We start from the raw sequence: 60,948 nt of genomic DNA on the forward strand, positions 1-60,948 counted from the left end.
CACAGCTTTTATTTCATTGTAGAGCTGCAACTAAGGATTATTTTCCATAAATGATGAATGTGTTAATTATTGTCTTGATTAATCGAGTGATGGTTCAGTCCATTAAATGTCAGAAAAAGTTGATCTTTGTTCTCAAATGTCTTGTTTTGTCCACAAACCAAAAATGATTCTGTTGTAATGATTTCTTTGTTACTGTATATGGAGCAAAGAAACCAGAAAATACTCACCTTTAAGAAGCTGAAAAACTTGTTTTAATTTAATTTACAAAACAACAACACTCAAACCAATTTAGCGATTATCCAAAAATAGTTGACGATAAATTTAGTAATCGATCAATAATCGAGTAACTGTTTCAGCCTTAGATTGTTGTGTCAAACTGCATTATCATCCACACACTGTGTTGTGTGTATCTACTAAAGTGGCAACTTTAAAAGGTGCATTTTACAACTTTCTGCGTCACAACATATCCGGGAACAAATATTTGACAAATATATGGTAACGCCTGTAGCAGAGACTGATGCCACACTCCTGCTCTGTGTTGATATTGGGGCCACTGTTTTGGTTGTCAGTCTTCTTAGTAATTTAAAAACTGTATGATTATGGTTTTAGGGGAACTGTACATGCACGTGGAAAACAGGCACCAGTTTGCACAGCTAAATGACGTCAAGTCTGACATGTAAAAAGTCACCTGTGGAGTCCCATAGGGTTCTATATTGGGGCCCAAATTGTTTAGGATTTATATTAATGATAATATGTCTGATTTGCAGATGATACCACCTTATATTGCTCAGGGGAAAACCTAAACCAAACTGCCAAGTTAAAAAACAAATAGGACTAATCATTGACCATATGCTCACTTGGAAATCACATATAAATAATATTAAAACCAAAATTGGTATATTAAAAACATCTAGACACACAGTACATTAAATAAAAATAGTCTTTTTATTATATATGGTTCTCCCTCAATGCCTAACCTATTGCATTTAAGTTTGGCCTAACACCTATAAAATTAAAACAAACCAATTTTAATTTTGCAGAAAAGTGCTATATGAATTATCATCTATTCTACTTATAATACATAAAAAAAAATAAAAAATGTGTTTTGATTATAAGGGTTTTGCATTATGAAAATACACGCTGATGGGTAACAAAAGTACTTAAGGTATAGGCAAAAATGGACTATACACCTTTCCATAAGTTCTATATGTGCAAAATGCGTGTCAACACAAATGTATCTGCATTTATTTGTGTACACCTGTGACCGAAATGAATAATAACTAACTAGGTTTTTTGAAAAATGTCTTGACCACAATGGTTGGATTATGTCATTAACTATGAGTGGTTGCACTTCACCAAGAGTTAATAAAGAAAATCTGATTGTTGTCAATGATAGGATGATGATTTCTCCTATTTGTAACGATAACTTTACACTTTTTTTTCCCCATAACCATAAATTAAGGTTAAAGACCACCTGTATGACAGTCTCAGTCTCAGCTCCAGCTTAATCTAATCTCTGTGTCGGGTTCAGGTCGGTCAATATTCTCTCAGGCTCGATTGGGTTCTTCTTGAACCTCTTAACCTTAAGTAACACAATCAAATATTCCATATTGGATATTTTATCCTTTAACAGTACAGACTACAAAAGAAGCCTGAGTAGGTTTGGTGTGATATTTTGAAGTATCTGGATTAATCAAAGTCCTCTTCCCAGGGAGATTATATATATTCTACACTCAAACCAGGAAACCCAGCATCATGAAGCTGCTGAAGTTGCAAACATGACAATTAAATTCAGTCTAACAGTAAGAACGACGAGGCTGCTTTGTTTCCAGTCGTGAGCACAATTCCGGATTACCCACTCACTGTCACTGACATGAAGAGTTAGCTGTCTGTGCAGAGAGCGAGAGAAGGGGGACAGAGACGGAGCAGAGGTTGCCTAGCAACTGCATCAATGGGGTGTGCTGAGGGAGTGCAGAGAACAATGTAGAGAATAAGAGAAACTGGCACGTTACACTGTATATATAAAAGTTTACTAACTCTAATCATATGTACTGAAAAGCCTGGTGTCAAGAGGGTGTCGGTCTGTATTTGGCCGGGGAAATTAATTCTTCTTCTTCAGTTGTTTCCCTGTTGTTTCTGTCACAGAGGGATCTGCTACACACGCAGACTTTGGTTCACTGTTTAATGTGAAAACTCTCTGAGACAACAGGTGCTGAGCACAGAAGCGGTTTATCTTGAAATACCTCCAGTGTTTACTTCCCCCTGGAGCTACAAATACATTCACTAGACGTGTGTGTGTGTGTGTGTGTGTGAGAGAGAGAGAGAGACAGTGAAATGTTATGAGATGGTCTGGCTGCAGCTCACGTGTCCTCATGTGTTCACAGTTAGTGTCAGTGACTGACCTAGATTTCGAGTCTCTCTCTCTCTCTCTTCAACATATCTGAAGTCTCCGTCTGTGTGTGTGTGTGTGTGTGTGTGTATACTTGTACAACTCAGACAATGTCCCCAAGGTTAGGGTTAGAATTAGGTTTAGATTAGGATTAGGGTAAGGATTTAGGTCATGCACTTAGTTTTGATAGTTAAGGTTAGGATAGGTTAGGGAATGCATAATATCAATGGTGTCTCCTCCTCTCTAAGGTATAAAAACAAGTTTGTTTACATTGTCAAGCAAACCTGTCTTTGTGAGGACACTTTGACCTTGTGAGGAATTTTGGCTGGTCCACACTACTGTAACTGTAGCTTTTGGAGGATTAAGACCTGGTTTTAGGGTTAAGTTTAGGTTAGGATTAGGGTAAGGGTTTAGGTTAAGCACTTAGTTGTGATGGTTAAGGTTAGGATAAGGGGCTATAAAATAACAAGTTTGTGTACATTGTCAAGCAAACCTGTCTGTGAGGACATTTTTTTTTTTTTTTGATTTTTTAATTTTTTTCCCCTAATACTTTATTAATCTCTTAGAAAAAATCTTTCTCTGCATTTAGCCCATCCTTCCTAGAATTAGGAGCAGCGTGCAGCCACTGAGCAGCACCCGTGCAGCAATGCTATGGGTACCTTGCTCGGGGATACTGCAGCCCTTTGGCCATGGCTGCACGAGACCCGGTTTTGAGTTAGGCATTTAGTTGAGATGGTTATGGTTAGAGTAACAGGCTCAGGACTAGGTTATGTCTACAAGTGTCCACACAAAGGATGCAAAACCAGCGTGCGTGTGTTTGTGTGCATGTGAGAGAGAGATTGAGTTACTGGTGTGAGGACTGTAAGGTAAGACACAGCGTAAAGGCACAAACTGAACCTGAATGAAAGTGAGTAACCTTTCATTGTTCATGGCGTCCTCAGCTGTGCTTCAAAGCGTCTTTTGAAAACCACACCAGTCTGGTGTCTTGTGAGAAAAAAAAAAGAAAAAAAGACCCTCTTCAGTTAAGGATTTTCTCACAACAAGCTTGTGCTCCTCAATCTGAGATGCAAAAGAATGTGACGAAAGTAGTTGTACTGAAACATTATTGTAGTTGTTAGCACTCTGGTGTTTGCAGCAACACTGTGTGTGCGTGGGTTTTTTCCATGTTCTCCAGTTTCCTCCCACAGTCCAAAAACAGGCAATATGGGGAATAGGTAAATTGGATACTCTAAATTGATTGTAGGTGTGAGAGTGAGAATAGATGTTTGTCTCTATATGTGTCCCTGTGATGGACGGGTGTGACCCCGCCTTTCATCCTATGTCAGCTGGGATCGGCACCAGCGACCCCCAGGACCTTCATGTGGAGGATAAAGCCATAGAAGATGAGTGAGTGAAACATTATGGTATGGTCGGTAAAAATTTACATTAAGGAACACATATTCACCATTAACTAGGTGCTTACTAACATGCATATAAGTAGCAAAGCAGACCTTTATTAGTAATTATTAAGCACATATTAACACCTTATTAATCAGGAAAATCTTAATTCATGTCGTAATAGAGGTAGAATAAGGTTATAGTGAATATGTGTTCCCTAATCTAAATTGTTAACATAAAAACAATCCTACCAACTTCAAAAAACACTGTTTCCAAGTAGTCTGTGTCCATGTCAACACACCTGATCATGTGTCCTCATGTGCATCATGTGACCACTGTGACCAGGAAGCAGCTGTTTCTTTTTTTATCTCCAGAAAGTACAACTATAGGAACAACAACGGTGAAAAGTGACATCAGCAAAGTTTTCTCTTTACGATTTTCAGTTCTCATTGTCATTGACAGTGTTACCTGTATTTCAAAGGTTTCTGCCCATCCACACTAAAACACAGCCTCCAGATCTAGTGTCCAGAATTGAGTTTATGGGGTTTTTTTTGTTTTTTTTTTAAACATATTTAAGGTTACATCCATACCCTGATGTTTCCAATCAGGAGAGTTGACATAAAGGGAGAGAAGGTAACCTCACAAAAATCAAACAACGTTGAACATGCAAATGAAAATGTTGGCGACAAAGTGGCGACAAAGAGTCCCTTGAGACCAGCTGTGTAGAAATTCTCCACCTGTTCAAACGTGGAATTTTAAAATGTACACACGAGTGTAACGCTGCGTCTACATGCGTTAACACAGATGTAAATACAGAGCTGACCTACATGCTGTCTGTCGCCCTTTGTTGGTCCAAACAACACACAGCCAGAAGGGTGAGAACGCTGTTTTATTGCCCCTTCAGGTAATAATAATTATTATTATTAGCATGCAGGACGGCAAGCAGACGTGTCCATCCTCGACACGCATGCACTAAGCGACACAGCAGCGGCCGACTTTAACAGCAGGAAATACCTGTGCTGTCACAAGGAAAGCCCATTAACAATATTTATGCACAAACACCATATAAAGCAATGTGAAGTGTCAGAAAACACCGCCACACACACACACACACACACACACACACACTCTGCTTTGGAGTATTTTACCTATATTCTGGCTTGTTTACCGAGAACTGCTCTCTCTTAATTATATAGTGCAAATGTGGCGCGCGCAGCAATAAAAACATGTACTTAAACCTCTGCACGAGACAAAGGTAAACACAAGCTATAGCGCTAGCAAAATAAACCTGAAACGTGAGAGATGAATTCAGGTAAAGAGAGCTGAGGGTGGAGTGATGTTGGGGGGGGAGGAAATGTTTGATGTCTGCGTGTGAGGGTGTGACATAAACAGAAGCAGCTATGTGGGAAAACATACGGGCGAAATTGCCGAGTCGAAACCCCATGGCACCCCCGAAACAAGCCTCCTACTCTTCCTGTGATGGCCACGGTTTCACTGCTGAGCCACACAGAGCTTCTCCTGTCATTCTATGAAAACAGCAACACACACACACACACACACACACACACACACACGAGTCCAGTCCAACAAAACACACTCACAACACAGGTTCAGTCTATTTCATGTCAGCAAACATGTCGAGTCGTTCAGTTAACAGTCGGGAAACTTGAGGAACCTCTGCTGCCGAGGAGGGGAACAATTAACTGCAACTAGAACTTTCTTTTTCTTTCTTTCATCGTCCATTGTCCACAGCTGGAGCCCTACTTTCGAGGCTGTAATGGCTGAGGCCGGCGGGACAGTGTGTCAGCCGCCCAGCCCCACTGACATCAAGCACACATTACAAGCTTAAGAAGAAGAACAAGAGGAAGAAGATGTTTGAAAGTGTAAACTTGGAAATGACATTTTGCGTTCCAGCACAAACATTTTTTGAATTCCTCGGCTCTCCACGTGCCTCAAATAATCGGTTTCTTGCAGAGCCGGGCCTGGGGCTGTGGAAGCTCCGGGGAGGTATCGCGGTGAGCAAATGCCATGCATGCGGCTTGTAAATACCTGTAAAACACCTGTAAATAGCATGTGCATTATTTTAACAACAAGGTGAAATTTAGATCTGTATACGTCCGTGTCCCTTGAAGACTTTGTGAAGAGTTGTCCCCCAAAAATCTGTCCAGACAGTGGGCCACAAATATGACAAACTTGGTTGAAAAGTAGTTTAGTCTGCTAGTTTTACCAGAGACACTGTTGCAGCTGGGTATTCTCATTGTCTCCTAATGTTAGCTTTAAATATTGAATGATTTTTCAATATTGAAAGTGGTGAATCCCACTCACATACTGTATGTTTATTGAATGAGTTGTTGCTGTGGGATATTAGTATTAACTGAAGTCAAGGTCAACTATTAACAATAGTCCAAATATAGCAAATAGCAGGTAAGTCCTTCATAATAAATCTCATATGAAAGTACTCACTTTCCACAGGGACATTTAGACAAAGGTGACCTTCTTTTCCTCACCAGTGAGGCCCCTATGGAAGGAGACAGTGTTGAACAACAAAACCTGCTGGAAGCAATGTTTTAATGACATACAGACACACACCTGTGTAACTCAAAAACAAACACAAAAAACAAAACAGAGATAAATGTGAATGAAGGAACATCCAAGTTCATTCAAGTCACATTTTTCATTCTCATATTTTCCTCTAATCTTAAGCATGAGCACGGTCAAAGGCGAAGCTGTCATTTCTGACCGTCACCACCGAATCTTTGCAGTCTTATCTGAACCATCGTGCTTTTATCAGTGTCATGAAGTCACTGACTACCTTCACCAGCAGTGATGTGTTTCTGAGATGACCGTAGTCTCTCCTGACTGAAATTTCACAGATTACTTCACAGAGTTAAACCAGTTCAGTTGCTGGTGATATTCACTGTATATCAATATTTCTAAACCTCCTGTGCAGGTGAGGCTTCTGACTTCCTAGAAGAAGTTTTCCTGGAGCTTCCTGTGGTCAAAAAGGGTCGAGTCGTTCAGCAGACAGTCGGGAAACTTGAGGAACCTCTGCTGCCGAGGAACCCTGTGTGTTAAGGTTTTAAACAATTAACTGCAACTAGAACTTTCTTCTTTTCTTTTATCATCCATTGTCCACAGCTGGAGCCCTATTTTCGAGGCTGTTTTGGCTGCGGCCTGCGGGACAGTGTGTTACAGGTGTGTAAATACCTGTAAAAACACCTGTAAATAGCACGGGAGCATGCATGTGCATTATGTCAACAAACAAGATATTGAAAGTTATTCTGGAAAAATGGGCAAAAGCACTTACTCACAGGACATTTTCTGGCCCTTTTATGGTTACAATAAGTCCAGACAGACATTTCCAGGCTCAGGTGTTAAATGGTTAACCTTTCTGGATCAGTGAATGTAGACTGGTTTTGTGTATATAAGCATATAAGGCAGGAACAGTACAGCTATATACGAGGACGTGAACTACTATAGTGAAGCTGTTCTTTGAGAGAAGCCATCACCTGGCCCCTGCAGGAGGAGAGCGGCATGTGCTTCTTTGTCCTCACGACTCGTGCTCCCAGCACCTCTTTGTTACGCTCCTCTGCTGGTTACGTAGCTCTAGCTCGCCTTATATTTTCATAGGAAGCACAAAAACCGGGGTCGCTGGTTTAGCAGCTAACCATACAGCTGTTTTACTGACCGGCCACCAGGAAACAAAGCAGCCGCAGACAAAAGAAGAACAACGGCTGCAAGCCTGAAAACCCGAGAGAGTGCAAGAGCAGGGGGCAGAGGGCTAACACACACAATAACACACAAGTACATGCGTACGCACACTTACAGTGCATGTGTGTGAAGGCGTGCCCATGTGCCTACTCCACGTTTCACACACATACACACACATGCACTCACACGTGTGAGTCAACGTTGAGCCAGCACAGCAAATTACGACAAAAGCCTGAAAGACAGTCCATCATGAACATAAGTGAAACAACTCCAGCATTTTAGTTTGAGCGATGCAATGTCACGAGAGCCAATCGGCATCTCGATATTTGTGTTTGGTACAAGCACAAGTAAACACAGTGACGTCAGTGACTCCTCACCTGGGTCTGCACAACAGTCAGCAATCTAGCAACAACAGTTGAGATGTTTTATCAGTTAGTCCAACGTCTTCACTCACGCTCTGTTAAGACCCAGTCTGCAGAATTTGTGTGATTCACAATCGCATCACAGTCAATGATGCCATGAATATCACTTTCACATTCACACCTACAGTGACAATTTACCTTGTCCCCAAATGTGCATGTTTTTGGACTGTGGGAGCAAACTGGAGAACCCGGAGAAAACCCACGGCCACACGGGGAGAACGTGCAAACAGAACATGCAGAAAGGCCCTTATTGTGTGTAATCTCATTGTTTAAAAATCTGCATCTCGTACTGCAAAACTGTACCATCACTCACCTAAAACGGGTTAAACACAAATGATGAACCTTGTCAGAAATGCATCAGGACAGGTTTCTTTGCATTCACAGTGCACGCACCATCAGACTTCTGACTTTTACTGAAGTAATATTATAAAAAAGGGAATTCAGCTTCTACCAAAGTCATTTTCTGTGAAATACTTGTACTTTTACTCAAGTATCCCTTGAGAGCAGTGATGTAAACTTCCGTTTATCACGAGAAACTGAAAATGTGTCCGTGTGTTTTGGACGGAAACACGATGGAAAATGTCTTTTCCCTTGGTGACCCAGTCCTGCCACTGCAGTCCTAAACTGTTTGAGTCATGAGTCCCTATTTCACACAGGATCATCACACACACACACACACACACACACACACAGGGAGAGAGAGACAGAGTGAGAAAAATGCTCACAACAGGTTTCTGTGGTTTACAACACGTGTGGATGTAGTGTGTTTGCACGTGGCTGCTGTTTGCAGGTGAAGCCAAACCCCAGAAAACTGGGTCAACAAACACACACACTCACATATTTTGAGAGTTTGTCTGGATTTGTATTCATAGCCACTGGCAAAAGCCCTGCTACAGATCTGACCTTGCTGTCAGATACACGTTGATTTAACACTTGCTGGTGGGCGTCTGTCAAGGCCGCCTTCATAGCAAGAGTTGCTAATGTTGCTAAAGCTGCTGGTTTTTGAACGCACCTGACACAGACACTGTCAGAAAACAGCCACGTCCGACTGCTTTGCGTGTCAATAGTATTTGCGTCGCGGCCTGCTATAGTTATGGAAATCGAGCCAAGCCAAGCCGTGCCAGAAATGTATAGTGAATTAGTGCAATTAGTTTATTGGCTCCACCATGCAGTGTAACTCTTACTCCAAACCCTCGGTTTAAGGAAAATCCTTTAAAGGAGGTGAAGAATGATCAAACTTTCAATAGAATGAATAGTTCCAGTCGAAAAAGCCTCACACTGTGGCCCTCAAACTCAGTGTGCCTCCAACAGTAGGGTGGGTTTAACTACAACCTTTGAGGGGAGCACCATAAAAACTAGGAGGACAGCTCCCACAATCTAAAAGTGATGGATGGAGTGGAGGGCTTTACTTTACTGGTACAGGGCGGGAAAAATGTCACATTTGTGGGTGTGGAAAAACAGAAAACACATTTCAGGTCACTTAAAGCCTCAGTGTGTTCCATACAGCGAGCACACAAACGTTCCAATGATCAGGTGTGTCGTGATTAAGTTGTCACCCTAAACGATACACGGTACATGTGCCGCCAGAATTCAGAGTAAGTCATCGAAAAATATAGAAAAGATGTTTGTTCTGTTAGAAAAAAACACCACATTTTTTATAGAACAGGGACAGCACAGGGAGACAAGATTACAACCCGTCACCTAAAGGATTAGTTCACCCTCATTAAATGAAGTTTCCGTTGAGGAGAAAACATTTTCTCCTCATGCCACAGAAGAATACAGTGTATTTTACTGTGTGGGTGATAGAGGAGAACCATTAGAGTAGTTGCTACGATATCTTTATGAGGAATCCTCTGCACGGACATGACAAACGTTCGCCTCCTTCGACGAGGAAACACTGGTGCATTGTTTCCTGTAGCTCATTATTCTCCCTGCCATCAATCAGTTTGATTTGTCAAACCCTCACATCACGACACGACACAAAAACTCTCCCTGGGAAAGTAACGGATGTCCGAGCTCCGAGGGAAATGCAGCAGAAAAAACCGGAGTGACAAGTTTGGGACCCAGTGTCTTTTATTTTCCCAGAGGATGATGTGAGTGTGTGGTGAACTCTTAATTGTCCCGGTTTGTTTTGGACGTGGGCAGACGGTGAGAAACCACAATAGGAAAACAAAAGGACACTTATACACTGACATGATCATCCTCCTCCAGGGAGGGGTGTGTGGGGACAAAAACGGAAAATGACTAGAGACAGGAACTCACATGGAAACTTGAGGTGAGTAAACGCAAATGGTGAAAATGTCCTCGAATAAAAACGACATCATTGATTAGAGGGGACTGGTGTTTCCGATTTGTTGTAAGGATAGAAACGTTGCGTGGATCTTCGTGGATGCGCTGCAGTTTGATTCAAGGTCAAAGGTCACGGTGGACCTACGGAAATATTGAAAACGCTGCTCCACCCCAATGTGCTACACATTCCACCGCCACAAAACACTGGTAAAGCGTTTCAGTCTGTTTCGGATCAAGTGCTATAACATAACCTTTTAAATGGTCGCTATAAGTTTGTTGATGCCTGCAACTTGGTACTCTGCACTGCCCTCTGGAGGAAGTAGTGTGTAACGTCCACACAGAGGTATGCAGTGTAGGGATGGAGATAGCATGTAAAACGGAGGATAAATGGGCTGTAACCCTTAATTCTCAGGTGCCACTGTGGTAAATTGCCACAGGGAATACACAACTCCTTATATGGACTTCCTGCCGTGTGTTCATAGGTCACATGTTCAGGCTTAACAAAAAGCATTTCTGTCATCTTCTCATGTGTCGTTGAGTCAAAGTTTGGATTATTTTTATTTTGCATATTTTAAAAAAGAACAAAAATGGGAGTAGTCATACTTGCACAGAAGTCACATAATAACCCTTCCAAATTTCACAAATTCAATCACATTTATTCATTTATTTATTATATATAGTTTTATAAAAAATCTTTTTCAACAGATAGCCTATAGGTTGTGCTGAAGAAAGGGATATAAAAGACTCTATTGTTGCACATTCTTTTAGCCTCTGTACATGTGTGTAGTTTTTAAAAGATATAAGATTCTAATATTAATATGTTATATTTTACAGCAGTTGTTGGGAAAGTGGCATTGTCTGTCGCTGTGAACAAATAAATAAGTTTTTTTGTTTTTGTTTTCAAATCTGACACTGCAAAAAAAATAATGCTTTAAAATCAATGTTTCTTTTAATCATTGACCCATCCCAGGTCCTAATAATAATTATCTTATCAAATTCAATAAAAAAAGGGGAGTTCCGTAAACATACTGGCCTTTAAATGGTTAAAATTTCAGAAAATAGTAATTTTTGATATGTATATTTCAGGCTGAATAGGTTTTAAAAGACTGACTCATTTAAAGTGGGAAAAAATATTAATATATAATGTTTTTATGGCATTTTTTGGGAACGTGGCATTTTCTGCTGCTGGGAACAAATTAGTACGTTTTTAAGGAACTCTTAATGGTCCCTTGTTGTTAAGTTTATATCAACTCTATAATAAGAGCACACAAGATAACTCGATTCAAAATAACTGCATCAAAATTGTGTGAGTGAGTAAAACAATAGTTTGTGCATGAAAAAAACAAAACATCTATTTAATAACATAAGAAAGAGGCAGAAGGTAAAAAAGAAGGCCTTTCGTCAGCTGCTGGCTGAGCATTAATTAGCTGTTCTCACGCCATGTGCTCACTGCTCCTACTTTAAGTGATCACTCACGGTGTTGTGTGTCACTCCCAGAGGACACACATACACGCACACACACACACACAAGTGCAGGCAAACACACACACTACAGCCCTATGAGTTACTGGATCAGAGCTGTGTTTGTGAGCAGTGTCATCTGCAGTGACAATAGCTTTTTTGTGTGTGTGAATGAAACCAAAGCCCCTGAACATCTCACGGAAGATAAGCTTAGCCTGAAGTCTCTCTACGTCTCCTCCTGGCCGCACACAATGTGATTTATTTCAACTTTGCAATGGAAGTCATGTTGTAAACACCTCAAGAATGCCCCGGGCAATTTTATCTTACAGACAAATAAAAAGGGAAAATGGAAGCATGGTGCACATTATAAACCTTTATAGAAAACAAAACAGGTGGGAGCATTTGTGTGTAAAAATCATTTGCATACATCATAACAGGTGCCAACTCCTGTGCACCTTCATGGATCATAATTATCTATTTATAGGAACATGTGGTCTCGTGTTACCGCTAACTAGCGGCTAATATACAAGTGCACTTTCTATGGGCCTTGTCAGAGAGCGCCATCTGCTCTGAGACACTGAAGGGACCCACCTCTGCGGTTAGTGTGTGCGTTGTTAACGCGTCGCAGGACCTTTCTCGCAGTGAGTTTTGAACGTGGTGTGTATTGTTAAATTCAGGGGTTCCGTAAAAGCTGCAGTGTGTGAGTTTTAAAGCGGCCTTAAACTACTTTGTGTGACCGACTATCTCCAGACGATCTGACGAGTGGTCGATGACATAAACCGTCTGACCTGGTTTGTGAGGCGGGACATAACAAGGGAGGACATTGAGTTAGTGAGTGTGACGTACTGTATGTAGTGGGCCATTTGTCTCCTGTCTCGTGCCTCAGATCAGCGTCTACTTTCTCAAATGCATGGCAGTCAGACCACGACCCTGTCTAACCCCAGTTACAAGCTCAAATTTCACCAGCATAATCCACATCTATTCAATGATACAGCCACATCTGTCCTGTGTGGTCTGTAGTTCAGCCCCTAGAAGGCCTCAAAAACCTTGGATAAAAAACACATAAGGTACCATCAACGTCACATTTTAACTCAATCCAAGATCTCGAGTTTTCATTGATTTTCACTAAGTTAAGCTTGTTTATAAACGCCCTCACTCCTCCACCTCTCTGTAAACACACACACAGAGCTGCAGCACATCATCAACTGGAAACTGTAAAAAGCAACTTTTAAAAAAAAAATGTTCCTGTAAAACAGGAGCAAAACTTTGTTACCTGTGTTTCTTATTGTATGTTTTATATATTCTGCACTATGGTGCGAGCCTTGGACAACTGTTAGCAGCAGTGTTTGTGTTACTGTATCTGTCCCAAATCATTCAGCCATAATAATCTTACCTCCCCCTCTGTGTTGTCAGCAAAACACACAGCCTGAAACTCAATTGAATAAACTTACGCTTCAGTGCAAACTGATAAACTTGTATTACTGGTGTCTTATTTGCGTGCTGGTGCTTCTACCCTCAGGCAAGTAAGTAAGTTCATTTCTATTTATGTAGCACCTCTCACAGATATGGAATCACAAAGTTCTTCTCAAGGCAATACAATAAGTCAAAATAAAATAAAAACCAGACAGGGTACATTAAAAATATGGGGTTTAAAAGAATAAAACAATAAAAACCACTGTCCAACTAAAAGCCTGTTTCAAAAGAAAAGTCTTTCACTGCTTAGATGTGCCTTCAAAAAGTTAGGTTAACCAAAATGTGTTCATAAAAAATTAAGCTATACATTTATTTTTATTATTTTCATCAGTCCTTAAAATACATATCAAATAAAAAAAAATTAAATAAAAAAATATATTTTAACCCTTAAATTGCCAGGTTTTTGTCACAATGCACCTTCATTTTATGGTCTAAAAATGTGTCTAGGAGGGTTAAATACATCAGCGGTGTTTAGGCAGCAAAGGGAAACAGGTCGAGCGTTCCACAGCCTATCCCCTCACTGACCTCAGACTGTAGGTCAGAGGTGTGAAGGAGAAGCTTGACCATGCAAGGATCTTTAATTTAATTGTCTTCATATGGCCACTGTGGACTTTTACTGTTATAGCACTAACCCTAACCCTGTAGGAATAAAATTTACTTCCTTATTATTATTATTGTTGTCCACCAACAGGGACGGAGTGGAGGTGGGTGTCACATAGAGGTTATGTTACTCCATCTCCTCAACATTGACAGTTTTTACATCCAGTCTTAAGGTGGAGAGGAGTTCATGTGCAGATGCATTGTTCACAGTGATAAAGTCCCGACAGGATTATGTGAGAAATGTCAAGTCTGCATTTCAAATGGAGCTCAGACAACAGACCATTTCCTACCCAGACGGGAAAATGTTGCAACAAGTGTCCTTACAGCAGACAGATGTGACAACACAAACTGAACATATTTATATATCAATGTTGCCATGGTAAATAACTACACTAACCTACTGGCACAGGACTGTGGCTTTCTTAAATATTGCGACCGTATCGCATTGTGACTTAAATATCGTGACAATATCATATGACTTAAATATTGCGATATCGCATTGTGACTTAAATATCGTGACAATATCATATGACTTAAATATTGGACCCGCATTGGGACTTAAATATCGTGACAATATCATATGACTTAAATATTGCGACCGTATCGCATTGGGACTTAAATATCGTGACAATATCATATAATTACTTAAATATTGTGACCGTATCGCATTGTGACTTAAATATCATGACAATATCATATAATTACTTAAATATTGCGACTGTATCGCATTGGGACTTAAATATCGTGACAATATATGACTTAAATATTGCGACCATAACGCATTGGGACTTAAATAATGTGACAATATCATATCATGACTTGAATATCGTGACAATATCATATCATGACTTAAATGTCATGACAGTATCGTATCATGATTTAAATATCGTCACAATATCATATTGTGACTTAAATATCGTGACAGTATCGCCTCGTGACTTAGATATCTGGATAATATCGTATCATGACTTAAATATCATGACAAGATCGTATCATGACTTAAATATTGTGACAGTATTGTGACTTAAATATCATGGTAATATCGTATTGTGACTACATATATGTATGTACATATATATATATAAAACCAAATCCAGTTTGAATTCAGATACTAAATGTGTGTACACATGACTCTCTAAAATGAATGTCATAAAAAAAGATACACAAAAGACAAATTAAGATACAACTAATAATAATAATACTACAGAATAAAAGTAAGAGGGTTTATGTAAACTGTTCTTTCTCTGTTTTCTATTCTCTCCGTCTGTGTCTTCACTGCAGAAACACGCGGCCAAGATTCAGGCATTCATCCAACATGTGCACGTGTTTGAAACTGATCAACCTGATCATGCTGACCTGCAGCTCACACTGGCCCTCATTTCTCTCTCTCCCTCTACAGATGAGATGATGGCAGGACTGGAGGGGGGAGACTTGCTCTAACCCAACATCTTCTGACATTTTTCTCCAGTGAACGCTGACACATTGCAACAAAAGCAGCTTCTTGCCAAAATGGAATTCTTTTGGTTCTCACTGTTCCATGACGGGACTGTGTGACATCAAGCTACCAGAGCTTTGTTGCAGCCATCGGGCACATGGAGGCGAATGAAGACACCTTCAGTACAGCACATTAGATGTTTGCCAGGAGCATGGTGGGATAGACGAAAGACAAAGGTTTCAGTAAGCAGGTAATGGAAGAGGCTCATTGCATTATGTCAAGTGAGTTTACATCGACCAAATTACTCAACAACGGGAGCGGTTGACTGGAATGGAGTGGCTCACCTGGTTTATTTCTCTCTCTCTCTCTCCCTCAAGGGAAACTGAACTCCATCCCTGCTGAGGAAAACAAAGGTGATCAACAAAGACTCTTTGAATCTCTCTGCCACAGGACTGAAAGCTCATGACCCTGAATGGGAAGAATCTTGATCCTTTCCCTCCCCAAAATACCTGAATAAAGACATTTTATTCTGGCACATGTCCCACCCAATTGTACTGTGAGCCTCACCTCTGTTACCCCTAGGTTGCCATAGATCGTTCTTTGCACGCAATAAAGTGCACGTGTCTCACTATTGAGACGGATTACATTCATTCGCAGTCACCTGCCCCAAAACACATATTAGTATTCTGTTGTTGGAAGAAGGATGACAACCATTAACTCTTCCACACACCCACACATGCAGGTGATGTCAGAGTTAACAAGAGCATAAATTTAAAATGAACGTTGTCTGCTCCCGTTACAAATGAAGCTGCAAACCACTGATGACGAGGACAAGGAGACCTTTGTAAGTCAGAGCAGTTGGTCTCATATTGCAGTGGTAAACGTGACTTACTGTAAGCACAGTTAGCCACGTAAACAAAACTGAACATGGACCATTAAATCATGGCTGTCACATCTTCCTATGATAGTGAGCTGGTCAGTGTCTGTATCCTTTGGTCTAGATGATGAAGACGACTGGTAGTTTGTTTGTTTATTTAATTACAAAGCCTCAAAGGCACAAAGCCATCTGCCCTTGTGACCAAACATCATCAAAGAAAGAAGAAGAAAGGATAGTGATGATTGATGGGTGTGTTTGTCTTGTTGATTGACCTGTTTACATGTACTGTGATATCACAGTGGATGTTCATGGTCCAGTGTCTGTTGTTATTGATTTCTAATGAACTCTGACCAGAGAGTCTATAGTCTTTATCTACTTCAAGCACCCAAGCACCATCTTCTTCTAACATCCAGGCCACTGTCCTCCTGTGTTTCTTGTCTGCCATTACATGCCAACACTGTTATGAAAGCAAAGGGCTCCCTCTTGTGTTCATCTTGCGTTCCCAACTCAGTTGATTGCATCTGGAGCTGCACGACCAGCTGTTCAGGAGGAGAACAGAGGAGAACAAACACCGAGTCCCTGACAGAATACAAAAACAGAGAGGATTGGGCTTTGCCTTTCAGCCGAGTTGTTCCAACTTCTACTCTCATGCAGTGTCTTCCTTGTCAGCAGCAGTTTGTGAAGTACCTGGGTAACAATGTCATGGCTCCTCCCGAGAACTCTGGTGTAATAAACATCCTTCAGTGCAGTTTACCAATTCTACCACCTGCTGTGCAGACGTGTGATCCAAGTTTAGATTGTGCATCAGTGGAAGTTGCGGAGAATAATCCTTGACATGGTGAACCTTCTTGTAGAACACATGGGTTTGTGTCCCTGCAATGTTCGTTCTCCACTGTGCAGTGAAGGTTCCGTCACTTCATGTAACTGAACTAGCAGCAGCTGATGTGTCATCCATCATCTCACAGGACCTCAGGAGAGTGATAAATTACTCTGGAGATACCACTTCTACAAACTAAGGTTTGCAACACAACCGAAAAAAAACTCTGCACTGTAGTAACTTGGTGACGTCTTGGTTCTTTCGTCCTTCTCCTCCGACGTCTTTGTTTTGGCCGCCGTCTCATCGGTCTTGTCTGAATTTTCTACCGTAACTTTTCCTTTTGTCATTTGCTCCTCAGGTTCAACCTTCATCATGGCTACTTTTTCCATCATCACCTCAGCTTGGTCCTTGGTCACGTTTACCAGAACCTGGAGATCATTTCTTCTTGCATCAAGTGAGCTCTTCCCATGCAGCATGAGACTCTAACTCATAAACTCACTTCCTGCACCAACTACCAATGACCTTTGATCTCTTGGATGTTGTGTGATGTCATGCAGATGTAAACGCCACATGTATTTATACTCCATTTAGGGCTGTATCATTTCATTCAGATTCACACTTGAAATGGTTTGTTATATTGGAATGTCAATAAAGGTATAACATCGTCACACTTAAAATAGAATTTTTAAAAAGAAAATGAACCAAACAGATTTGGATCAGGTTTTGAAAAACCTGAAAATATGACATAAGCCATTATTTTAAGAGGGTGACAACATGTAGGCTATATATAAGGAAAGCGTATAAGTAGGATCAAGGATAAAAACAGGCAAGAAATAAGTAGTTACTGGCAAATAAATTCAAAAGATTATGGATGCCAACTGCTGTAAAACACAACAGACCAGCAAACATTTGCATTCTTCAACTTCCATGTTTTTGTACCTTAGTATTTCACAGCAAAACAGACCTAAGCCTTCACTGACCGTCCTTCAAAAGCGAGGTTAATTTCACGGATTTTACATCATCAAACCTCTTGCGAACACATTGAAGCAACAGGACTTTTGTTATAATAGAAAATCAAATAGTGGTTTTACAACCCTCCCGCATCAAGTAATTTATCAATTCCAAAAAAATCCAACTTTGTCACTGAAAAAGTTCAAGTAAGGTGTGACTAGGGAGTGAAGGCTTAGTCGACATGTCACAAACACACAGCCAAGCTGAAATAGATGGTACGCTGGTCTTTATTTTTCAAATCATGTCTTCAAAGTGAGGATGGAGTTTTGTTGAATGCAACCACAAACGCAAGGTCAACCAATATGGATCGTTGCTAAAACAGTATGCGCTTACAGAAGAAAGGTATCTTACTTCACTTCGGAGTCAGAGCTTTGATCACTGTCCTGCTTTACATCTCAGTTACAAAAACTGGGCCAACCGAGGGATGTAAATGTAACATATCAAAAGCCAAAAGGAAGTTTAAAAACTAATCAGTTGATCAGTCCCTTACCCAGTCTTGGGAGTGACACTGTAGGTCTTAATGTGAATATATGAGAAATTGTACAAGAATGATTCTGTTTAGGCAAGATGCAAAAGAGTGCTCCTCGGTCTGCTCTTGGGGCCATTTGGGAAGCAGCAGCCAGTTGGAAAGTAGATGAAGTTACTGCAAGAAAAGGAATGGGCGTTAATATTTACTATAATGAACCAAGTCAACACATTTTTTTTGTCCAACTATTACTTAACTGACATGTTTCCTGAATGATACGGCCCTTTGATATTAATCACAGTTTAATATGTCTTATTTTGATCTGCTCCAGCCCTCACTGATGAAATTAAAAAGATAATCTGCAATTTGTTTTATTTTTGTCTGTTTCGATACATACACAAATACACCATGAAAACTGAATAATTTTGGCAGACAAGATAATCGTTATTTACAGCCCTGGAATTACCATATTATTATTCAAGACTCTACCCCAAATTCTGTGTACTTTATCAGCATAACAAAATAAATGATGCTACTACTGACATTTTCAATCCATTAACCCAACTATAAAAAAAATGTAATGTTTCTTTACAGTAGCGTTGGCAACTTGAATCAAAGTTATTGAACATGTTAAATCGTAATCAACTACATGTCAGGGGGATACATTTGTATATCGTTGCCTGAAAGACCAACTGACAATGTGTTGCCTTTTTGACATGCATTACTTGGAATATACTGTTGGTCCTGTTTCAGTTTGAAAACTCTTGAGCTGCAAATATTATTCTCGAAATTAATCAGCAGTCAGTCTTTGCTTCTAAATTAGGTTTTGATTTTTTACAATCCAGCTTCAAGCTATAGATGCTACAATGTTAAGAGGTAGGGATGTTGATTAACAGATGAATTGCACCCTTTTTGGGTAATTTCTCTGCACCGTGCATACCCTGTAGTTACATTTTATACCCACAGAGGACAATGTACATAAGTGGTTTGTAGTACTTACAAATTTCTCAATCCTCAGGCCATCTTTGAAGAAAACCATGTACGGTGTCACGCCATCTTCACGGTAATCCAGCAGCCCCACCATGCCTTCTGGGTCCGAAGATTCTCCCAAGTAAAACTGTGAGGTCAGAATACCAAAAACACAGATGTTCATGAACAAAAATTTTGTTTGAGGGAAGGCTCACAGTCAGAAACTGAAACACAAAAAGAAACTGAAACTGAAACCCAAAAAGAGCCAAGAAGAGCTGAATAAATACTTGCACAACATTTTGTTTTTTGTGTTGACGCATTCAGGACACATGGGTTGTGTTCTTACTCATGGCGGATGTTAATAGTAGGGATAGAGCGATTATCGGTGCCGATAGTCGGCATTTAGACACAAATCGGCATCTGCCTTTGAATCCAATGGCTGATAAATCAAATAAACTGGGTTATTTTGGCTGTGATGCAGCCACGCCTCTCTGCCTGCAGAACTACTGTCTCCAGCATTGTCCCACCCACAGCACCATCTGATTGTTACATGTAGACAGAGCCACATAGCATGGGTAACTAACAGCCAATCAGCAGTGAGTGTGTGTGGGCAGGCCACATGAGAAGCTCCAGAAACTGACAGCAAAGCGAGTATGAAAAAAAAACTACAGTAAGTGAAAGATAAAATAACATTTCAGTTATATTGAAATTTACTGTAGAAAACTTTATAGAGCTATTTATTTGTTTAAGTTTCCATTTAACTTTATAAGACATGCTGCTAAGCCTGGGAGCTTCCTGCACTTCATTTGGTGGGATGTCCATTTGTCAAGTAGATCTTGATTTGGGTTGGACGTTTGCTGAGACACTAATCTTTCCTTGGTTGTTGCGTTTATTTTTTTTGGTGTGTTATTGTGTTTTTTATGTGCATAAATTCAAATAAAGAATGTTAAAAAACAAAAAAAACAGGGTCTGTTACACTGACTTCTCAGACTGTTTTTTCCAAACCTATTGTACAATATTCATACCCCAAAAAAAGCGTCATAACTTACGTCAAAGTTTTTGAAGTTTTTCAGGAGCTGTGAGACAGCTGCTTGGGCCTCTTTCATGAAGTCATTCACTCTATCTGGATTGGACTCCTGAAGCTTTTCCTTTAGCCTGGGTATAAAGAGAGGATTTCTTTAGCATTTCATATATCCTATAAAGATACAACATATTCAACATTGGAGCAGTGGTTCTCAACCTTTCAGAGGCGCATCCCACTAAGCCAATGAGGTTTGGTCACAAAAAAAGTCCCATACAACAAATAAACAAATTCTGTCAAAGATCTCTTTAAGTCATTGGTGATCTCAGTACTCTGCTGGTACTGGCAGTTTATTTCAGAGCTCACTGTGCTGCCAACAGATTGTTCCTATCCTTGTTGACTGAGAACTGTCTCATGAGAACATATTCTTTGACTCTTTGAGGACACAGCTGAGGATAGGAGGGCAACTTGTAAGAGTCACTTTGTGCATGATGTCCTCTTTTGGTTTGCAGCATGCTCTGCATCTGGACTGTAATTCCTTTGGCGAGCCAGAGATCTTAGAATTTGCATTTCTCAGGTATCACACAATGTGTACTCTCTTGCTTAATGTTACTCCCTCATTGTTCTGCATGGACAAGCCTTTCACCAACAACACTGCTAGCAATTATGACTCAGCATTTGCTGTGTAGGCCTAGTCTATTCACATCAAGCAATGCAGGGCATGAAACAGTAGGTGGGGTGGTAACAAACAAGGGCACATCAGAGATTTATTTAGCAGGCTGCTCTGACCATTGGTAGAAACAGTGACATGTACAAAAGAAATCCAGTCTTATGAACAGACAGACGACTTTATTAATCCCTTTGGGGGGGGTTCACTTGGGGAAATTAATAACAACAACTGTACTTTTGAATAAATATTTGTTTTTATGACCCATCTGGCAACAACCAGAAGTTATCCTGTGACAAAGGTTGAGAATAACTGACAGTTATAACAGTTACGGATGGAATTGGACAAGTTCATATTTTCTCCAACATTTGAACTTAGAAAGCATGCCTGACAATACTTACTGCTTGACATAATTCTTAATGTAGACTGAGTACTGCTTCTTATCGAACCCCGTCTTCTGAAGTTTATGGTTAAGGATGATGTCACACCCACTAACACTTGCCATCTCACTGGCCTCTTCGACTTCCTCAGCAGACTTGTTGGCTCCAATTTTAGACTCATCCAACACATCAGACCTGGTCACAGTCTGAACACATTAAGTGGGAGAGCAGAGGATATACATGAGAAGGGAGAACATTCAAAGGCAATTCATGATTAAATTTTCTTTAGCTAGTGCAGAGAATTATGCCAGTTCTGAAAACTGTTTTTTTTTTTAATCATATGAATTTTTAGTATAGTGCTAAATCAGTATATTAAAAAAAAACAGAATGTGGTGCCTCAACATGCTAATGGCTTCGCGAAGGAATCAACAGTGGCGTAATTGGAGCAATGAGCATTTTCAGCTTTACAGCTCTATTCGTCTCCCCCTCCCTCCACTAGTTCTCTGTCGATATCAACATGGCAGCGTGCGCAGAAAACAGCGAGAGTGCCGTCACAGGAAGAGACGTCCTACATAAGGATCGAGCAGCGGCGAGCTGCATAAACTGCCGCTGTATGTTACTGTATCAGACCGGTGACTGTGCTCAGGAGACTTCGTCACCGCTGATCGCCACCGCTGACCAGCTCCGGTGCTCCGGCGATCAGCGGTGCTGTCCCTAAGTATCCATGTGTCGGAGGTCTGTTCCTGTGACGGCACTCACACATACAGCGACAGTTTAGGCAGCTCGCTGCTCGCCAGGTCACCGGAGCACAGTCACCGGTCTGATACGGCTGTCCCTATGCCCCTAACTGATTTTCACAGAGAGTGCAGCACCACTGATCGCCACCGCTGATCGTCAGTGGCGAGCTGCATAAACAGCTGCTTTATGTGATTGTATCAGACTGAGTCTGTGCTCCGGTCATGGAGGACGTACTGAACAAATATTTTTAACTAGGACATGTCAGAATGGTCAGTTATGAGCTCTGTGTGACCTTTTCTTAACAATGTGTGTGTTTGTACGTCGGTGAAGGCTGGAAGTTCGTGTAAAACACTGTGCTCACTGTGCAGCCACCAACTTGTCCTCCGCGTTGACATAATACCGCTCTTCCTCCCTCGCCTGCACTCTCGCAGGGACAAGGTGGAGCTAAGGTGGAGCTCTCGAAGTAAACTTACTGGTGGGGCGGTAACATTCGCGGTGAAATGTGTATGCTGCCGTCATAAGCGCAGGGAATTCAACATCGAGTGTTTTATCGCCTATACTTACACTAAGGGGGACCACGAAAACATGACTGAGTATTCTTTTTCCACACTTTGGCGATTGGTAGGGCCTGCATAGTCCCAAATATAAGTATTGAAATGGTTAAAAAGTTGATTTTGCATAATATGTCCCCTTTAAACGTAGGCATTTGCCGTTTTGTTTTTATTCCCGTTTCTGATGTGTTCATTTCATGGGTTAGTTTAGTATTAGGCACATTTGTGATTTAGAATTACAAACTTCTTCACTGGCAATAAAAAAACCCAAGAGTTGGATGTCTTTTAGTTGGTTTACTTGTATTAAATAATCTACATATCGCTTCTAGACATGGGGCAAAATATAGCAAATGGTGTCGTCCTGTAATGTAACTAGCTTTTACTAATGTTTAAAAAGTTTGTGCATTTTCCTCAGCCAAGAGGTGAATGGGTTATGTTGTTGATAATTACTTATTTTTCTTACTAAAAATTTAAACGCTGTAAATTATGGGCACATGATTTACGTGAGCCTCATAAAACAAGACTATGATTGAAAAAGCCACCCTGCTGTCACCCTGCATAGAAACCCCGAGTTTTTTTGTTTTTTGACTTCAAGTTAGTGCCTTGGTTGATGTGCGCCCTCTGCGGGTATAAATTGTAACTACAGCAATCCCTCCCTTTAACATTGTAGCATATATAGCTTGAAGCTGGATTGTAAAAAATCAAAACCTAATTAAGAAGTAAAGACTGACTGATGATTCATTTTCAGAATTCTATATCATACTGAAATAGGACCAACAGTATAGTCCAAGTTGAATACGATTTAACATGTAACAACTTTGCCGACGGTTCTTGTGGTGCTTAAGAATTACAATACATCCTACATGAGTTCACGGAACTTGGCATACATATGTACAAGTACTGGTCGAACTACGCAATTTTCACAATAATCAAGACAGGCTGAGTATGTGGAAATCACGGAAGAATGACTGTAGCAGCAATCATCAAACAGTCTATTACATGATCTCTGAGACTGAAACAATAGCAGCGACTTACCTTTCCTTCAACTTCTATTAAGAACCCTTTGTCGATGATTTTGAGGGCATCTGAGAACATCTCATCACCTGATGGAGAAACCAGTGAAACAGACAGCATATATTTTATAAACGTATAAGTTAAGTGGACATAGAAAAGTGACTAACAAAGCCTCACAAAGCTTTCCCTTCTACACAACTCAGCGAAAATGATCCAAGATAACTCGGATGATGCCTGCCGTAGTGTTGCATTGAGTAACCGTGTTCTCATTCTTTCGCCGCCTTTATTACTGGTCAGTGGTTACATGATCCCGAAGGCTACGCGAATCACAGTCCTCATGACTGACGCTACATTTCCATCCTCGGCCGCCGAGAGCTAGTTATGACTCCGCTCACGGTAGTTAACCAAGTTATCAGCAGCTGAGACGCCGCAGTCGCGGCCTCCCTGGAACTCAGGCCGCAATAAGTAGCCACGAATTGCCGACAAAGTGTCTAACACTGGGCGAACTCACTTTTCGTAACGATTAAGTTCTGAAATTCAGTTTTATGGTTTTATTTTGTTTAGGGACGGGAAGGGAATAACGCACCCAACTAACGCTAGCATCGATATAACACGAGTTAGCTAGCTGGCCTCGCCGGCTCACGCTCGTTTTCCTCCCAGTAACGGAAAAAAAAATATGTAAATACCCGCCACAACCGACACGGTAGCTCACCAACGCTGAAAAGGGGAGAAAACACGACTACATACCGCTGATGATATCCACGTAGACGAGCATTTTGTCGTTGAGTTGCCAATTCTTTCTGTGAAAGATGAAGGCCCTGCCGTCCCAACAGCGCGAGACACGTAAAAGACCGAACGGTCCGCGAGGCAGAGAATTTACACCCTGCTGACGTCACCGCGAGGTCGACTCGGGCTGAGCGCGAGCTTTTGGTGCCACTTTGAGATGGCGGTGAACGGGAGTAGTGCACTCACGGCAAGTGGTTTTAACATTTAATCGGTAGGCAGGATACGCTTTTACCAGTCAAAATGGCGTCACGTGTGGCAAGCCTTTCACCAAGTTTGACTTGGAATTCCTGGAATTACCATTACATATATCAGTGACTTGATTTAGACTCGTCGCAATTCCATTGTGACAAGTATGAATTCTAGTTGTAGATATCTGTGATGTCATTCTTACTAGCCAAAACTACAATTTCATTCTTACGATCTGAAACTTAATTCAAGATAACTAAAAAGGACAATGTAGATATCGTAAACTGAGGATAATTATATATCTTGAACTTGACAATGACATTGTAGATATCTGAAACTGGATTAAGAGATATCTACAATTGAAGTTGTAGATATCTATAAGGGGAGCCATCCAACCAATCCTACCCAAGTTCTCCTGTTTACAACTGCAGACACCTTCACTGGATGTGTATTTACTATTTTGGTCATAATATACAATAAATGACTGCATAGACTGAACACAAACAGTGGCAAAACAGTCGATTTTGCCCCTAAAGACATTTTGGCAGTGCCAGTGCCTTCCTCTTGTCAACATGGGTCACTGTTGCAATCATCACTCCATGTATTAAGACATAATCAGGAAAAAAAATGTATCTCATGAAAAATATTCAGAATTAAATTACATTTATTGTTCCTTTTAATACATTTGAACATTTAACTGAATGTATCCATCCAAATTAATTAATATTACAATTTACAATCAGCTCACCTGATCATCGCTTCAAGGTCCAGTGTGTAAAATTTAGGTTACAATTTTTTTTTTTTGGCATACATTTAAGATAAAATATGTATACATTTTTTGAAGTGTGAATTGAGTTTCATTACAGAAGAATGAAGCTTTAATATATTTACAGTCGCCGAGTCAGTTTTTACAATAGCCCACAATAGATAAACTACACATATGTGAGTTTGAGTTTTGATGCTAAATGAATGCTACATTGATTCTCAAAACAAACTTGGAAGGGAAGGGTGGTGAGGGGCGAGGGATATTCAGCCACAACGTGCAACTTCGACTACAATCCCACACACGGCAGTAAGTGACTGTCCTGACCCTTAGAGGTTACATTCTGTGAGTGAGAACAAATACATTTTCAACTCAGTGCTGTAAAAACTGAATGGTAGAGTAAATGGAAGAACTTTTGCAGCTGCTCTGTTGTTGGTTTTTTATTATGGCAAACTGCTTCACTGTGCAGTTCACCGTGAGCATTTTACAGCCCGTTTTATTCCTGATTCTTTGATATTCTGTATTTCATGTCTAACACATTTACATCATATCTTTTGTATGTCCTATCTTGAAATGCAAAAATATCTATAAAAATGCCTGGATGCACACCAGGAGGTCCCCACTGTTATTACCGTCTACAAACAAAACATGCATAGATGAATAAAACTGCATACAACCTTTTTGTACAAATACAGCAATTAAAAAAAAAACCTCTCTCAGGTTGTTTGAACTGGAAACTGTCAGTGCAACTTGAGAATTGTTCCCTATTAGATTAGACACACACAATTCCTACCAGCAGAGGAAGGAACATTTCTCCTTTAGTTATATTAAACAAGTACATTTCCCATTACTGTCCTGTTCAGTTAATTTATTTATATTAGGTATAAATAACAAAAGTCCAGGCCTGAGACAAAAAGTCTTGAGTGTGTAGGAGCACACTTGTAGTGCAGTAGGCCAGAGGTTTTTAAAAATGATAATAATAATAATAACATTAATTGAAACTGTCTCAAAACTGGATGTCTGTTGTGTTGTGTTGTTCTGAAGTGCCTCTAAAAAGATAAATGTCAACTGTACAATATTTTGGGACTGAGAACCCTTGAGAAAAAGTGTTTTGTTCTCTACATGAGGAATAAAAAGTTTAAATCACTGAACTCCACAACTGAGTCATTTAGAGCAGTGTTCTGTGTTTACGCACACATAATACACCTATATTAAAAATGTTAGGGTTATTTTATTGGAAAAGCTGAACCTCAGGCAGGGTTTGCCCTTGAGCTACTGCAGCTGCGTACCAAGGAACCCCAGGTCAATGTGTGCATCAGACATATGAAATGAGCATCCAAGCCTCCTGTAGACACTCTGAAGCCAGTGGAAAGTGACAAAAACACATTGTCATGTGCTCAAAGTGCTAAAACCATACTGAGGTGTAAGAAAATACTTTCAATTATACAAAACGGACACCAAAAACAGTGTAACAAGCTTCTGTCTCCACTAGCAGTGATCTCAATGGCAACGTTTTAGCCAAACAGCAAGTTTTTACTCCAGTTAATAATTGACTGGAGTAAATGTTCAGTCAAACCTCTATTGCTATATATTATTTAAATTATTATGTCATTTCACACTTTGTTCATAAATTTGTTCCCTTTGCCTGTTCTCAAAGAAAGCTGGTGAAATAAATTACTCTTATCTAAGTACTATTAAATAAAGACAAATATTGTGAAGTAGCATAAATGCAGTGTTGTTACAACCTGTTAAGTCTTCAATCAAGTACTTGTGATAATTATCTCTGGGCTCATAAACTCAACTGAGCCGATACAACCTCACTACACCATGTCTGGAAGAGATTAGAGATTATGCTGTTTTCTACTATGTCCACAGGAGGGCGATGTGCAACTCTTCGACGGAGGAGAAGAACTCAAGAGCTCTCTAACAAACCAAAAGGATCAACAGCATCGACAGACGTCAGACATAATTTCCTGTGTGTGGTGAAGATGTAACAATGTCTGTCAACTGCAACTTCCCAGTCACATAATGGTGATTTTACTGGTTTGGAGAGGGAGTTCCTCTCAGTGCAGCACAACCACTATTGCAGTTTTTGCATCCTTATGGGACAGTGGGACGTCCTACTGCCCACTCCTATGTGGTCGACTCATGCTGGATCTGGATGTAGCAGGCCTACAGCAAAAACAAGTGGACATTTTACAATCTGCGCTGAAATCAACAGAGATTGTGAAATTTGAATGTACCATATTTTGAGAATAACAAAAAACAAAAAACATGCCAATTGACTACTATTTTTGGAATATGATGAATGCACTGTATGAACCTTCAGTGTTGTGAACATGTGTCCCATCTCTCCGTGCTGAATGTTAGGATCCATCAGATCTTCAATCAGACTGATCTCAGCTCCCAGGTTCCTGATCCTGTGGAGCAGCTCAGTTTAAAACAAAACATTGGCCAGGCACCAGGCTGCAGCCTCTGCTTACCCCTCTGTAGTGAACGTTATATGCATCAGGTCATCAAACATGTTACTGACAGTAAACCAAACTGGATTCATTATACATCTGTTGAGCAAAACAGCCTCACTAGGACCCAAACTACCTGTAAGAACCTAAATGAACAATTTTTTCACTGTATGACATTAAACAGTGACTGCTCGGAGTAACTGCAAACTGTAGAAACACAAGAAATGCATCCAACGGCCAATTACACTGCAGTCACGTGTTCTGACAAAAGTGTACGTGTGAGTTTGCATGTGAGTTAACACACCTTGCTCTGAGAACCACATAGAGGGAGAGGGGGAGCAGGTCATCCATGCACCACAGGAAACCAACGTCCACCATAGGTTTTACTTCCTGGGTCAACTCCTCAAATGTTTTCTGGATGACCATGAGTTTGTCTGATGGAGTGAAGGTAGTGCTGCAAGTGCATACATATACAACATGAGCATAATAATGTATGTGGGTAAGTAATTTGTGTAATTTCTATAGCACTTTTCACAGATAGAATCACAAAGTGTTTTTAAAAATAAAAGTGCAGCGTGGCAATCTTCAAAGTCATCATAAACCAACCTCGCCACAGCATGGCAAGGTTTCTGATGCAGGTCGTGATCAGCAGTCGCTAAATACACCAGACTCCTCTGTTAAATATTGATATTTTAGAGATTTTTAGATTTCCCTGATAGTTAAGTCTTTTTAACTGATCTGCAGTTCCGCACTGTTTGGCTTGATTCTTGTGTCTCTCTTGTGTCTCTCCCGTCTCTTCCTGTGACGGCATTCTGACTAATCAGTGGCTGGTAGTCTGGCAATAGTCATGCATAGTACTCAGCCCGCTTGGAACCTCGCCATAGAAGGTACCAGGTACTATGCTAGTGGAAATGCAACGCCAAGGCGAGGCAAATCGAGCCAGTGGAAACTCCATTCACGTGGCAGCTACCTGATTTGTTGGAGTGTCTCTACTGCGGAAACAAAGCAGGCATCTTTGCTGCTGGACACAATCTAAGATAGAACAGAGGGAAATTGTTACAGAGCAAAGCAGCAACTCTAAACTCATGGCACATCCTGACCTCATGTTGAGATTAGAGATACAGTTTGAAAGCAACAGACAGATGGACTGAAAGCTGGTGAATCGAGTGGCTGGACAGTGGGTCTCTTACCTGCTTTTTCTCTCCCAGAACTGACATCCACTCTGGCCAGAACTTCCTACAGGAGAAAAATAAAATGATGACCAAGACAACAAAAGATAACAAAACAAGTCTGCGTGTGTGTATACAAACTAACTTTTGAACTCCAAGGAAGTTGAGTAATGACTGGTCAGGTTGTTGGTTGAGTCGGAGAATGCGCTCCCAGTATTGCGTCTCCTTCTGTTCCTCCTGCAGGCAGTACAGGGTGAAGAGAGGAGGGTAGAGTCGAGGGAGCAACAGAGGGAGGAGCAGAGAGGAGCAGCTCACCACCACAACACTAGAGAAAGGAAAGGTAACGGAAGAGGAGAGAAAGAAAGCGTCATGAAGGAAGCGTCTGGTCTTATTGGATTTGCTTGATAACCGTCACTATTTTTTGCTATATTTTTTATGTCTCTCTCTCTCTGTACTAACACTCACCATTGTCCTTCTGTGTTAGAGTTGTGTCTGCTTTTGGATGGAGAGTTTGGGGGGTCTGGGAGGACGCCACCATCATCTGGTAACCCAGGAAACAAAAACCTGCAAGCAAAGATATGTTTTTTAATGAAATGGGTTTTTTTTTCCCAGATGAGCCATACAGAGAGTATCTAAACTTAAAGACCCTGTAAAGCAAATACGCACAAGTTTCTGCTTCTCACACATTATACATGTTAGAAAATAGTGGCTGAGAAACTGTGCAATCTTCAGGATTTTATTAGGCGTGTCTAATAAAAAAATATGGCTCCATGACGCATATCTAGAATAACTCCTCAAACATGGCGCTTTATCAGCTGTGATGTTTGCTGTGAGTCACTGCACCCGCTTCACACTCACATGTCTTTGTTCTGAAAACGTCTTACTTCGCTGTAAAAACAATTTATCCACTAACACTTTATTTTTGACAATTATCCTCAACTCCTAAAGATGAGGAAATGAAGTATAGAAGGTGCTGCAGGTTCTGTGTTTATGTTAATATTCTGTACAAACACACAATGAACCTTTCTCAGACTTCGGTCCCCACTTGAGAGGGTAGACCAGTGTCTCAGAGCAGATAATTAAGATGAATTGTACATAATTTAAAACATTACTCCACTAAAAGTTACAAACACTTTTTCCTGTGGGGTGACACAAGCAAGAGATATTTTTATCACTTTACAGGAGCTTTCACTGTGTAAATTGCCTATTTTTATGTCATGAATATTGAATTTCTTGTGTAGAAAAAGCTTTATTTAAAGTTTATAAAAGAAATTGTACACAGCTTTGTCTTCTCTGTTTTTGGTGTATTTCTGTGGCAGCATTACAACACCACATACACATAGAGTGAAAAAGAAAAGAGTGTATAGGGAAAGTTCTTGGAGGTCCAAGATGCAAACAAAAGAAACCCCAGGAGAAAGATCAGATCTACCGGACAATGCTGTAGTATTGAATGAGGTAGGCCTGGACCTCCTGGACAGCCTGTCTGAGCAGCCTGCGGTTAGATCCGACGCCGACGTACGTCATCCTGTAGACGGTCACCAACGTCTCAACCAGCCAGCCCAGGGGGTGGACAGGTGTCTCACATGCCTGACAAACAACAACCACACATAGGTTTTTATGATTATAATTCTGTCAAATTACGACAAAATGGAACAGAGAATATGTTTCTTATGATAATAGAAACACTCCCCAGGAAAGAAAATATTTTTGCATTAAATTATTATTTTATAATGTAGTTATTAATTATATAAAATACTCTGATCTACTTAAAAGAAAAAACAAACTCAATTGAGGAGCAGCTGTTTTTCTTTAAAAGATAACTTTCTTACAAATATAAGTGACTGCAAAGACAGAGACACAGAAAGTTCCCTTGTACCTTGTTGAGATATCGTCGTATGTTGTCATAATTTGCAGTGGTAACAGCGTCTTCATGATGGGGAATGAACTCCAAACACTCCAAAACTTTGCTTTGAGACCTGCTGAGGTTTATGCTGCACAAACACACATATCGTGACTATTGTTCACTTCTTGTTTTGTAACGGCATATTTAAGGAATAAACATTTTAACAATAGCGCGTGTATTTGCTCCCACGTTTGTTGACATATTTACCGGTGTCGCCGAGCAGTTGTTATGGTAACGGCGATGTTCTCCCATGCTGAAGTCCTGTCTCCTCTCCCAGCTGCATCACAGCCCAGTCGACGCCAGCATTCAGTAAACACACAGCCCCACCTCCGGCCTGCAGCCACCACATACTGACCCAACCTGCTGCATGTACACATAGTATGAATATGTTTAAAGCACCAAAACAAATGCAGTATTTTCAGTGTTGGCTGTAAAGCTGAGCTGATGTAGCTAGTAAAAAATACATAAAATAAATATTTCACAAACAGCATGGCTTCAATGCCTTCAATATGTTTTACCGGCTGGTCCTCAATGTATCAATGACACAGTGGTGTTCCATTTATGTGTTCCCGGAATACTGCATCAATCCTGTCATGTTTTCCATCACCATGTTCAAAGAAGAACACAGAACTAATATAAATTTGACTAATATAAAAATAACCTCTGCATTACTTTGGACTGTGGGAGCAATCCCGTGTACCTGGAGAGCACCAGGCCGTGAACTTGAGTCTTTCTGCTGAAAGGCAACGGTGCTAGCCACTACGCTGTTGTGTGGCCCTATTATTTCAAAGTCAAATGACATTAACTTACAACAGGCCCCTTCGTGCTTTGTTTTCAGGTTCATCGGTAGCAGGTTTGGTATATGTTCCAACCACTTTCAGCCCTGTGTTCCACTCTCCACTGAACATGCCGTCCAAACAATCACCGTTGACTAGGGACAAAACACCCTGAAGAAGACAAAGAGGTGCAGAAGTCACAGACAGACACAGAGAAGGAAAAAAAAAAAATTCATCATCACATTACCTAGAAATACCATCATGGACACAACTTAAGAGGTAGAAAGACAAACATAGAGCCAGTGCACACAGATAAACAGAGAGAGACTTTCTTTCTACCTTCCCATTAATAGTCCAGTCATCACAAAACTCCCCATTGAAAGCCGTGTCATCATCGGACATCAACAGCCCTGGACCCTGATAGAAAATACATGCCACATCAAACTTTTACTTATATTATAAGTATAGTTGTATACATGAATCAAATCATCACTACAAACAGAGGCTACACAGTGGCACGCGTGGTTAGCACTGTTGCCTGTGGAGTTTGCTTGTTCTCCCTGTGTGTATGTGGGTTTTATTATTCTGTGTGTATATAAAAAAATCCTCATTTATTCAGTAAAACATAAATGCAAGACTTCATGCCACGTTTGAGAACAGTTATAAAAAGTGATTTTGTGGAGGGAAGGCTCCAGTGACCACTCACTGTATAAAGCTTATTATTATTATTATTATTACAATAATATTATAAATAAAAATATAAAGTAAAAAAAGAATAAAAAGCACACTCTAAACAAAAAAGTAACATCAAAAAGTACATCAAAATGAGTAGACTTCAGCTTGAAAAGTGAAGTCTATGAAGTTATCAGTTAGCCACCAGAGGGCGACTGCTGATTGCAAAATGAACTCTGTTGATGTTGATTTTATATATTACATTCCTATTTATAGGAAAACGATAAAGCAAGGCACATATGAGTGGACACCAGTGTAATTGCTAGTTTTGTCCAATAGGTTCCTGGTTGCATGCGACATTGGTGAACTCCAATGAGACTAATGATGTTTCAAAAGCTCACATGGCACTGGTGAAACATGCCAATCTTAAGGTTTCACATTGGGAGATACACTTGCAACCAGAAAAGTACTATTTATTTTTATATACGGTCTACAAACAAACCTCCAAACATGTTAGTGAGGAACCCGTCAAACCCCGTAAAACTCTTAGTAATTCAATCACACAGAATATTAACAAATAAACACTAACATCTCTACTTTGAGTACATGACAGAATAGAGTGAACTTACACTCATCTTGTTCTCTTTGAAGGTCCCTTCATAGTAGATGCCATATTGGGTGGCAACCACAGCGCTGCCGTGCCTCTGGTCATCCAGCCATAGTCCCATGTACTTCTCACCTCTGGGAAAAACAAATGTGAGTTACAACAGCAGAGTGTCGGTCTTCAAAAGAAATTTGAATAAATGTTTTGCACATTTGCAGAGGTGGTTTCTCATGTTGTGTAACAATTTCTTTTCCTTTCAATCTCAGGGAAACAATTCAGTTTCAGCATATGGAGGCCAACACAAGCCTTGAAGCTCTGATTTAAGTATTAGAAAGAAATAGCGACATCTAATGATGAGACTCCTGTGCTCATAACACTCTATCCCAAGCATGTCAGGGAACTACAGTGCGTCCCAGAACAAATGTAAACACAAATTCACAACTCTGCCTTGCCTGGTGCATTTTCTTCTTTTTTTCTGTTTATGCATTGTCATTATTTGGATGGAGCCATTGATCATCATTTGGTGAAAGCTCCTGCTTCAAAATGTCAACAAACACATCAGTTTGGGCTGTTGTAGAAACATGTCAGCTCAAGATGGCAAACTCTATAAAACAAGCCCTCACTCAACTTATGTACACCAAAAAATGCCTTATTCTAAAATTGAATATATTATAATATTTTCAAAGGATAATACATTTATTCAAGCCCTAACCCTGGGTAAGTGAGACACCATGTGTTTAAGGGATGAGTATCACATGTGTTAAATATGGATTTCAAACATTTTAATGCTACATAAGTTTTCTCTTTGGCTTATTGCAAAGGCCATAATCAGACCTGGTGATGTCATCGTAGACTCCATATCCCGTCTTCTTGTCCTGGACCCACTGTCCAATGAAAACACTGGAGGAAGTCCCGGCCTGTTTGCCGGAGCTCAGCATGCCATAGCCGTGTCTCTGTCCGTCAAAGAAACAGCCCTCGTACACCTCACCACTGGCGTATCTAAACAGAATGCACAGAACCATAAATACAGCTCTGCAGACAATGAAACTTGTCATGTTCATGTTAAAGGACACAAGACTGAGGGAGGCTCAGTTCCTCCAACACAGATAAATGATTCAAAGTCATAGAAAAGCCCAATTTTGGTGACTTGGGGGTGAAAGCACTGCTCAGGATGAGCTGAAAATGTAATACTGAGTAAAAGTTAATATTGCACTTTACATTTGTGACCTGGTGTGAAGTACCACTGCATATATAAATCAGACATGACCTTAATAAAGTCACATTAACCCTAATCTTGATAGAACGAGGAAATTATAAAAAGGTACAAAACTAAAGACAGAGTTCAGCTTGTATGCTTGTCTCTACCTTACTAAAAAGTCAACAGAAAACAGTGTACTGACTTGTACTTTCCGAACCCATTGATCTTGCCTTCTCTCCAGTGTCCTTGGTAGCTGTCGGGTTTATTCAGCGCTTTGTTAGGCATTAAACTCTCCCCATAGCTAGAAGAAAAACAACAGCAATGTTGTAACATCAGTTACACCTCTGCCAGCTCATCACAGATGTAAATAGCAAAATGAATAACAACAACATGCATCTGATTTCAGTGAGTCTATAACCAACATGTTTAAATCATAACATGGACAGAAAATATAGCAACCCAATGTCATCTTCTGTTTCTGTACTCAAGTACCAACCCGTTCTCCAGTCCGTTTTTAAAGTTCCCGGTGTACGTTCGTCCATCTGGCCACTTCATGGTGCCTCTGTAAAAAACAATTACACATATTCATTTGTGCAGCCATTTTTTTTTTAATACTCTGTGGTCATTTGATTAGCTAGCTGCGACCAGAAAGAGTCAAGAGTTCCGAGTACAAAGAAAAACTAAATTTATCCTCTGCTGATGAGTCATTCATCGTCACAATCTCGACTGGTTTGAGGTTAACTGAGGGCTGAACTAAAGGCCCGGGTTTTTATGCCGAAGCTGTCTAACCACTTAAAAGTTTCACCAACTTAAACAAAAGTTATTGTTGTGTAGTGATATGTGAAATGCATTGGGAACATTTTAAGTAATCTCATTCATGGTGCAATCAAGGACACCCCGGTATTCAAATGGACTGCCAAAAAGCAAAGCTCAAACAATGAACATTAAAGACACACCCATAAGCAAACATAATTATAACACACCTAAAGTATGTATGTGTGTGCAAATGATACACACGCACACAAAGAAAAACAATGATATGGAACGCTACTGATGGACTCTCCCTAAGAGAAAATTCAGACTAAATCAACATTACAGGTTACATTTTTTTGTTACACTCTTCCCCTCTTAACTCTTTTTAAGCACATCACTTGCATGCCACCGCCATACATTTCCAACTTGTGGTATGGGAGTCTTAATGTAGTCTTCTGGGTTAAAAAGTGATGCCCAGAAAGATGGACGGAAGTAACCACTAGGGGGCGACTGAGCTGATTGCAAAAATAACTCACTTTATTTACAATGTCAGTAAACAGGAGAGTTAATGGTCTCTATTGCTGTTTTTAGGTCTTCTTCAAGACCTGAAGAGGATGATGTTAATGATGGATGATGCAAATTATGTTAGAGTGTTAGAGGAATACAGACAGTAAAGCACATCATATACAGAATGAGTGGACAGCTGATATCGTCCTGTAGATACTTGGTTGTAGGTCCAGTGACATAAACTGTCATGATACTGGTCATCCAGGCTTCATAACGGGAGTTCTTTAGCAACCAGAAGACAACATCCACCTATATGTAAACACAACATTGCATGGGAGACACCTCACAGATACTAACCTGCCATGAATTCGTCCTGACAGCCAGACCCCGGTGTAATGGGCATCTTTAAACCGTCCCTCTCCGGTGAATGTGTAGGAAGCTGTACGAGACATCCCCATCACTCCTGGTGACGATCCCTGAGCTCCACCACCCAGCACCTGATCCACCGCCTGGTTGAGTGATCTAAGCCACTTATTCTTCAGACAGACAGAAATGATCATCTTTTCCGATACAAAGACCAAATGATATGTGCAGAAAAATTGTTGTATGAAAACCAAGTCACCATAAGTACAGCCACATAAACACAAATGTACCTTTTCCTGTGGTGTTGAGGCAACCAGGGTGAAACTCTCCTCTGGACATATAATCTTTATGGCATGGCTGAAGACACACAAGTCAAGGACAACACACCGTTTTATCAGTTGTGTTCAACATATGCGCTAACGTAATAAATACTAGACGAAAGTGTGGGGGAAAAAAACAAGTGTCAGGGATCCTACAACTTAAAACAAGTGAAATTTAAGACCAATTGTACAATAAACAAAAACAACAAAGCTGTCCAAAACACATTAGTTAGGGACAACTTTGCCCATATGTTTATTTCAACATAAAACACGTGGTTTGATTGTTTCCGCTGACCTTATCTGCGGGATGTTACGGCAAAAGTCATTTGATGCCAATTATTTTTAGATTTTCAGTCACAAAAATAAATCATAAATGTCTTCTTCCTATGTTTTCAAGACTTTTGAAGGAGAGATTTAAAACATTTCAATGCCTTTTAAGACTTTTTAAGGATCCGCGGAAACCCTGAAGTATGTAAAGTCAAATCAAATAATCAAATAAATAAGTTGTGCTTCATAGCAAACATTAAACAGGTCCTGAAGGATGCAGGTTTCCCCTTGTGGTGCTTCATATGTGCATTTGTTGTGAGCTACAAATCCCTTATTCATGAAAATGCTAATAATTGGCATTCACCACAATTAACTTGTTGCGAGTGCTTTATATAACAATGCATGATAATGATGGGTTAAAATTATGTACTGGCCCATCCCTAGTCTTGATAATTTGATTCAAGCCGTTTAATGGTTTATCAAGCAAAAAAAACCTGAATAGAAAGTCAAAAACGAGAAGAGGTTTGGCTTTTAACAACTAATTTCACTTCCACCACTGGAAAAAGTGTGCATGTAAAGTTTATGAAAAATGATAGGCGTTAACCACCATTAAACTCAAAATTCGTAACTCTACGTTCATCGTTCATTTTATGAATTGGATTTTTAAAACACACTCACAGTCCGCTGCTGTCATCAGTAACTGGTTTCACCCACAGACAGGTCAGAGGATAGACATGATGAGTGGAGAACTATAGAGCAGCATAGAGAGGAGGGAGAGAGGAGGAAGAGACAGAATATAGTCTAGTTAATCTTTCTACATACCACTGAGTTTGCAACACTAAAATATGCATCTGTTCCTCACTTTTTCATTTTTAATGCACTCTCAGTTTGTACGTGAGAAATTTTGCACGTGAGGAAATGAAAGAGCTGTCAGTGTGCACCGCTTCCAGACTCTACTACAGAAATGAAAAACTAATTACTAACAGTAACTAACAGTCAAATTCTAACTGCTATGGTATTCTACTGTTCCAAGACTAAAAACTGCATACATTCAGTTTGGAATGTATGTAGTTTGCATGAGATTTAAACATTTGATTTTTCACTATAGCATTCACTATAGGACTTGCTGATAATGCAAAACTTCTTCATATTGTACTTAAAGAGTATGGAGAAGGAAATGTGAAAGTATTTGAAAAAAAAAAAAACCAACTGCAACATAAACTAGAAGTGTCATAAAACGACATACACTACACAACACCAGACATGAACCCAAAACCACAAGGAGATAGAAAATAATGGTTTCACCGCTTTTTGCTGTTTGTTAACAAACCACCTCACACCAAACAGACAGGCAGGCTAACTATTCAACCTTAGTTAGGGCTCAGCAGCAAGCAGGATTATACTGAAAAGAACACAAAGACACATGGGGCAGGCAACAGTAAGTATGCTATTACTGGTGTCATCTGGGCTAATTAGTGACTGTAATGACTTCCTATTCAGAGCCTGTGAAGTCATCTTTTACTTATTGCTTCTGAAACGCAGCAGTAAATTGGATCCTTTCACCAACATCTTTATGGTCTATGAGCTATCACGACCACAATCACAGCTATTTTCACTCACAACTGACAAGTACTAATGTTACAAACACATTCAAACCAAAAAAACACGCGCGTGCGCGCGTTTGGCAGCTGCTACAGGACAGTTTGGAGAGAATCAGCCATCAGAACATGCATAAAATAAATGGATTTTAACACAGGACATCTGCAACGCTAAAGATAATGATGTATGATATTAGATAACATATTGTAAAAAGTTTAGAAACACCTCTGAACATTATTCCCTCCATGAAGGCCAGATTTATTACAGAGCTCTTGTATCAGGCCACGTTCGTTTTAGACGGCTATCAAATAAACTTGTGGCTACAGCCCTCAGCACATCAAAGTGACGCTATCTGGGTTGTGAGCAAACAGCCCAAACCTTGACATCCTTTAACATTACGTAATGTTCTGTGTTAATATCCATTTATTTACATCGTAATATCGTGTGAAGCGCTCGTGAATGTGAGCACTGAATAGAGGCCAGCCCACCTATGCCGCTGCAGCACAAAGCTCAGGGGGGTTAAAGTGGTTGGTGGGAGGTGTACTTGGATAAACTGGTGTCAGAAATACTCACAAAGCTCTGAGAGGGAATGGCCCCCTGAGTGAATGAAAGACACAATGTACAATGTTCAGACTTCCAACTGAAAAACCCGGTGCATAGATGTCGAGAAGCACCAGGACAGAGACAAACACACACACACACACACAGATCCTGCGAGAGCTTTTCCTCATCAGAGTGGAGCCAACATTGGTGTCATGTCTTTACAGTATGAACATTTTAAATGCACAGTATGTTATTTCTGCCACATGGAGTATCTCAGGCGAAACAATAACAAAAGACCTAGTTTGCGTGTGTGAAGAAAGGAGGGTAGGATCATGGGAATTGTCTCATTTGGTTCCCCTGTGTGTTTACATTTTACAGGGAGAGCTTTGGCAGCAGAATGTGCTGCAAACAGCAATTAATGGCAAATATACACAATATAATATATAGAAAAACAAGACATTGGCTAACTAGTAGTACCAACTATTTTCTTCCTCACTCTGACATTTATAGCAGAGATGGTAAAGAAAATGACATCATTAAAAGAAAATATGTATTTTCTATGGATTTGATGGATGGAAACAACTACTCAAGTTTTTTAGTTTAATGCAGAAATGTTAAATATTGTATCATTAAACTCAAATGTGTAAATTGTTAACTGTGTCCTGACCTTAACGAACTAATCGCATTTACAACAGCTACAGTTTGCCAAGACCTAATGCTGTCCAACTTGGATTTACACCACCTGCAAATAGAGTAAAATGACCAACATTTGAACGCATACGTTCAGACAGACTACAGCACGTGTGCTCACCTGTGTGTGCACCAGTGCATCATTAAACAGTATGAACCAATGGTTGGAGAACCGTCCAGCATTCTGCAGGGTCAGAGACCTGTTGCTGCTTTCGCACACTACGCGACGCTGCGGGAGACGCAGGAACTCCTGAAAAACAAACATGTACGTTGAGCTGCTGAATACAATCTGACGTACTGTCAAAAGCAATTTCATAATTAGGATTAACCAAAACAAGAGAGGTTCATGTGAGGTAAATCAAGCTTTTACTGTGAAATACAAACAAAAACACTGCTATTCTTGACTTGTGAAGCAAAATCTCACGAGCAAAGTTGCTATTGTGATTTACCACTTCAAAGTAGACCATCTGTGTTTTGGGAAATTAAATATCTCAAAGGGACTTCACACCACAACAGTTAAGTCAAGAATTGCAGGTTATATTAACACAAACTTGTGCTCACAGTATATTTTCCAGAGTGTTTTTTCCAGAAGAGGAATGTGGTTTCAGCTTCCTTCTTCTTCCTCAGCAGGGATGAAGATATGGATTCATACTGACTAAAGCCTTGGTGGAGGGTCTGATACTCTTCAGTTAACTAGGAGGGGAGGAAAAACATTTTAATAACAACAATTACAGTCACAGTAACAAAAATTCATGGGCAATACAGAACGATAGAGGAAGAAGAAAGTATGAGAAGACAAATAATGCTTGAGACAGTCAAAGAGGCATGAAGTGTACAGTAGAAGAGTGCCATCCTCACCACGTCATAGCAGGCTGCTAGTTTGAGCAGAATTCGACTGTACTGGTGGAGCTGCTGCAGAGGCCAGTACAGCAATGACACAACATCAACATCACCACTGACAGACTGATCTGGAAGGCACAGCTGGGCAAGCACAGTTTGCTGAGAACTGAAAACCTCACTGGACAGAAATGCACAGGAGAAACAGGGATGCTCTTACGACTTGATCTCCATCATTTTCATCAGATTGGGCTAAATTCATATTCAATTTGTTTTAAATTAAAAGGACCTTGTCAAAATGAAGCTTTTCTACCACATGAGAAGTAATTTCCATGTCATTAAATTCAAATGTCAACACACCTGAAACACCATATCACATGACCATTCACACTGACTTGGCATGTTTGTGGCAGAAAGAAGAGTAAGCAGATTGTCTAGTTGTAAATATTTGCTTGATTACAGAAAATATTCATGAGAAACAGCAACTGTGAGTGAAAAGTATGAGTAAAAGGATTTGCTGGACTAAGCATGAAGTGGAACCTTTAGTAATCGTATGGGCATTAAAAGGACTAAGGGCTTTACTCACTGCTGGCAGTCAAGTCACGACTAATAAAAGCCAACTAGGAAGCAAATGAGTCACGGTTTCTAAAGGTCTCCATTTTTGTCAGCGCACACTGAAACATAGTCCTGGAATTTTTTTTCCACAAAAACAGAACCAGCAGCATTTAAAAAGAACTTTGCTGTCTTAAGAGATTGAAAGTTAGTTTGACCATCAGGCTGTTACATGTCTAGTGGTGTATGTAAGAGAGAGAGAGCAGAGAGCCTGTCCCACGCTGTGTGCGTTACATGCTGTGTGTGTTGTGGGTTGTGTCTGCACCCCATGTGTCTCCACTCTCATAATTATAATGTGAGCATAACAGCAAGGGGAAAGCTGAGACTGGTGCCAGTGGGTCTGACGGCAGCATGAGCTGTGTGTTTGACCTGAGAAGTCTGACACTTCACTTTTTGGGAAGCATAGGCTACTTGTTATGGAGCCACTTGTTTTCGGGCTCTGCTGGTTTTCTTTATTGTAAATAAATCAATTTAATTAGTCAACTCAATTTCTTATCCAAAAGCTAGATATTTCCCTCTCCCCTTTCTCCTAAATTGATACCGGGATATAACACAGGCATACTTTTAAAAACTGTAGTGTGGATGCAGTTTTCACTTTTCAGTGAATGGAAGCTAAAGCATATATTAAAAACCTTGTACACAAGTGTTTTACACATATGGTTTGTATTGGGCAAAATAAAATTGATCTTGGTGAACAGTGAACATTGCTCTCCCTACGACAGCCTGTTTCTGCAGTGAGCAGGACTCCTCAGTTGAAAATGTAAAGAAACAATAAAGAAGCTCACAGTGAAAGTTTCTGTAGTGACTGGAATCCACCCATCACCTGAAAGTTACCCAGAGCAAAACAGTATCTAGAGAGAGGGGGGAGGGGGAGACAAACACAGAGAGAAGAGAGAGATTTTACTATAACAATATCAAATAACTGACCTTGGTGAAAACAACTTGTACCCCTGCACAAACAGCCCGAATCAAAGGTATTTTTTTTGCTTTTGTTGACATGTGGAAAGCTTTTTTTCTTTCCTGTATTTTACTCTTTCCATTCACTATCTACTGTCAACAGAAACTGTGAACATTGACTGGATTTGCATTTTCCTTTGAAGATATATTGTACTGTCTATTATTTCAACTAGGATATAAGTGTGAGCAGTATTTTCAACCGTCTATCACAGGATACTTCCTGTTTAAATATAAAAATGGAAAAATATTATAAGAGAGAAGTATGCGTTTTGTGTCTTTTATGACAAATTGGTGACTGAAATGTTTTTTTGAAACAGGTTATTATGTCTTATAAGTTATTATAAGACAACAGCTAATTTAATTTGTCTGAGCAGTTTATCAAATGTTTCGTATTCTTACGCTTTGTAAATGTCAGTGAAGTCATCCGTGTGTGTCAGCAGTAGAAGAGAAGTGACATCACAGGTCTGCACGTCATGCAGGAAGTAGCTGAGTGATGTGGAGTGCTGACTGATCAGGACGCTCAGACGAATGAAACTCTCACAGAGAGAGAAAAAGAGATGAGTGCAAGGCTCACCTAAGGACGAGTACGCACCCTCTGTGGAGAAAAGTACACAAACGAACCATGCATGCATTATTTCACTCATCACCTGTTGTATTTTGCTCACAGACCATGGACACCATGATTTCATCTAGCCTTCCCACAATCTACATAACAGTACATTTTGAAACTCCCACATTCATACCCACCACCAATGAGTGGGTCAGAAATCAAAAAGAAGAGCGCACAGAGACTATGTCACCTTTGTTACTTAGCGGCGTGAGGAGGAGCTTCCTGGTGTTGCTCAACAAACAGTAGAAGTGCCTCTCTCTGGAGGCCAGCTCGTGGATAGCAGAGACGAAGCCCATGACGTTCTGGTCTGCCAGCACCGCACAGCTCTGCCCGCCACAGCACACACTGCTAATATAGCCCATCTACAGCCAAAGACACAGAAGAAGCGTAAGGTGAGTTTGGTGTAGATAGGATTAAGAATAGAAATGTGTGTGAAAATCTATCTGCTCATGAAAGGAATGCAGTTACATTAGTATGACGCTCATTTCTGGCACTGCTGGCACTTATATGAATTCAAGTATTTACTTTTTGTGATGTGATCTGTGTCTCTTCTTTTTCCCCCCCCTCATGTTTCCAGGATTTTGTGTGTTGCATCCCTTCATTTAATAGATTTTTAAGATTTTATAAGCACATACTTGTGCTAATAAACGTCACCACAGTGAACCATTTCAAACTTGTAAAATAAAAATAGAGGAGATGTATTTCAGTGATTCAGTTGCACCCATCACCTCCCTCACTTTCAGTCTGAGTTTTGTGTATTTGTATTAAGTTTTGTAAGGCAGCCACTGAAAACAGTGAAGGCTATTAAATGCTGCTATAAACTGGACCGTGCTGTATAATAATCTCTATAAAATAAACCACAAACCTCGATGCATGAAGGCAGCAGAATGGGTTTGACTGTGTAACTCTCCGCCCTTTTAGGTGACCTCTGGCATGACTTTTGACTCTGTTGTGACCTCTTCCTCTGCGCCGACGTGAGCTCTTGATGCTGGCCACAGTACAACAACACTGGCTGGACACAGTCTCCGTCAGCCAGCAGGAGCGAGTGACTCTGACCGGCTGATATGTCCCAAACCCGGAGACCCTCAGATTGCTACAGTGGCCCATCAGGGACAAAACAAAACAAAAACAATGAACTGGCTTGCATTTACATTTGTATGTTGTTGGGAATATTGATTTTCCCTCATTGTATGAATGATTGATCAGTACATGGATAATGTAAGTAAATTTGAGACACATAATAGTTCTTATGACATGGCTAAGAGCGTGAGCAGGTTCCACATATTTACAAATTTCCAGTTTAAATGAGCAGCGAGGGAGGTCCTTGTTGCTATATTGACTGGCGTTTAGAGCAGCCAATAGCGCTGCTGCTAGGACTCCACATGACAACATAGCTAACTATGGATGGCAGCCTACTCTTGTGGCAGACTTCTCACCATCATTGTGATCTATATCTGTAGTGTTAACAGATAAGGAATTTAGTGTCTGAGGAAGAGACTGATTGTGAAGAAATGAGTGTACATGCTTGTCAGGTTAGGGCAGGGTGGGGCATTGAAGGAATCCTGCAAGTGCAAGATGCAGAATTGAGGGCTTAGAAACCTCTAAAATCCAATAGATACAACTCTTATGATGTTATTAGGTTGTATACAGATTTGCAGCTAACATTTCAAGTAACATGTGTGAATAAGACGCTGAATTTTTTCATGTTATGGGGACGTGAAGGAGTGGTTGAATAAAAGAACAGACATGACATATCGCAGTACCTTCATCTGCTGAGGAACGGTGACAGGGCTGTTGACATGGCCGAGCTGACCACACATGTTGCTGCCCCAAGAATACACCTGCAACACAATAGGACCGTCATGGTCTGTATGTCACAAATACATGTGTGAAGTGTGAAGACCAATTTGACTGTAAACCTTTTGGTAAATCCCCCACCAAGGATAGAAGCGGGCTTCAACTGTGTGTGTGTGTGTGTTACCTTGCATTGAGCACTGAGGGCTAGTGAATGGTGGGACCCTGCAGCAACTTTGATCACCTCCTCACCAGTCAAGGACTTGATACAAAGCGGCTGGAGTCTGCTCAAACACATGCACACACATACACGTATGACATACTTTATATCAGTATTTTACCACAAAAGTAAAAGTGTTTTGTGAATAATACAACGTATAATACTACATAATAATGAATTTAGTGTGTAAGAACATATTTGTACAAGGCAGGCATTTAATTTAATTTAGTTTAAGTTCAGACCTAGCAAGCTGGTCTCCATGGCCCAGTTGCCCCTCCGACCCACGGCCCCAGGTCCACACTTCTGTCTCCAGCGACGGCAACCCATCGCCTGCCTCCTCTGGTGCTGCAGCCTGGGTGCGACCAGCAGAAGATGACCTGGAAGTACAAGGCCGCCGTCGCAGTGGGGACCCTAAAGGAAAAACACATGATGGTAAAATACGTTTAGTTTCAGCTCATCTTTCTGGCTCTGTTTGTTTCTTTGTTGTTGCAGCTTCAGCCTTCAGGTTAAAGGAGTTAAACATTTAAATGTCTTTTGTACTGAGAGATAATGAGACGTTCAAAACATCTCTCAAATACACACAACTCTAATATAAAGCACAAAGTCTGGAGTAGACGGTTAGCTTGGCTGTGTCCACAAATTCTCATACTAGCACCTTTAAGGAAGGTTAAAGGATAAGCAATTTGCCTATGAACAAGCATGTTGCAACAAAACTTCAATGAATGGTATTATGGGGAGCAACATGCTTTAAATATTTCTTGCTGAAAGCTGAACTAACAACCTCCTGGTTCCATTCTACAAAGCTCAGGGTATCAACCTTCTTATCTGACTCCGAAAGAAATAAATGTATATTTTCAAGTCGTTGACACCCCATCATTCCTACCGTGGGTGGGTGTTCCAGGCAGTGAGCGTCTCCTGTTTCCTGCCTTTTTCCCTTTCTGGCATATATTTGTAAGACTGGAGCTCTTCTGTCCTTGCAGTGCCGTCTTCTCTGCCTTCAGACACAGATGAACATCATCCAAACAGACAGGGGAGGAGGAGTACGGCCCACTGTTGCTGTAAGAAAGATGATCACGCTGATGATACACTGGAGGTGAAAGTAATTTTGGTGTGTAGATAAAGCACAAAAATATTAGGGTGTGTATCTGCATGGTTAAAAATCCCCTAAGTCTTTCGTCCTCGTATGGACACAGTGATTAAGCACAGAAGGGAAGTGGAATTAACTGAAACAAAGGGAGATCCACTAAGATGTTCTGCCAGCCCTGCAACTTCAGAGGAAAAGGTGATGAATGTGTAACTCCGCTATTGTTAGTTGTGGATTTTCTTGCAACAAATGATCACTATAAAAACTGCTTAAGTGTTAAACAGTAAGTAAGATCATACTTGCTGGTGCTTTGACTCTTAACTGACGAATCGTCTTTGTAACTGGAAGTGAAAATGTCCATGGAGGGAGATGAGGACACACAGCTGTCATCTGGAGAGAAGGAGGCGGGGAAAGAAAGACAGAGATTGTGCATATAAACATAAAACCAAAGAGAAACAGAAGTATGACTAGAAAAGAAACCCTTTGAGAATGATTTAGAAAAATAAATAATATTAAAAAGGGGTAAAGAGAGTGAGTAAAACAAATACATTAAGCGATAAAAGAACAAAATAACATACAAGGATAAAAGAAAAGAAGGATAACAAACCTGAAGTGTGACTGCTCAGTGAGTCAGTATCCCCTGGCACAGAGGTGTGTTGCATCTCTAATGAGTGACCAGAGAACTTCTGGAGGAGGTTCTGGAGCACCAGGTCGTCTGGGAAAGCGGAGTTCTTATTGGCCCTCCAGCATGGCATTGGCTGTGACTTGGGCATGCCGTCCGTCTGAGTTAGATGGTCAGCGTGCCCCTCAGGCTTACATTTGGCCCTATTTAGAAGAGTCTTCCTTATGTGGTGAAAAGCAATGTAGCAGAGACAACAGATGGAAAATATTAACAGCAAAGACGTAATTAATAAGTGAAATCAAGGGATAAAAGTGAGAACCATAAATTATATAATACTGTACTGTTTAGAGCCAGAATTGCTGTCTTCAGAAAATGAGCCAGGGCTGCTGCCAGCTGACCTCCCACCAGGTTGAAGCCTCCGTCTGGGGCCTCTTCGTCTGGGAGAAGTCTAGGGATGTAAAGCCGAAGGAGAATCAGCTGAAACTGAAATTCTTAATGACAGTTGTATACAAGCGAAAATTTGCTATATTTAGATTTTGTGCTATAGCTCCAGAAAATCTCTGCACATCAAAAAAACCTGTTTGGACCTGTTGTTAACATCCATCCTTAGTGATCAGAGTAAGTGAAGTTGGAAAACACCCAAATGAATAAGATACTTCAGATTTTAACATTTGTTGTACATTTACCTCGCTTGTTAAGACTTCAGTCAGCTCCACCCCCAGTGGACAATACTGTGCATCATCAACTGTATCCAGTTCCTCTTTCTCTGTCACTGAGTAGTGAGGTAACTGGGCCCGCTCCCTCTTCTCTGGGATGTTCTGGGTATTGCTATTTTGAGCCGGTAAACTGCGAACCAGTGCTAAGCTGTGGTAGGCACCACAGGCCACCTGCAGAATGTAAAACAGAGCAGGTGTTTATGTACACTTGAAATTTAAACTTCAATAAATATATGAGGAAGAGAATCTACCTGAATTACATGTCTGCCAGCCAAGTGCTCCACCTGGGCCACAGATGGAAAAGAATACCAATTTGATGGTTAGACTGAAATATAAAATTCTGCTCACACATACAAACATGTCATCGGTTCATCATTAAACAGTACACACAACTAGTTAGCAGCTCATGTGCTTAGCTGAACAAATTGTGTAATTCTCGTTTGTGTGACATCTCGTTTCACACAAGCGTACCTTCTGTGGACTCCACACAGGGAAAATGTTTGTGACCAGGCCAAGCTGGCAGCCACTGCCCCAGGCCCACAGCTCATTCTGAGATGACAGAGCCAGACTGTGCTCCCGTCCACAGGCCAGATCCACAACCCGGACCACGGCAGGAGGAACAACCTCAGTGTCCACCACACTGACTGCGCATGGCTCTGACACTGGAATTATTATTATAAAATCATTTATCTTCATTTCAAGCAGCCTCACCAGACCAATCAGTGTGTTTGTGTTTAGACCCTGTTCAGACCTGGTATTAACATCCATCGTCATTGATTTTAACAACTGTTCACACATGGCATTGAAATGTGTCCTAAATGCATGTCCTGTCAAGGTGCGTCTCCACCCTTTAGTCAAATAAACATTTACTTGTATCCTTAAACATGAAATAAGTTTTACCCGTGAGAAAAAATAAATGATGTGTCAATCAGTGTTAATGTTGTGGCGATGACAGCAAATAATTGAACATATGAGTGCTGATTACTGTAAAACAAAACAACCGTCAACATCAGCTGAGGGGGTGGTGTCTAATCCGCCCTGAGCATGTGTTCATGCATGCTCAAGAATGTGACCACATATGACCTAAAACCACCCCCTAATGTGTACACGGTTCATACCTGTACATGTAATCTGCTCATGATGGCTGTTAATATCAGGTCAAAACAAGGACTTTTTAGATTGTGTTAATATTAATATTTTCTCCTTTATAAGATCAATTATCTGATACTTAACTTTCACATTCTGTAGCAACAAGGCACCACAAAGCTGTGATACAACATTAAGTAATATCAGTTAGTTAGACAGGTGTTGACCAACCTGTGACTTGTGCGACAGTGTCCCTCTCAGAAAGGCCACACTGTCCCGCAGTGTTCTCTCCCCACATAAAGACATTGCCCTGCTCACTTAATGCACCGCAGTGGAAGCCACCAGCGGCCACATGGACGATCTTCTTCCCCAGCAGAGAAACCTCGAGCACCGGAGCAGACATTGGGATGCTCAAATCCCTCCACAACAGCTCTCCAAATGAATACACCTCACCTCCTGGTGGACGACAACAACAACTACTGGGTAGAAATGGCTAATTTTGAACGACATGTCCGATGCAGTTAAAACAACTGGTAACTGCTGTTTATAAAATGATGAGATGACTTTTATTGATAAAGATACAATAATATTACCAATACAGACAGAGCAGCATCTTAGTTTAAATAAATGAGTCGGAAGAAAAGTCACCTTTTCTGATACAGATGGAGCAGGATGACAATTCTTATGACATTTATGTACGATATAATATTCACAAAATACTTACAATTCATATTTAATAAATTGTCTCAGCTGGCCATACAATACTAACATTCAAGAATTTTTCGATTTAATTTAGAGACAAAACACAATATGAAGAAACTTTTTAATTTACATTGACATAATGCGAGTGACAGCACTGAACTATCCCAGAGTCCCACTTCACTACAAGGCTGCACTCACCCTGTGACAGCAGAAGTCCATGGTGTTCTCCCAGGGAGACCTGCAGAACAGGCCTGGGAAACAGCACTCTCTCTGGGCTGAGCTGCTCACTGGGCCCCACTGACCGCCATATGTGGAGAAGTCCTCGCTCTGGAGGTGTAGGGGCCTCAGGGCTGAAATAAAACACACAAATGTGTGGATAGTATTTTAGCACTCAGACACAGCACACTGCAGTTGAATAGATTTTTTCTAGCATGCACTGCAAGTGTGATCTGATTTCCAATACAAATGTTTAAGTCAAAAGCTTCTGTTCAATATTTACGGAGTTATATATTAGAAGCAAGTTGGAGTCACACCACATGAGGTATTCAAATATTAATACCTCAGTAAAAAAGTAATACTACTATAATGTGGTAACAGGAATTTGAATAGTTTCTACATGTATGTATTGCTTTTTTTTATTGGCATAGAACAACCAAAATAGAGTGAATGAACAACGTTTTTAAGATGAGCTACTCATGATGTTTTAAAAGTATTTATGACTCAGCCCTAAAACACACTGTGTCCAAACCCTCTGTGCAGCAGCAACATCTTTACTAATATAAAAGAAAGCTCTCACTCTGTAGCTGCAGTTGAAAGACACAAATATGAGTTTGATTAAATTCCATTTCATTTCAGTATGTGTATGTTCTATATTTGCAGGCCCTGACAAGACCACAGGTGCTGAGCAAGGACAACTGTAAATAACTGAACATCATAGGTGAACACATGCTATTTATTTTATGTAGCCCACTATGGAGATTAGCTATCTTACAATAAAGTATGTTAACAAATTCAGGTAATTAGATTTATTTGAAGTTGCCCAAGATACATTTAATAACAGCTTGACTTAGTACTGAGCAAAATTACTCTGAATTGTGCAAATTCATTTAAATGAAACTGACTCCAAGATTTAGTAACTGAGTAATCTTATCTCTCACATCTAGTCTGAATTATACCATGAGGAAACACACCTTGTGGGAATCTTGGCATCTTATTCAACATGTTTACAACGCAAACAGGATAACAGGACAGGGACGGGAGTATGTGTGTGTGTGTGTGTGTACCTCTCGTCTGTGTTCTCCATTACTTCAGACTCTCCATTGCTTTGGACAGTGAAGGCATCTCAATAAGCATCTTTGCCAATGCTCTTAATATTCTGTTAAGTCCAAAGAAAATGTCTGTTTGGAGGAAACAAGTGAATCCTCTGTCCTGTTTTTGATGCCTTTGTGGTTCATCTGGTGCTTGTTATGACACCTATTTGTGACAAGACAAAAGTAAACAATCACTTCATTACTTGACTTTACATTAAATCTGGCATGAACAACAAAGACATATAAAACATTGATTTAAGTTAATTCTCCTCTGGGGGAGTATCAGAGTGAAGCGCCTGCATTTGTACATTAAATGTTTATTCTAGATTACTGCAAAAATGCATCATATTCTTTTTAGTATCAACATTTCAGTTTAGCAGGAGCATTTGGAATCAAGGGGCATTGGTGGGCATGTAACAAAAAAGAATGAAGATATTTCTCGACTCATGGGAAACTGAGGTTGGAAGCATATTTTTAAAAAATAAATAAATACTACCCCTATTCTAGTAATACAAAGTTGAATGCAAATCGGTGTATTCCTAATTCCTATTTATATATTCCTATCCTATATATTCCTATTATTACTAATAAAGTACCCCCCATCAATTTCATGTGGCCAGTCACTTAATATCAAGTTATAATTTGTTATTTTTGTATGTTTTCTTTTTAAATAATAGATTATTTGGCATTATAAAAGTGTTTACATTGTGAACTATTTATATTTCCGCTTCAAAACAAGCACTTTTATTTTGAAATTACGTTAGCTATCATCTTAGATGTTATAAATCCATATATTTTTCTGTCATTTCTATATCCATGACTTTTTTTCACATGACTGGCTCCCTACTGACCAAACTAGACACTGAGTGGCCTCCCAGATCATTTAAGTTTGAGACCCCTGATTTAGATATTGTTAGAAACACAGAATTAAAGTAGAAAACAGAATTTGAATATATAATAACACTAGTGCATTGCATTGCAATCATAACGACTAGAATTACTGGTGATCATTACATCAAATATAATATTTACTTATCAGCTCTTAGTGCTTGACCTCAAAGCTTGTTCGGTTGACACACTGAGTGAACGCTGAACACGCAGTGTTGAACTGAAGTGACTGACAGATGAGCTAACATGGCAGCCAGACGCGTATAAACACAAACACAGAGCAAATGCAAACCACTCTGGTTGTGTACAGTCGCTAACACCCAGGTATGAGAGAAAAGCTAATAAACTGAAGTTGGCTAGTTCCGTGCCATCGCTGCTAAAGAGGCTAACCAAACTTACCGGGTTGAACTCGGGAGAAGACCGCACATTCACGCGAGTGAAACCGACCGACAGACTCGCTAGATGTGTGTGTTCACTGTCACAGAAGATGCACTGAGCTAAGCTACGGTGTATTAATGGCGTTAAATCAGTGCAGCGCAGTGAAGTGACCACAGAAGTTCTGTCTGTCTGACACTTCTGTTCTGTCTGTGATGCTTGTTGATGGGAGGAAATTCTCTGACGGCAGCCGCGCAGGGACAAAACAGTTCGGCGAGGCCACACCTGTTGCTGCCGCCGCGGTTTGTCAGAGAGCAGAGAGAGCAGAGAGAGAGAGAGAGAGAGAGAGAGAGATGCTCCACTCTGTTTCCAGTTTTATGACACTTAAACCGATAGAATGTTTACTGTTACAGTTAAAAAAATGGTCTATGTAGAGTTTTTGTACTCTTCATGTTTGGACCCTTGAAGCATCTCCAGCCAAGAAGAAACAGAGTCCTGGGTTTGGATTTGGGGGCCTATGGCAAACACAGTCATAGGTTCACTTTGTTCTTCTGTTCTCAGTTTGTTGTCTTTAATTTGTACAAATGCAGGGCTGTTCTTAATTTGTGGGGGCCATGTGCAAGATGCTGTATGTTTTCATAGGATAACTGCATGTTGTATGAAATTACTTGCATGTATTAATATGATCACTCAGTAAAATATCATTGATACTGTGATAATCATTAGGAGTAAACGCTGGAATTAATGTGTGTACAATTGAATGCAAAATATTCATCATTTAAATGGTAAATTGCATAAAATGTTAATATGGTAGCCCTCCATATTATTCTCTACCCTTCAGGTAGCTCTCGGTCTCAAAACGGTTGGTGACCCCTGGGCTACAGCCATGATAACCTCTCATCATCATCATCATCATCATCATCTAACCGCTTTATCCTCCACCAGAGGGTCGCGGGGGGTGCTGTGCCAATCTCAGCTACATCGGGCGATAGGCGGGGTACACCCTGGACAGTTCGCCAGTCCATCGCAGGGCCACACACAGATAGAGACAAACAACCATTCACTCTCACACTCACTCCTACAGTCAATTTAGAGCAGTGGTCACCAACGTGGTGCCCTCGGGCACCTGGTAGCCCGCGAGCAGCCAACGAGGTGCCCGTGGGCACATTTCAACAAATAAATCAGATATTGAGTGTTTTTGGTTTTTGGTGCAACAATGAAAACATTCATTTATTTATTTATTTATTTTTGGACATAAAAAAGTTTGGGATTTTTCAATTTTTAATAATCAGCGTTAGGTATTTATTGAAATTTTAACAGTATAACAATGATTATCTTTTTTTGTTTTGTTTTTATCTTCCTCTCCCTGTTTTTCGTCTGCTTACTCTCAGTTTTCTTGTATTTCTCTTCCACTCCCCTTTTGGCTTTCTGTTTGTTTTGTTTGGCTGAAAAACAATGTTTAGATAATTAAACTATAAAGTGGTGTGTTAAAGAATATGTCAAGCAGGATACTGCTATGAGGTTTTAGCTGTAAATGTTTCATTGTATGTACACACAGAACCTCCTTTCCTTTCCGCCATGTTCGTGATCAGCCCTTGTTGGCCATTTAAAAGCATCCAGCAGATTTTGGCTCCGGCTTTAACTGCCTGCAGTAAAACAGGAAAGAAAAAGGAAAAAGAGAGTCAAGTATTTTTTGCTTTCTTGGAGCTGAACATGAGACACTAAAGGATCGCTGGATCTATTGATTTCAATTTCAATTTGAACTTCAATTATTTGAACGTATGTACTTTTGTAGTGTTTTTCTTGTATTTTTGGGTGTCAAAATGTCAAAGTCAGTAACTATCAACATTGCTAATATTTTACATCATCCTTCAGCACTTTTATGTCACACAAACCAACCCATGAAAAACACCATTCAGAGACACATGACTTTAGGCTTTTACTGATGTGAACAGTGAACACACAAATTACTAAATATTAAACCATGATAAAATATTTCAATCTTTTTTTTAAAAAAAGAAAAACATTCCATCATAGGTACATTTTAACTTTTAATTTTAAAACTTAAAATGTGGTCGTTTTTAACCGTTTAGTGAATGCATGAACGAGAGGGCAATCTTACAGATTGTATTATTTGAGTAAGGTGTACATATTTAAATAACAGATAGATAGATCAACAACAACGAAACTATATGCAAGCCTAATGAGACGTATTTTCCTTCGACGAACCAAATCCTGCAGGAAAACAAACGCCAGGATTGGCCGAGACGGTTTCAAGGCACCCGGTGCGTCAGCTCTTGCCAACGGTGGGGGCGCCTAGAAACCGGGGAACCTGCACGGAGTGAGGAGAGCGAGCCTCCGCCCCGGACCTGTAACACCGCTCAGCCTCAGCGCGTGAACCGATGGGACAGTGTTTTGCACCTTAAAATTTAAAGGTTTAAGGTACTGAAGTAATTTGCTTCAGTATTATTCTGAGAAAACGGCGCTGAAAGTGTCATTTTCACTTTAATGGGAGTGAGCGTGGACTGTTTGGAGTCACTGAACAAGAGGTCATGAGAAGAGGAACGTTTCACTTGGATTATTCAGAAGAGATTCGAAACAACTGGGCTAAAGTTAAGACTTTTTGACATTTTCATAGCTTTTCTGTCAAATTAAAGTCAAAGTTGTCCTCTCTCGCCCCCTCAAAACTCCTTCTGTAACTATGGCACCAACCGGGTCCACCACTGGCTTCTCTCTGCTGTGGATAATGTGGCTGGTGAGCTTCTCGCACACATCCATCTCAAATCATGGGGTCTGTCAATCCATCTCCATCCCCCTCTGCACAGACATCCTCTACAATGAGACCATCATGCCGAACTTCCTGGGCCACACAAACCAGGAGGACGCGGGGCTCGATTTGCAACAGTTCTACCCGCTTCTTAAGACCCAGTGCTCTGCAGATCTGAAGTTCTTCCTCTGCTCTGTGTATGTGCCAGTCTGCACTGTGCTGGAGACAGTCATACCCCCTTGTCGGTCCTTATGTAAACGGGCATGGCAGGGATGCAAAGCAGAGATAGCTAAATTAGGCTTCCAGTGGCCAGAGAGGCTCCGCTGTGACACTTTACCCTCATACGGAACTGGTGAAATCTGCGTCGGCCACAGGATATCTGAATACAGGACCCTGGACTCCACCTCATCCCCTGATACAGTCGACCCAGTGATGCCAAATGACCTTTCCAATGTGCAGAAAGCGCCAAAGTTGGTGACGACAGCTCCACCCGACAACAGTGAGAGCAGAACATCCATCTCAAATCATGGGGTCTGTCAATCCATCTCCATCCCCCTCTGCACAGACATCACCTACAATGAGACCATCATGCCGAACCTCCTGGGCCACACAAACCAGGAGGACGCGGGGCTCGATTTGCAACAGTTCTACCCGCTTCTTAAGACCCAGTGCTCTGCAGATCTGAAGTTCTTCCTCTGCACTGTGTATGTGCCAGTCTGCACTGTGCTGGAGACAGTCATACCCCCTTGTCGGTCCATATGTAAATGGTCATGGCAGGGATGCAAAGCAGAGATAGCTAAATTAGGCTTCCAGTGGCCAGAGAGGCTCCGCTGTGATGCTTTCCCCTCCCGCAGAGCTGGTAATATCTGTGTCCACCAGTGATGACCCAGCAGGAAAATGGAGGAAAAATTCAAATTCAACAATAGACTAAGTCTTTCCCACAGAGAATTCTTACCCTGTATGCATGCATGTTTGCCTCTCAATGGCGTGATCATAACAACTGGACCCTCTGTGAAGAACATAATGAAGCAACAGAATACTTGAAAAATGCCTTTTGTTAACTCCCTGAAGAAAATGTCATTCTTTGTTTGATTTTGAAAAATGTGAATTACATTTTTCATTATTCTGGAAAGATTATTTTATCCCTGGAATAAAAAAAAAAACAGTACATCTCATTTATTGTTAGCAGTTTCTAAGTTTTCTGTCATTCTTATTTTGCCAATGTAGATTGTAATCTTAATAAAAACAGCCTATAAAGGAAAAAAAAAAAATTCTCAATGACAACTTGGAGGGATCCGCTCTTCTAAGGATCCTAGATTGAGAAACATTAAGTCTTATGTCTCAACATGTCAAAATGTATGCTGTGAAAAAAAGCCATATAATAAAGTTCTCTTATTGTAGTGCAGTGTGTGGCTTTGTCAGAGTTTTAGTCACACATGAGTACTGAAACTAATTAACAAGACACCACAGCTACTTATGCTATTGCAATTTGTACAACAGACGTTGCTAGGGTTCAGGTGCTGGCTGTTGAAAGTGTGGTTGGAAAATGGAATTAAACATGAATAGTTATTGCTCACACACAGTAATAAATGGTAGCATTTTCCCTTCATTTTCTCCTTAGAGTTGTCCCAAAAACAGGAAAATACGCCCATACAATGGCGAAATACAGTACATGCAGCATAATTCTGTAATTGCAACACATCTACAATATACTACAAACAAAAAATATTTATATATATATCTTCGACTTCCCTGATTTGCGTCAGTCATAGAAAAACCCATCTTGGTCAAACTTTGAATTTGCTTCCTTTACATTTTCTTGCTTTTATTTCTCCTCAATTCCCCTTTCTGTGTATTGCATAACACTGGAAGATACACTTTTATATTAGAGTGCATATTAAATGTCAAGCAAGGTGTTTAAACTGTATATTTTTCAGGTACTTACACACAAAGACCAACTACACTTTCCTTTCCTTTCTTCCATGTCTGTGATCAGCTCTTGGCCATATTCTGTATAAAAGCATCCAGCAGATTTTGGCTAAAAACTGTCTGCAGTAAAACAGGAAAGTAAGAAAGAGAAAAGGAAAATGAGCTGGACGTGCAGAGAGTCTATTATTTTTTTCCTTTCTTAGAGCTGAACCTGAGACGTTCAAGGATCACAGCTGCTGGATGTTTTGCTTGCATGTGCTCACTAATCTAATGTTCATTTCAGCATGAGTCACCATCCTTCTCACCATCGTATTAATTAAAACATCTAATATGTGTGAATGTGCTCAAGATACAAGTTGTGTCATGAAATAAAAACAGCAGTGCAGTATCAATAACTCTCCAGCTCGTATGGTTGAAAAAACACACAGAGGTCTTGGATGTGATGAAACATATAGACTTAAAATACAGACAACCCTCTAAATCTAGGGCTTCAGAGTTCAGCAAACTCTGAAGCACACGCTGTTCTTATAAACATTATGTTGGATGCAAATCAAGAAAACAAACTCATGCATAACCTATGCTCACTCACGCACACTCACTTGGTAACCCCAGGTCATGATCTGAACTGCCAATATTTCCCTGTTAAAACCCCTCATAAAGTTGTGCTGCTGCTGGAACACAGCAAAATCGTGTGCGTGTGTTTAAACCATACAGGGTTACAGCCAGGCCATAGAGAAATAGCAAGGCTGAGATCAAAACCTGGTCCTTAAGAGGAAGAACCTAATCTCTGAGGAAGTGCTTAAGGAAGTTTAGAGTTAAGATTTGAATTATGGCTATAGGGTTAGGCATTGACTGGCTATGGTTAAAGTTAGCTTTGTTTAGGCTTTTCAAATGAATGGAAGTCCTAAGAGGAATAGCTGTTCAAACCTATCTGTGTGTGTGTAGGCAGTGTTTTAAGGAACATTGAAAACACATGTCAGGAGCTTGATAAAAATATTTTCGGCACTGGGTAATTTGGCATGATCTTTGTACACACACACACACACACACACAAACAAGCTTCTATGGTTTGACCTTATGAAACCAATGTAACATGCTAAATACCAGCATTCAGAAACACAGAGGAGAACTTTAAAATGAATTTGGTTTATCAAGCCTGTACTGATTCAGTTCAATCCATAACATATATTATCTCAAGACACTTTACACGGTAAGGTCAAGATGTAAACACACAACTGCTCAAATACCTCATTTGTGGGGTTTTGTGATGCACAGATCTTATATCCAGTATTCAGTGGAGCCTCCTAAAACAGAAAGCGTACATCCAACTACATCCAAACACAGCTCATGGAAAGTAGAAATGTAACTCTGCTGCTTAACAGAACCTACAGTATAAGGGATACTTGAGTAAAAGTACAAGTATCATACCAGAAAATGACTTTGGTAGAAGTTGAATTCACTTTTTAGTATAATAAGTAAAAGTCTTAAAGTATATGACATTTACTGTACTTAAGTATCCAAAGTAATTTTCTGATATAAATTGTACTTACCAACTCTTCTTCTTCTTCTGATTTTATTTGGTAGTAACGAGTAACAAAGATAGTTAGAGGACATGTAGTGGAGTAAAAGTAAAAGTTACAGATACGTGAATTGTGTACAGGAACAAGGTATTTGTACTTTGATACGATACAACACTGTTTAACATCACAGCTTACTTAACATCCAATAAGGCAATGTCATTGACCACTGTCATTGACCATTCATGTTTGAGCAAAAAAAGTGACACGATTTAAAAACTAAAGATTATGTGTAGAAATACTGAACATGAAAAGAAAAGACGAGAGGAAGCCTCAAAAGATCTAGAGCACCCATTGTCTCCCTCTACAGCCACTATGCAAAACTGCATCTTCCTTAAAAAGAGCCAGTGGGAGAGGTGGAGGAAAATCAGAACTAAAAACCTTGTCTTCTTTTGCATCAAATGTAGAGCAAATTTGCAGTGACTGCTAATTTTTGCAAAAAGATGACCAGATGACTAGTTTCGATGCATCATCTTTTCCATGAACTGTAAGAAGAGGTCAGTGACAAACTTTTATCTCCACTGACTCTGAAGCAACACAAACTTCCCCTTTTTTTCTTACAGTAATACACATTTCCCTGGAACGGCCTGTTATTGGTACATAATTGCTGTGGCATTGTCTTGTCCCATTCACACGACAATGCAAGGTTGGTGTTTTGAAATGTATCCACTCTGGAGAGTGGATTTGAAAAGCAGTGTTTCCCGAGGTGTGAAAAACACTGGCTTTAGTGTGGACATGACAGAGTCATAAAAAGAGAGAGCAGTGACCATCTGGCTCAGGTCGAGCTCCTACAGGGAGTGATGATCACAGTAAAGTGTGTGTATGTGCGTGTGTGCGTGTGTGTGTGTGTGATGCAGAGAGAGTCCCCTGCAGTGAAAGGTGATGACCACAGCTGTGTGTCTGACCTGAAACCCCGCAGACCCCCACACCCTCATCCCCTTCCTTCTCTGCTTTTCCTTCCTTCTCCTTCTGCTCCTTTGTTGTTTTTCTTTTTCTTTTGCAGTCCTATTTTCTCAATTTCAACACATTCTCCCATTCTTGACCAAAAACACCTTCATGCACGCACACACACACACACACACACACACGCACACACGCACAGTTTACTGAATACAAACCATGCATGCCCCAAAAGACTCTGTGTGAAGTGTAGCGGGGGAAGCCTTTGTGGCCTCACCTCCTCCACTATTTTGCATCAATTAGCACATGACTCCCAAGAGGGGTTTTTGTGGCATGTGTGTGTGTGTGTGTGTGTGTGTGTGTGTGTGTGGTGGGGGAGGGGAATTCAAGGACTATTGTGTTTTGTCAAGAAAATGACAGAGATCAGAGATCTACTGTGCCGCTTAACTTAACTCCTTTAAACCCCAGCCATCAATCATCATCAACATTTCTGCTATTGTTATTTGCAGATTGACGTCAACACAGCTTTCCCTGACAGTCCTCCGTGACAAACTTCCCCAGACTATTCCAGGTTTCTGACTATTTTAACACATTAAACAACAATCGGCGACAATTAAATCTACACCTAGATGTGGTAGAAACATCAGAAAAGTACTTCTCCTAAGTGTCAGTCTGGCTTACGACACTTCGAACACGATACACACAGGTTGGGAGTCTGTTGTTTAAACAAGTGGTGTGTGGAATAGTTCCTAACTTGAAAAGTAAGACTTGCACAGCGCCATCGAAAGCTGAAACAAATCTGGAGCTCTCATGAGGGTGATAAGTTTAAAACGCCTTTAATACTTCATACGAAAACATGTGTTTCAGTCATTAGGGCCTTCATGTTTTTCAATAGCCATAAAATATTAAGTGCTTTTTAATGTATCACCCTGTAGAGTGCCTCAGCTTTTTTATTTTTTTCACCTTGTTTTAAATTGTTGGATCGTCAAACTTAAAAACTCTAGAGGGATATTATTCACCACACCCATGAAGCTCTTCTTGCTTATTGTTCTTGGACTGCATTCAGCTTTCCAACTCTTTCATCCTCTTATGTTGAGTCTATTTTGGAGTCACAAGGAGCAGGTCGTCCTGGGATTGGTAGGTATGACGAGTTAAGATGGGACAGTGAGAGAAAATTTGAATCTTTGGATGATAAGTGTAGTGACTAATAAGTCCACTTTTAGTTGTTTTAATGCGGTTCAAAGAATGGATGTCTAGGCAAACTAAGTCTTTGGGTCTTTCTTTTCATTGATTGTTTGCTTTAAGGTGGATAAACTGGCGATGCAAGCATTTGTAAACGTGATAAAAAAACATACAATCTCCCCGTCACCCCTACGTGATCAGTGAACCAAATGTCGCTGCACTTATAAAGACATAGCCACTCCCCCGTGCACCATCACCATAACCATATCCATATCAAATAATCAAGACCTGATAATTGGGATAAATCATCCTTTAATAAGATTGGAACTATGCACATTCAAGGTTCCCTCCCTAGGCACCAAAGTGTCCGGCATCTTGACCTTATAAACTATCCTAAGGCTTGCTAACTATATGTATCTGACCTGGCACACTGCTTGAATCTGAGATCAGATGACGCCTAACTGTTCATATGTCAGGCATCGTCTCTGTTATGCAACATCTTTCAAATTGACTCATCACTGACTCCAGAGAGTCTGCACTGGTCATCCAACCTGATCATCAAAAATCTCCCCCACAGTTTTGTCATTAGCCCCGCAGATTTGTGTGTGAACTGTGTGGCGGTATCAGTTGCTGGGAAAGTTAGTTGCAGAGGCGGATTTCTGTTTCCTCAGTTTCCAGACCTGAATGCACACTGGATCCGTGCTATACAACTGTCCCCGCCCTGCCTTTGAGACAGCAGATCATATCTCCACTGCGCCGCTACAGGCCAACAAAAACGACTCAAACAAGTCAAACCAACTCTTCATGTTGAGTGACGAGCATTGTTATCACTGCTCATGACTGTTTCTTGACCATCAACTGGCTGGTGTTGGTGGATTCATCTGATGGCAACATCATAAATAGCATATTATCGATGCTATTTCAATGGTCCCAGCACAGCTATAGATTAATAAATGTTAAAGATGGGTCTAAACTGAAAGGATTTTGTAGGTGACGCAGGACATGGGTGGTAGGAAGACTCGTTATGACACTCAAAATGCTACGTAGCTAAGTAGCCGCTGAATAGCCCACTGAATACATGAAAAGAAAAACCCCATGATCAGTCGAATGGTCATGTGATCTACTTTCTCAGGTTAATATGGGGATTACTTCTGATTTGGAGCAGAAACGCTCATCTGTTAAACACAATTTTTAACAGCAAACATACTGGATGTCGCCCGACAGTGAGTGACTGAGTTGGAAACGGACTATTTTGGAATACAACGAGACCTGTAGCAGAGCAAACCATGGAACGCTGCAGAAGCCACCCACGTCCACGCTGAGAGGGTTAGCAGTTATCTTGTTGTGTGTTGCACATTACTGGCTGACCTGTTCCCACAAAAATGGTGTCTCAAAGTGCCCACTTCTTCTTTGGTTTGGCTCAGACCTGGCTGTCCTCCCAGAACTGTTTCAGACAGCCTGTTAGGAACATCTGACTGGTTGCATCTATGGTTTGGCAGCTCTGCGCTCACAACCGCAGGACTCTCCGGAGGTTTGTGAGAACAGGAGAGT

The 60,948-nt window shown here is 40.5% G+C and overlaps 3 protein-coding genes across 4 annotated transcripts; 1 reads left to right on the forward strand and 2 right to left on the reverse strand.

Moving 5' to 3' along the window:
• Window positions 1–18,071: 18,071 nt before the first annotated feature.
• tpt1 (tumor protein, translationally-controlled 1) lies at window positions 18,072–24,529 on the reverse strand. Its single transcript, XM_044019584.1, has 6 exons — window positions 24,416–24,529; window positions 23,690–23,757; window positions 21,387–21,571; window positions 20,347–20,452; window positions 19,329–19,445; window positions 18,072–18,505 (listed from the first exon to the last, which is right to left on the reverse strand). The coding sequence occupies exons 1-6, from the start codon at window positions 24,441–24,443 to the stop codon at window positions 18,503–18,505; spliced, it is 507 nt and encodes a 168-aa protein (XP_043875519.1). The 5' UTR covers window positions 24,444–24,529; the 3' UTR covers window positions 18,072–18,502.
• Window positions 24,530–26,030: 1,501 nt separating this feature from the next.
• On the reverse strand, window positions 26,031–51,275 carry LOC122760545 (alsin-like). Of its 2 annotated transcripts, XM_044015642.1 has the most exons (41): window positions 51,067–51,275; window positions 49,753–49,942; window positions 48,668–48,819; window positions 47,999–48,223; window positions 47,153–47,343; window positions 46,933–46,965; window positions 46,652–46,852; window positions 46,307–46,413; window positions 45,951–46,186; window positions 45,643–45,733; window positions 45,143–45,315; window positions 44,502–44,670; window positions 44,227–44,323; window positions 44,009–44,086; window positions 43,111–43,338; window positions 42,436–42,607; window positions 42,035–42,230; window positions 41,464–41,529; window positions 40,088–40,247; window positions 39,791–39,922; window positions 39,351–39,479; window positions 38,570–38,593; window positions 37,076–37,146; window positions 36,101–36,167; window positions 35,805–35,983; window positions 34,684–34,749; window positions 34,390–34,488; window positions 33,824–33,988; window positions 33,015–33,126; window positions 32,053–32,130; window positions 31,748–31,884; window positions 31,145–31,300; window positions 30,911–31,025; window positions 30,464–30,621; window positions 29,500–29,598; window positions 29,180–29,359; window positions 29,056–29,101; window positions 28,836–28,897; window positions 28,170–28,319; window positions 27,727–27,823; window positions 26,031–27,575 (listed from the first exon to the last, which is right to left on the reverse strand). In XM_044015642.1, exons 2-41 carry the CDS (start codon window positions 49,770–49,772, stop codon window positions 27,537–27,539), a joined length of 4,956 nt encoding a protein of 1,651 aa, XP_043871577.1. In that variant the 5' UTR covers window positions 49,773–49,942; window positions 51,067–51,275; the 3' UTR covers window positions 26,031–27,536. The 2 variants fall into 2 exon arrangements, with proteins under 2 accessions (XP_043871577.1, XP_043871586.1); XM_044015651.1 differs by lacking the exon at window positions 38,570–38,593.
• Window positions 51,276–53,362: 2,087 nt separating this feature from the next.
• Window positions 53,363–55,209, forward strand: LOC122760555 (frizzled-7-A-like). Its single transcript, XM_044015664.1, has one exon. It carries the CDS (start codon window positions 53,744–53,746, stop codon window positions 54,689–54,691), a length of 948 nt encoding a protein of 315 aa, XP_043871599.1. The 5' UTR covers window positions 53,363–53,743; the 3' UTR covers window positions 54,692–55,209.
• Window positions 55,210–60,948: the final 5,739 nt, after the last annotated feature.

The sequence above is a fragment of the Solea senegalensis genome, linkage group LG2, assembly GCF_019176455.1.
Source record: "Solea senegalensis isolate Sse05_10M linkage group LG2, IFAPA_SoseM_1, whole genome shotgun sequence".
NCBI lineage: Eukaryota > Metazoa > Chordata > Actinopteri > Pleuronectiformes > Soleidae > Solea > Solea senegalensis.

What these genes read in the sequence shown, in the direction of transcription:
- LOC122760555 (XM_044015664.1), top strand. Translation starts at nt 53,744, where the DNA reads ATGGCACCAACCGGGTCCACCACTGGCTTCTCTCTGCTGTGGATAATG.
- tpt1 (XM_044019584.1), bottom strand. Translation starts at nt 24,443, where the DNA reads ATGCTCGTCTACGTGGATATCATCAGCG. An exon ending in TAATAGAAGTTGAAGGAAAG is followed by an intron (nt 21,572 to 23,689) that starts GTAAGTCGCTGC and finishes TAATGTGTTCAG; the next exon opens with ACTGTGACCAGGTCTGATGT. An exon ending in AAAACTTCAAAAACTTTGAC is followed by an intron (nt 19,446 to 20,346) that starts GTAAGTTATGAC and finishes CTGACCTCACAG; the next exon opens with TTTTACTTGGGAGAATCTTC.
- LOC122760545 (XM_044015642.1), bottom strand. Translation starts at nt 49,772, where the DNA reads ATGGAGAACACAGACGAGAG. An exon ending in TAGCAGCCTGCTATGACGTG is followed by an intron (nt 39,923 to 40,087) that starts GTGAGGATGGCA and finishes CTCCCCTCCTAG; the next exon opens with TTAACTGAAGAGTATCAGAC. An exon ending in TATGTGGTTCTCAGAGCAAG is followed by an intron (nt 27,824 to 28,169) that starts GTGTGTTAACTC and finishes GCTGCTCCACAG; the next exon opens with GATCAGGAACCTGGGAGCTG.